This window comes from Oryza sativa, chromosome 3, assembly GCF_034140825.1.
Source record: "Oryza sativa Japonica Group chromosome 3, ASM3414082v1".
NCBI lineage: Eukaryota > Viridiplantae > Streptophyta > Magnoliopsida > Poales > Poaceae > Oryza > Oryza sativa.
The window spans coordinates 29,311,934-29,383,831 of NC_089037.1; the positions used below are offsets into that span (position 1 = coordinate 29,311,934).

Genomic DNA, 71,898 nt, shown 5'->3' on the forward strand with positions numbered 1-71,898 from the left:
GCTTTCTCATCACCCTGCTGCAAGGTGTCGCTGCGAGATCGATCGCCATGAGGAAACATGAAGGCTGTTCTGCATTTCGTGCAAAAACAAGGAAACATGGAATAATTAATTTGGATCTCTCTCAACAGAGAAGCCATGAACTCCAAGAAGAAAAAAACAAGAGGACTTGTGGATTTGAATGAAGCATGATTTGATGCCAAGAGGAGGAAGAGTCCGGAAGAGATTAGTGAGCAGTTACCTTCGCCATGGAGTAATTTGCTGCAGATTCTCTCTGATCCAGATAAATCCATATAGGTGGTGAAACTGATTAAGGAGAGAAATGACGAACACTGACCTCCGAATAGAGCTACCATCCCCTCTCATTCTCTTTCTCCTCTTCTTCCATCTCCTCCTCCTCCTCCTCCTCCTCCTCCTCCTCTCTCTCTCTCTCTCTCTCTCTCTCATTCTCTCTCTAACTCTTTCTCAAGAGGGGAAAAGAAGGCTATCCTGAATGGATATGTATATGATGTCCTCCGATGCGTGATGTTTCCTTCCTCCCTTGTGTTTTTCTCGGCGAAATGATTCAAAGTTCATGTGGAAAAGGCTGCAGATACTACTTTCTTTTGCAGAGAAGAAAACAAAGGGAGAAGAGAAACGCAATGCAGTCCACGTTCTGTGGCTTTGGATAGAATTGGGGGGATGAAGACAACTTTCACTGTTAGGCCAAAGAATATAAAGCAGCAACAACAAATAGGAACGGTCGCTTCCAGGGTGTACGAGCGATAAAAACGTACAGAAGACAAGTACAGGCTTGCTTGGTTGTCACTTGCTAGCACATGATGTGTGGGCCTGTGCCATTAGAACTTTCAAAGCCTCATGTAAAATGTCGTCATTTGTTCTAACTGAGATTTAATTTGGACTGTTGGATTTTTGTAGGCGCTTTTCTTGAAGAAAATATCAAAAGGCCTGAGCTAGTCAAGTTAAATGAGCCCAGAAGATATGGCATGCCTTTCCTATAAATTCATGTACATTGTAATCCCGTGCTACAAAGACGATGATATTCGTTAAACATTTGTGATAAGATCTGCTTTCAAATTTGTGGTATTAGAATATTTGTGTAAAATTGAATTTTTCACACTAATGCGTGGATGCATGCCCTCGCTTTACAAGCTAGCTAGCCAACCAAATATAGTTACAAAAATTCTAAAAATTCAATAATATGCACTATGGTGCCATACATACACCTTCATAATAATCCAAACCAAAATTGATTTACACACAGTAAAAAATTGCTGTGCATAGTATTGCACAATTCATAGCTGGTTTTTTGTTTCTTACGCCTGCGTAGATCAAATTTAATCAGCCTGCGTATTGTAGAGAGGTAGATTAATTACATCATATATAATTTATATTGTAATTTGCTTTAATTTTTTTGGGGTAATTATTTTGATGGCATATATATATGTACGTCTAAGTGCATGTGACCCTAAGATGTAAAAACAGCAAAGTTTTTTTTTTATCACGAGGATAATTTTGTGCCGACACACACTTGCACCATCACACATATGCACCACATTACAATGCATGGTCCCGTGATCGTGTCACCTAACACGTCATCGTTGTGAAAGGCTAGACATTACTCAATTTATGTCATCACAAATTAACGGTTCAACAAATTGTCTCAATTTATGTCTGTGTTAAGGGGCTAACATAGGTTAGTCCGTAAGGTACCTGAAACTGTAGCCGGTGTTACAGTGCCATATTTATACTAAAAAGACTATGTGGTCCATATATGTTTCTACATTGTATAAAGAGTACAGTTGACAATACTGAAATATTGCTACAACTTTATTAGTCGGCTATTTCACAAAACTGCAATTATATATACCAAATAAACAACTTTATATCACAAAATTGCAACTTTACATCCCTGTGTGTACGACATGGGGGGGAGGGATTTACACCATTATATATATGCATGTGTATGACAGGTGAGCCAAAAACTTGCCTGGCAAATAAAATTGTAGCTTTCTGGTAAAAATTGTCTAGAATGTCTAGCTAAAGCTGTACTAAACTAATAATTTTGACAAAATGGTTGCGGTTATCTAAAATTTACTCTTTTGTATAAATTAATCAAATGATTATCCGGTCCGTTGAAACAACTGATCATAACAGACGATCCATATGAATGATATTGAGTATAGCTGGTACTGCAAATGAACATGAAAGAGTATTATGAGAGAAAACTGATTGCGCAAGTTTTTTTTTTTTTTTGGTAGTGTGAGATAATGCAAGGTTCTCCATTAGGTCAACCTGTTTATTTGATAACTGCATCATACGCCGCACGGGTTCAGAAATGGATATTTATTGGGTAGACAAACTTGATAAGCATATTGAAGAGGTCTCCATGTGGAAGAAAAGGATAAAAAAGCCGGGGATACCGAAATAAGCACACGAACACAAATGACGGGTAAAAGCCGCCGGTGCCGGAGTGGAAGATGATGGTCGACAGGCAATGGATTTCAACTTACTCCGGAGTTATATGTTTGTAAATTAACTTTCCGTTTGTTAACTCGCGCATCTACTCGCATAAAAATACTGAAATGCACTGCATAATTACCGAATCTTGTGGATGTCGAATTGAAGCACCGCCGGAGACGATCGACAACCAGTACCGGCCATATATAATGCCGTCCAAGCTGGGGAAGCTACTAGCTAGATAGCTCTAAAAGCTATATATAGATCCAGCAAATAACGCATGGAATTAGGCCCTGTTTAGTTCCCAGGCAAAAAAATTTCACCCTGTCACATCGAATGTTTGGAAACATGCATGGAGTATTAAATATAAAAAAATAACTAATTACAAAGATTGCTTGTAAATTGCGAGATGAATCTTTCAAGCCTAATTGCTCTATGATCTGACAATGTAGTTCTACAGTAAACATTTGCTAATGATGGATTAATTAGACTTAATAAATTCGTCTCGCAGTTTTATAGACGGATTTTGTAATTTGTTTTGTTATTAGTGTACGTTTAATAATTTAAATGTGTGTCGGTATATCCGATGTGACACGTCAAAACTTCACCCCCTGAATCTAATGACAGCCTTAATCACTTATCAGGTCGATCGGCCGGCACAATGCGCGCAACCGCATGCATTACAGCGATCGATGATCAAATGATATTATTAACGGGTCGTCGACAAAGAGAAGATACATCCATGATCCATGTGGAGTAATTAACCAGCACTATGCATGGACAATTTATATACTGATGATAGGGGCAGCTGTGGCTTATATAAACTGATGATGCATCACCAGCTAGCTAGAAGCAAGCCGCAGATGATGCAGCTATAGCCTAGCATCGTCAATGCATGCCGTCTCTCTCTCACGCAGACGCAGCACGATGCCACGATCGATGTGAACGGTTGCGCGGCCTGGACGGGGAGGGGGCCCGGGCCCGGCGTGACGGAGACGGGAGACGATGGCGATCGATCGATCACCTGATCGTCTCGGTCTCGCGGTCTCGGTCCAACAGCGAGCGATGCGTGCGTGCGTGCGTGCGGCAGCGGCTGCCACGCGCAGTGTCGCCACGCCTCTAGCTGTCGTAGGCGTAGGCGTAGGCGTAGGCATGCAGCAGCTGCGCGCGCGCGTCGACGTCGCGCCCGCCCACCGCGCGCGCTACGTGCGTGAGACGTCCCATCTCTGGCAGCGCGCGGGTTCCGCCGGGCAAGCGCCGCGCGCCGGTGCAGCGCGCGCACAAAACTGCAGGCAGGCAGTAACAACGTAGTACTGTTCCAAATTGTGCAGCCATGTATGGCCTTTAAATGTATGGCCTGTGTACACCAACCTATATAGCTTGTGTTGTTTGACATGCACTTGGAGTTGGACCCGACAGGCATTTCATTCTCGATCTCTCCCCGATCTGGTCAACTTGTTTTTAAACCGAGATCGATATGATTCTGATTCGCACCGTTAATGTATCCGCTCATGAATGGACTTCCCTTGCGATGGTCTCTACTACTAGGGCCCTGTTTATTTCCCATCCAAAAGTTTTTCACACTATCACATCGAATGTTTGGACAAATACATGAGGTATTAAATATAGACAAAAAAAACCAATTACACATATTGCGTGTAAATTGCGGGACGAATCTTTTAAGCCTAATTGCGCCATGATTTGGCAATGTGATGCTACAGTAAACATTTGCTAATAACGGATTAATTAGGCTTAATAAATTCGTCTCGCGGTTTACATGCGGAATATGTAAATTGTTTTGTTATTAGACTACGTTTAATACTTTAAATGTGTATCCGTATATCCGATGTAACACGTAAAAACTTTTCACCTGAAACTAAACAGGGATGTCTAGCATGTACTGCTATGCACCAACTAGTTTGAATGATGTTAAGGCCTTCTTTGTTGGAGGATTAAAAAGGGAAAAAATTGTCTAAGCTTATAATTAAGAAAAGAAAGTGAGTATATGGCATAATAGAAGTAGGAAATCTATAGGTGAAATATTATTATGGGTAAATTGTATTAGCGGTCCATGAACCTGTTAGGTGGGTGCAATTTAGTGTATGAACTTGTAAAATGCTCGTTTTGGTGCATGCACTTGTCTGATACTCCCTCCATCCACAAAAGTTACACATATTTCATATTTGAGTTTTTCCAAATAAGTTGTTCATATTTGTAGTCTTTATGCATTTAAGACTTAAATGAAGAGATAAATTAAATGTTTTATTAGAATCCAAGGAGTCATCTAAATACTTATTGGTTGCATGCTTGCATTCACTCCTTGATTTTGTAATATCCAAGGTGATTTAATTTCTCCTTGGTCTTGGTGTCAAAAGTAATATGTGCAACTTTTATGGATGGAGGAAGTACATACAAACTAAGGCTAAAATGGCACGACAAGACCGGTTTTTCTATGTTGAACATTATAAATTATAAATTAGCAGATGACGTGCGTGCACACAGTAGAAAGGTTATATTTATAAACTTATTTTTCACTTTATCTTTCTTTGTTTCTATCCCTTACATCATTGCTCGGTTTTTTATTTTCTATGCAATCATTATACCTTATTATATGTTTATCCTTCTTAATTAAACACATATTTACATAGAGTTTAAATCAACAACAAAATCAATAAGATTAACCTTGCCGTGCGATTTTGACCTTATTCGCATGCACCAAACAAGTTTGTGCACCAAAACGAACGTTTTACAAGTTCATGTATTAAATTGCACCCACCTGATAAGTTCGTGTACCGCTGATGAAATTTACTATATTATTATTGATGGATTACTTAATTATACTTCAAGACTCCTCATTTGGAGGCTCTTTTCCTGGAGTGAGGGTTCTCTGCAGCACTGCTTGTGCAGTACTGACTGACATGTGGGCCCCACAGACCCTCGAGCCCACATGTCAGTGAGTAATACTGCATGTGCACTACTGCAGAGAATCTGAATTGTTCCTTCTCATAGAAGAAACATTATTAGTGGATTAAAGGTGGACAATTTACATTTTATAATTCAACGCTCCTCACGCGTGGAGAGCTCTCTCCGTCTCAGGCCTCCTTTGAAATGAAAGTATTGGCAAAAGTTTTTCTAGGATTAAACTTTAAGAAAATTTTCCTATAAAGTACTTTAATTTGGTTAATTAGTAGGAAAAGATAGAAAATATTCCATATAATTGCATCTCTGCGACCTAATTTCATAGGAGCAAGATATTATAACTCTTAGAATTCTTTTGGTTCAAAATTTCCCGTGGTGCAATCAAAGGGTTTCTCTTCTCATTTCTTATGCCTTTTCCCTATAAAATTAGAACAACGTGCCACTTCAGTTTCTACATTTTTTTTCTATTCGGATATTTATTCTATCATGTGTTCCAAAGGGGCTCGTCAAAGGTGAGGAAGTAGACCACAAGGATGGACTATAGGAAGGATTGTTTGACATGATTCAAATTCAAACCTTCAGCTTTGCACCGGTTAATTCAACTTAAAAATCTTAATGATTAATTCCTTTGGATTGTAGGAATTTTACAAGAATTTTATAGAAATTAGCTCAATTATTACGAAATCCTCCAAAATTGCTCTATTCCAAAGGAAACATAAGTTGATTAGAAAGAGTGGGTAATGTGCTTAATTAATTATACTTTCTCCAGCCGATCGGAAAAAAAATGGGTATGTGTAGATTTGTCTTAACAACAAATAATATTATTGTACCATGAACTTCTTAAATTTTATAGACATATTGTAATACAAAATTGATGGTCAAATTTATAAAAGTTAAACAAATATTGTCCTAAACGTCAACAGCCTAATATATTTTGCTATGGTTGATAAACCGTTGAGAAATAAACGCAGCAACCCAAAATAATTCATATAGGTGTGTCCTTAGCTGTTGTTTAAAATGGTTGATAGCTCAGCAGGCAGAGAACTACCCGGAGCAAGCCACCCGCCTGTATTCGAGTCCTTAGCACATAAGGTTTCCTCACAATTTTCTTCCCTCTCAATAATTAATGCTAAGTCTCTCCTTCGTATCACACTTTTTTACCGTAACGATTTAAAAACCAATGCTAAAAATTAAACCCCCTCAAAATCAACTTTAAATTAAGTTTTAGAATTTAAATTTTGCTTGTGAATAATAAGCCAAAACATAAAGGGTTAATTTGATCATGCAATTACAAAAATGTGCCAAATTAGAAAAAAATATATTACTATTCGCAATATCAGTTGGGTACCAGTCGCATTTTGTAAAATTAGATCTATACCATCGTCGTCACGGTTTTCATATTCATATAGACCAAAATAATTGTGGACGTAGGACCCACACGTCAATTTCTTCTTATTCCTCCACCATCCCCTCTTCTCTTCCTTATCCACCTCGTTTGAGCTCAGCGTCGAATTCGGTGGGGAGCCCGGCCTTCCTCCTGGTGGCGGCGCGAGCTCCGCAGCAACCGTCTCCCACCGCTGCCTGCACTCGCTAGCCACCCTCCCCCCGCGCCCTTCCTCACGACGTGGCGGCGACAAAGTAGGAGCCAGCGAGATTCTCCGCGAGGACAGCCCACTTTTGGAAGGCAGAGACGGAGTGGGACCACCCATCGTCGATCACCACGACCTTGGCCATGAGAGCGAGCGTCTTCACTGGAGTCCACTCCAACGTGCCGCTAGAGCGGGTGCGGCAGCTCGGCGCGACGCTTAGGCCTGGATGCAGTAGTGGGGGTGCTCGCAACGTCGGGCGTGGGTCCACGGCAGCCGGGAGCGACAACACGGAGAACGGGGAGGACGACACCAACGGGGCCGCCTTCGTGTTCTCCATCACCGCCCCAGCCCAGCCTAACCAGACGACGGGTGTGGCGACGGTCCGCGAGGAGCTCTAAGGAGGAGAAGCGCGCGGCCCATTGACAGAGAAGGAGAGGAGAAGAAAAGAAGAGAAGGAAGGAGAGTGTGACGGAAAACATGACGGCGATGGTATGATCTAAATTTAGAAAATTTTGCTGGCCCCAACTAATATCACGAATAGTAATATCATATTTTTTTCTGTTTGGCACATTTTGAATGGATCAAATTAACCCAAACATAAACAATGAGAGGCTAAATATTTATGACAGGAGGGAGTATTTTAACACATACTACTTCCTCGGGAAATACTCCGTAAAGCATTGCATGGACTATGCTTATCCAGCGATCCATGATGGCCACACCTCACCTCAAATCATCTGAAATCCTAATTGGCGAAGAGAAGGCTAAAGGCACTTCAATTTGACGTCTCTTCCTCGAGAGGCAACCCACAAGACATCACCCAACTAACAAAGCAGTTGCCTACAAATAAGTCACTTCAGGGTAGTCCTCGTAGGAGTATATGCCTGATCTCACTAGCTAGCCATGCATGCATCCCACTGAGGTTCAAGACGAGCAATTTGACCCACTAGTAGTCGTAGCCTCTTAATGCGAAAGGGACCGATTGACAGGGCAAAGACAACAGTGTGACAACATGTGCAAGAGCAATCAACAGGGGATGAACAGAGATTCCCATGTTCTAAAAGCGTCACTATTCAGTAACAGGGCAACGCAGCCCGGCAAGGAAAGTAGAGGGGGCCGGGATCTAGCTAGGAAAGATTTTACCGCACTTCTCAAATCCAAATAACCACATTGGAAAATGTGAAGGTGTGTGTGATCCATCAGCGAGGTAGATAAGAGCAAGTACAATAGCAGACTATTAGCCAGTTATAAACATATTTTAATGAGATAAAAGATGATAGAAGAGCAGCGGGCTACATATCTATAGCTAGCTACAGCACGGACTCCAAGACGCAATGTGTGTATGACAGGTGGGACCATATATTAATAGTATAGTAAGCAACTATTATATGAATTGGCTATTAGATCGGCTATAGATGAATTGGAGTTAGTAGTGGGCTATACTATTAAACTTGCTCTGAGTGGATTCTTTAGACCATTTAGAGCAAGGCTAATAATACAGTCCATTTGTTGGCTATAAGGTTATTTTTTTGCCTTCTCTCAGCCCACCTATATAATAGTTAGCTCTTTACAATTAATATAGGACTCATTTATCTTTCTCTCACAGAGTTTCTTGGTTCTTAGGTTCAAGCCGGCTGTAAGTTTACAACCTGCTTCTCCTCTCTCTCTCTCTCCCCTCCACCTCAGCATTTAGTCGGATTACATCCTATTATTATACTTGCTCCTATCTATTCCCGATCTATTTCCTCCATCCGAAAAAAAAGTAACCTAGGAGGGGACACGGAGGGAGTACTCCTGATCCGTGTATATATAAATACAAACATTTCATTTAAAATTCATTGATAAATATAAGCATTTTTGGCGACTATATATACTTGTTTCATTAATCATAAACCGGATTCACATAATTTTACATTTTCAATTTTATTTTATGATAAGCTTTAGGGTTTTTTTTCACTTCGTTGGCTAGTTTTTTTTTTCTCTAGAGAAATTCTACGCACTGATAAGCGACCATTTCTACAAATTGCCTTCACCGAATGTGAATTGTAGAAGTGTTTTCATCCGAGGAATATGAGAATTTGATGTCGTATGACTCAAATAGAAACACAAATTTTCAGCGAATATTAAAGAAAAAAGTTTCAAAAATTCATTATTACAAGGCTATTTGTCTTTTTTTTTAATTTTGCCACAATCATTAGGTTTCCATATATAGACATCGATATGTTAGTTCTTCCAACGAGACCATTTGTGGAGAATATGAGTACCGGGTACCAACATGACCTTCATATTTGACTAGGGATATGAGGTGGGCCAAATCCATGTATTATGTAATATAGTATAATTCGGTCACAATATTGCCTTGTGTTCTATGGCAGGTCCTAGAGTCTCGATCAGATACTACCATATTGATTATGAAACCGATGCCATGTCCGGCTAGATTTTTCCTCTTTATGACACTGCCCCCCAACCTATATAAGGTTAGCAGGGAACCCCTCAAAGGCACATGGGAACAATAGCGAGATAAGCACTATCAGATCATCATATCAATATACATCTAGCGAATACAATCCCTAAACAGAAATAGAGTATTACCTCTCTCTCATCGAGAGTGTCTGAATCTGTCTAAACCTTTGCCTTCCGCATGCATCCATTTTTAGATCTCCTGCGCTACCCATTTATTTGGCAACCAATTATTTATGAGGATCTCACGGTAGTTTGGACATGTATACAATATGTTGAATTTAGTGCACCTAGCCAAAAGTACAGCGAAATAAAGGAGCGGTTGAACATAACCCAACCTACTTAAACTGAAACAAAACGATAAAATGGTCAAAACAAAAACTGTAAACTAGAGGACCTAGAGTAAAATGGGAGCACAATAAAAAAAAGTAAGCCTAAGAGAACTAATGCAGAGAAGCAGTTGATTCTTGGTTACCCACTCAGTAATTAAAACCGGAGGAAGTATCTTACCACCAAGGGTATATGAACTTGCAGGGTAAGCTTGCCTCTAGCAATCAATCAGTGATGTTGATCATGTGCTATGGGTATGATGTTGATCATGTGCTATGGCTAGCAAGATCGTTCTGTTGCACAGAAAAGGTTATAAACACGATTTCTCAGAGTGCCATGCGTCCATCATGAAGATGCTTATTGAGTGACAACTGCAAACTTGGTGATAAGATGGCTTCTGTTGTGCACGGAGTAGGCCGCTTTGACTTGTCTAAAATGCTCTAGCAGCTGCCGACGCTGTAGTTGGATAGTGTACTTGGATAGGACCACCATAAGCCCACCGAGATCGAAGTGCGCAGACTTTGATGAGAGCTCTGCCGACCAAAGCAACCGGATGGCAATATGGCATACTCCGGCACATGTGGAGTACACTTTACAGTACATTCACATTTTAGGAGTACCTATCCTTACAATTCATAACGGCATGTCGTAAACCAATAAGAATAAATGAATAATCTTAACATATACTTCTTGCGTACCAAAATAAACCAACTTTAATAAAAAAAAAATATGATATAACACAACTAATCTTAGACAGAATCTGATCAAGGTTGGTTTGTTTTTGAAACGGGGAAAGTATTTACCTGCTCAAGAATCAAGACCATATGCAATTATGCAGGACACTACCATAGCTTCAACGTATGCACAAAAGCAACCCTTCACAACCTGACAAGCCACATGGCCCCTCGCCGAGAGGACGAATTAATTGGATAACGTCAGCTCGATGAGATGTTTTGTTCTATCGGACGCAATTGCAAGCAGGGCCCAAAAGATGGCTAACCGGGTAAACATGGGGAGGGAGATTTACATTTTTCTTTTCTACTCTTCTCAACCAAAGAGCACTACAACACTCAAACAAGACAATATTCTTATTTACATTCAGACAATGCATAAACTTGAGAAGATGCTACACAATCTAACTGGAGCATCTATCGATCACCAAAAAAAAAAGTTAAAACCACCGATGACATACTTACAGTACATAATTGTAACCGGCAAAATGATCATCAACTACCTTTTCATGCTTTTGGTTAGACATGATATGCTTTATATTTTCTCCATATTCGGTAAACCTTTCTGAACTTGTGCAAACCTCAATCAGCTTAAAGTTGTGATTGAGACTACATGGCGCGACATTGCACAACCAACATGTACAAATTTGTAACGTTCATCTGAGTTAGCGAAGTTTAAACATCATATACGGGCATGCGTTCTTCAATGGGCACACGGCAGATTGGACATTTCTTGCACTTATCAGAACAAGTCCTATCACAGAACCATCAACAAAACTGTCAGTTCCAAATCAACATGTAAGAGCATCCAAAGTGGCTTAACAAGTGACTGGAAACATACTTGCATAATGTTCTGTGCCGGCAAGGAAGTAAGACCATGCATATCTCCCCCTCGTAGCAAATCCTACAAAGAACCTTCTCCTGAAATGGAAAAGGAAGTACTTAGTCAACAAAGGAAAAAGAGCCGGTCAGACAACCAACAGATCATCATCAGCGCTCTCTGCCTCTCTGGAAGTTTCAGTTAGTGCCATAGAGCTGTAGTGACTTAGGTTCTTAAATAAAACAACAGAAAAGGTTAAAATGAAATGAGTTTCTTAGAGTTGTATGGATGTCCCACTTGAACCCACAAACTTGATAATTCAATATTTCTCGGTACCTAAAATTGTAGTTTGCTAAAAGTTTCAAGGCTATATCACATAAGTCTCCTTAAACATGAACGACTCAGACATATGTGATCTTATTGTGTAAGCTGAGCGACCTAAATGGCATGTCCTCAAGTTAATGGACTCAATCATGTCTATAGGATGTATTGCACCAATTTATATAATGTAAAATGATGAAACTTCACAAGTCACAAGGAGATGGTACATTTTGAAGCCTTTCAAATTCCTGCTTGGTACATTTGGTAATTTCTGATTGCTCTCCCAAAGCTGCTTGGAGCCTCCATACCTGAAAGATAATAAGTAGGAAAATAGTTATATTATGATAAAATAGAGTGCACATAACATTAATAAGGTAAACAATAATAAAATGAAAAGAGAGAATGTAACCTCTTCTGCAAGATCCCTCTTAGGCATTTTCCTGACTACCTCAGGTGGATAGCCACAAAATGTGTTGTACCTTAAAACCAAAAGGCAACCAGGCAGGAAATCAGTATAGAAAGTGGATGTGGATGCGCAAAAAGAACTGTAAACATAGAGGAAATGAAACAACTTGACCAGCTTAATAGGATCTAAATTAACAATATGAACAGGCTGAAGTCAACTATCATGTACCCAGTAGATTCAGTATAGAATAACCGGGCTTGCTCTTCTTTGCTGCCTTCATCAATAGACCACCAACCAAGAAGCCTGTGTGATGCAAAGTAAGATAAGCCAACAAGAAAACAAACATATAGAGAAGTAGCTCATAATAGCTATCAAATATTACCTTGAACCACGATGAAGAAAAGCAAAGCAATCACGGACTTTTGATGAGATTGTAAGGTAATTAGGACTAACTGGTCCATTTCGTAATAGTAGAACAACCTTCTCCAACAATCTTGCTAGAGAGAAAAGGACACCAGCGCCTTGTAAAATAAACAGTGGGGAGAACAGTGCAAATATCGGAATATACTGAGCACTAGGAGGCGTACCCTGAAAAAACAAAAGCAAATGATGTTTTCAAGATTATTATTGATCCAGCTCATGATAAAAAGCCACTAACAAGCGTTGACCCCCTAGACGAACTCAGAAAATGGACAAAGTTCTTGTTTTGCATTTTTTCCAAATAGTGTTACTGTGTTCTGTTACATGACATAATTAAAAAACAATTCCTGGAAGCTCCCCAATCCCCATCCAATGTCTGTCTACAAGTGCATCTACCAGTTTATCAACCATATGTAACCCAATAGAAATATATAAATGACACGTACCTCCAAGCGCATACAAAGCAAAACTTGGAAAATCACCAGTGGTATTTTCATTACGTGACCTCCTATGTCAGGAAGACCACAGAGCCTCTCTTGTTCATGATCTTCTAGTGATGGGAGGAGAAGACCACTCTCCCAATCACGGTATCTAATTGCCGCTGATGATGAGCTAGCCTCCCCAGGATTAGGAGATTTATGAATCATGGGATTAAACCATCTAGTACAAACAAGAAATGCAAAACACTCCGCGATTCTGTACAAAAAAGAAGGTGCTGGATTATATTATAACAGATCTCGTTAATAAAGAAAATTGCTATTGAGACTAGTCTCACCCATAATTTATAAACAAATCCCACCATCCCAAAGCACCAACATCACCTGTCATGCAATAATAATATCACAAAACATTTCAGAGTAGAGGAAAATTAGGCCGAAGAGAAATAAAAACCTGAATATTGTACAATCTAAGATAGTTTGCTGAACATGTTGTTCTTATCACATCGAACTAATAAATGATTTGATTTAAAAAGTAGCACTTAAAAGCTCATGGAGGAGGCAGACAAAGCAGCCCCTAGTAACTGGAACAACTCAGAACTTTGATGGATCCTGGTCGCTTGGGTAATCTTGAAGGACCGGATTTTCAATTGGGAAAGTAGGAACTGGATGCGGTGATTGCAGCAATCACCGCAGAGGCAAGACTCTGGATCGTTGCAGGAGCAAAGATGGCTCAATCTGTGGTCTAACATCGCTCTGGCACATAGGTCGCACAATTGTATCACGAGAATTAATCTTGTACTACTCATTAGGTAGTTGCCCAGCTATATGGAGCTAGGCAGGGGATGTAACATTCAAACTCCTTAATGCTACACAAGTCTTTTGCGTATACCAAAAAAAAAAGAACTGTAATAGATCACCAAATTGAAAGTATCGTCAAAGAAAATCGACCACATGAAATGCATTAAGGAGTTTGATTCAGTGTGGAGAAGCTGACTTCGATTTTGTGTTGGGAATTGGAAGATTACACTCTTTAGAGTGAGAAACCATGGAAAAATGTTGCATATATGCATGTGAATGGGAAAGCAGCTGGTGGGTCTTCACATCACGGGAACCCTAGGAATATCTTTTTGCTCTCTATCCAACATTGTATTGCTTATACTAAAGATAGTTTTAACTTGCACGAATTTATGCTTTAAACTGCCAAAAATAGAAACCCGGCCAGTTCAGGTGAAATCACCAGCCATTTCCAAATAGTAGAAAACTGCCTGGCTTTCAAAACCAAGCTGCTGAATGTAATGTTTCCAGATTTTATGGTTAATTGACAATCTAATCTTGTTTTAGTAACTATTGTCTCATTTGCAACTACCTAATCACTCTTAGAAGAATGTCATTGTGACAACCACTCTAGTAAACAATGAAGCGACTTTTGAGAAAGCCATATCCTACCAACTATAGAGGCTTAGCAGACAAACAAACAATATTAGTCATGTGCAAGGAAGCAAACTTTTTAACTCTACAGTCTACAGTGCTTGAAAACACATAACAAATAGGACATGCCATAATGAAGGTCAAAAAACAAAAAGGAGATCCAGGAAACTTTACCAGACAGCTTCAAAAGTGTGAAGGTTGTAGCAGCTATAAGAAACACCATAGAAATTGCAACCCAAAAGTGCTGATAGCAAATAGAAGCCGTGTCATATAAGATGAAAAGAACAGTGTATAGTCCACACTATTCTAGAACACGGCAGTCAGCACAAGATAAGAAATATGATATCATAGATAACTTATAAAAGAGCCACACACAATGTTATTCATTCATAGACTTTACATCGGTGTGAAATATTACAATGTAAATCGGTACATTCTGCTGTGACAAATAGAGTATCAGATAGAATGAAATGATCAAACCATAATTCTATAAACACAAGCCCTGATCAAGGTTTAATTCTCTTAAACTTTGAACAGAATTTACTTCATTATGTAGTGAATATTTGTTCACTGTATATGTTTTGCTTTGTTAAACTTAATAAATCATCAACCCATATTAAGCTGGTACAAGTCCAACATATAGGCTCCATAATGTGAAAATACAGCATCGTCAATTGACAAGTTCATGAGATTCTACTTTCATCCTTGCAGCTGATTTATTCTTATCAATAAAATTATTCCAATCCAGTATTCCACTAAAAATGGACTGAAAAATAATGCATTTTGTTGCATGATATTCAGCTCTCTAATTTAGTTATCATCGTATTTAAAAGTTTCTAATATATTTTTATAAGATGATTTGGTAGAAGTATGGTTACTTATAGTAAATAAAAGTTAAGCTCAAATTGAAGCTAATGGAGATAATTTCTTAAAAAGAACCACTAGTTACTAGTACTTATACTCACAGGAAGTGTCTCCCAAATAGCTTCATCGCTCATACTTTCTTCATCTCCTGGCATTAAAGCTCTACACATTCTGAATAGTCAAACCAATGCAAGGAAAAAAAATAAAGGTTAACATCCAAATTAACTTTAGCGCTACTATTGTATTAACAACTAATATCTCTAGATATTTTTGGCCAAATTAAGGTTCATGATTTGGTCAGCACATATCTTTATGAATTGCATCCAATTTATGCGTTGCATACCAACAACAGTACTGATTGTGTGACAAGCTAAATTTTAACAATGATTCAATTTCATTAAACCAGACAAAAGCCATCGCTAAAACAATCGCAAACACACTTTTGCGACGATTTCGGAGGAATACCTTTGGTTGTGAAAAGTTTCACAAAACTAAATTACTGAAAATGCCAATGAGCCTGACAGGCTAGGTCCACTAGTCAGTGTTGCATGTGTAGGCTGTTTCTTTTTAACCAACACATGCATCAGAAACAGAAACAACCCGGATGAAATACTGATGACTGATGAGAGGGCCCAACCTATCAGACCTGTTTCTCTGATAGGAGTGTAGTTTTGCTGCACATTTTGCAACTAAAAAGTGTAGTTCTCCAAAATTGTGAATAAACATGTGTCTTTTGCGATAGTTTTGCAAATGGTAGTTCAGTATTGCGAAATTTACCTTTTAAAAACACCATTTGTAACTTTTGGATAGAATGCCACCATTTATTATTATGTAGCAAAAAAAATGTTGTACGGAATAACAAAACTAAGAATAATATCAACAGTAGACTTGAGTATATTTGTAATTGAGATAATTCAACCTGCTATCAAACAAGCAATGATAAACAAGCACTTAGTGCTACCCTCTACATACCAAGTCGTCAAGTATAATGATAATTATTAATTTATTTTGCAACCAACAGAAACCATATGAGTATAATGATCATGATTAATTTATTTTGCAACCAACAGAAAGATATCATTGAACCTGACTAAGGCTGTGTTCGGCACCCCTTTTTCCAACCCCTCTCCCTCGTTTTCCACGCGCACACTTTTCAAACTGTTAAACGGTGTGTTTTTTGCAAAAAGTTTCTATACAAAAGTTGCTTAAAAAATCAAATTAATCTATTTTTGAAAAAAAAATAGCTAATACTTAATTAATTACGCGCTAATGGACCGCTCCGTTTTCCGCGCGTACTGTTCCGGTTGGGAACGTGGACTGGCGAACACAGCCTAAGCAGTGTGCAAAAATAAACAAAGAGGCAGTTGAGTAATTTCAGTATTCTTTCCAGTGGAGAAAAAGACAGACACCAAGAACCGGCCATTGAGAACAACAGAACACCAGATAATTGAATTCTTTTGGTTGCAAGAAATTTATAATCTAAAACGCGTTAGCTGCTCTTGAAGGTGCATACCATATTTGACAATAGGTCAGGTCGTCTTACTACAATCCCAGACGTAACCAAAAATAGGTTAGGACATATTACGAGTTCATGGCACAGTTTATAAGTGCTAGCTGCTTAGTCAGAAAAACAATCTTGGAAAAAAAAACTAGTTACATTCAGCACTTAAGACTTGCAGAATACATAAGCAGATAAAACAGTAAGGCACATACAATCGTGCCAATTGGTAGTGCGTTTGTGCATTTACTGATACAGTATTAAAGGCATGCAAAATAATTGTTCAGATTCATTACCTGAAATTGTCAGCAAGAATAATCACTTCAAAGGCCAGAAGAGGAAGGAATACAATCTTCAAATCAACAGTCGGCTTACTTTTAACTGCGGAAGAACAAACAGAGAGAAGGGGTATAAGAGCCTCCAGGAAATTCGTTTATGGTCGCCAAAGCTTCTCTCATCTAGATAACCTAAGAACCTACCTCTCAAACTTTCGAGATATATGCAAAGCAGCAGCTCAAACGCAATAAGCAACGGCGCTGCAACAATTGAATGGCAAGGAGCCCACTACATACAAATAGAAACCCATCAGATCAAAATGTGGGGTAAGCACGTGCATACTAACTAGAGAAATTGATACCAATTCTTACATGACGGCCATGAGGAAGCGAAGGGGCTGGCATTGAAAACCTTCCACGGGCAACAATGCCATGAAATAGCCATAGAGGGATGAATATAATCCTGCATGATGGAAATAGCAGAATTAGCATTCGGTATTAATACCTTCACTGCTACAGACAAAGCAGTCAACAATGTCTTCTGAATCTGCTACCATCATTATAGGAACAAGAGCGCTGGGTTACTCAAACAAATACATAACCAAATAAGAACGAGCTCTCAAAGTGCAGCCTTCAGTAGAACCAGGAACTGTGGCCCAGCATCAGCTAAAGACTAACCGAAGCACACCCTCTGCGTGAGCAAAATGCCTACATCAACTCATCAATGTCCAAACACAAGGACACGAAAGAGCTGAATCGTTCTGGTGGAGAAAATTAGTTCACCAGACCACCACAAGCAGGCGACGACTCTCAACCGCACGCAAAGGACTAGTCCGATTCCCCCCTCAGCCTGCATCTGCATCCGATGGAAACCCCCCCAAAAAAACCACTACGCCAGCCACTAATTCCACCCCCAACTCGCAATCTCGCGGGAACCACTAAGCCAGATCGAAGCGGAGGCCCGTGGCGGCGGAGGACGGGGGAGGGTGCTAGCTAGGGTTTAGAGCAGGGAGCGTTACCACCAGGAGTAGGCTGTGCGGCCGTCGACTTTGAGCGCGAGGAGGAGCGTGAAGCAGAAGAGCGCCGCGTGCGCCGCCGCCGCCTGCGCCGTCTTCCCCACCCCCGCCCACGTCTGCGCCCGCCGCCGCTGCATCCCTCACCTCCTCACCGCGCCCCAAACCCCACTGGAAATTAATCTCTTCCGCTCCCGCGTCCGCCTCTCCCTCCTCCTTGGTCTTCTCCCCGCTGCGCCTGCGCCGAGCCGAGCCGCCGACGAAGGAGTGGGAGACAAAAGTGAGGCGACGAGGACGAAGGGTTCCTTCCTCTCTCTCTCTCTCTCTCTCTCCCCTCTTAGACTCTAGCCCTTTTCTTTAGTCTTTTGGCTGGAGATGGAGTGTGATTAGATGATTCTAAGTATCTATCCTTCCTTCTGTGCGTTGCGTTTTACTGTATTTTAGTCGTAAAACTTGTATGTTTCTCAGGCTGATGCTGGCTGGCTGGCTGCTCATGGGTTGGATTTGGATCTGATACGGATGGGGGGTGGAGGGGAGAAGCCGACGAGCCGGATATTTTTGTTGGCCGCCGTTTTGTTGGGTTTTTTTTGCCGCGGATTCGCTCGCTGTGCGCGTTTGTGGATCCGTCCCCGTTTCGGCGTCGCTTGCACGGCACACCCACCCGCACGGGGCGAGGGAGGAGGACGACCAGCCCAGCCGCGACGCGGTCTCGCTCTCGCTCTCGCACCCACGCGCCGGGGTGCAGCCGGTGTCCGCGGGTACGCGACGACGGGCGGTGGGTGGCGCCTGCCCGCACGCCAGGTTGATGAGCGGTTGGATGGGTGGATGGATCGCAGGATTGGGGTGGGGCCGTGCTTCCGGGGTCATTAACCTTGAGTGGGCAATCAAGCAATGGCTATTAAATACTTCCTTTCCTCTGTTTTAAAATAAATATAGTTTTGTACTGCCCATGTCTACTCTAATGACTATGTTGGAATTAATGAATGGGCCTTAGCCCACTCGAAGATTAATTCTTTGGAAAATCACAAAAGCCCACCTCATGGGATGGCATGCATGTGGAGTTTAGTACCACCTTGCTTATTCTAGGAGAGGGGGACCTCCTTAAAAGGGAGGATGCCCTCCTAGCCACTTGAAGCATGTGTGGTGGAGAGAAGAGGGGAAACACGCGCGCGCTCGCTCGCCTGGCCTGGCAGGGCAGGGCAGGCGGCGCGCGTGCACGACGTACGCGTCGAATGGTCCGAAAAATTGGCTCCTCACCCTTGCGCAGATGCAGCCTCCTTTTGCATTTTTGTTTTGCTGCAAATTCGGATTCGTTTTGTTTTGGAAACGTTCCGAAAAATCCGGTGCGTGCAAACGGCGTGGAGTCCGGATTGCGGGCGCCCTGATCAAGCGACCCTTCTCTATATAAACCGACCCGCCGTCTTCACGCAATATATGCGAAAATCAATCTAGGGTTTGCCTCCTACTCTGTACTGCGCCGTCGCTCGTAGACTACTCCATCCCGCTCGCCGGCGTGCACCAGCGATCGGGAGAGCAGGTCTCCGGAACCTCTGCCTTTGACGTCCTGCACCGGGAGAAGGCGGCAATAAGGTTTTTGGGAAGCGCTTCGCGCGACTGCTCCCTGTTCGTTCGCGACGGCTCGCCTTCCTCTTCGCTCGCGTGTTTCGTGCCTTCGTAGACACCTGCGAAAAGTTTCGACCAAGCAGCCGGTCTTTTCGTCACCTCGGTACGTGTTCAATATGTTGCGCATATTTGATCTGTTCATGTTATTCTGCGTAGTTTACATGTGTAGATCTAATGATGCGTTCATGCTAGTTTTCATCTGTAATGTCATGATTTATTTATGGAATAAATTAAATCCTTATATGCCCATAATCTCAACAATCCAAAAACCTTATTATAGGCACTGTGATTTTACTATGGCTGGTTTTGCCGATGCACTGAGGCCGGATAAATTCACCGGTGTGCATTTTAAGAGATGGCAGATCAGGGTCACTCTGTGGCTGACAGCTATGAAATGCTTCTGGGTGAGTACTGGCAAACCTGAAGGAGTTCTTACTGCTGAACAGCAGAAGCAATTCGAGGAAGCCACTACTCTCTTTGTGGGATGCATTCTTAGCGTTCTTGGCGATCGTCTGGTCGAGGTGTATATGCATATGACCGACGCTAAGGAGTTGTGGGATGCACTGAATACTAAATTCGGTGCTACTGATGCTAGCAATGATCTGTATATCATGGAGCAGTTTCATGACTACAAAATGGCTGACAACCGTTCTGTAGTCGAACAGGCTCATGAGATACAAACCATGGCTAAGGAACTCGAACTCCTTAAGTGTGTCTTACCCGACAAATTTGTGGCCGGGTGCATTATTGCAAAACTTCCTCCATCTTGGAGGAGTTTCGGTACTGCACTCAAACACAAGAGACAGGAATACTCCGTTGAGGGGTTGATTGCGTCTCTTGATGTTGAGGAGAAAGCTCGGGAAAAAGATGCCGCGTCTAAGGGCGATGGTGGGCAGTCCAGTGCCAATGTTGTGCACAAGGCCCAGAACAAGAGCAAGGGGAAATACAAAGCTCAGCAGACCACCAACTTCAAGAAGCAGAAGAAGAACAACAACAATCCTAATCAGGATGAGAGGACTTGCTTTGTGTGTGGCCAAGTTGGTCATCTGGCTAGGAAGTGTCCACAACGCAAGGGGATGAAGGCACCTGCAGGGCAGACTTCTAAGTCTGCTAATGTGACCATTGGCAACACTGGAGATGGAAGCGGGTATGGTAATTTACCTACTGTTTTTTCAGTTAATCAATCTACTAATTGGTGGATTGATACTGGGGCCAATGTACATGTTTGTGCTGACATCTCATTGTTTTCTTCTTATCAGGTCGCACGGGGTTCCACCGTCCTAATGGGGAATGGGTCACATGCTTCTGTTCATGGTGTTGGCACGGTAGATCTGAAGTTTACTTCGGGAAAGATCGTGCAGCTGAAGAACGTGCAGCATGTCCCTTCTATCGACAGGAATCTTGTTAGTGGCTCCCGTCTGACTAGAGACGGATTTAAGTTGGTTTTTGAGTCTAATATTTTATTGGTAAAGGTTATGAGTGCGGAGGCCTGTTCCGCTTTTCCCTTTCTGATTTCTGCAATAAGTCTGTGAACCATATTTGTGGCAGTGTGGATGATGAGGCTAATGTTTGGCATTCACGTTTATGTCATATTAATTTTGGCTTGATGTCTCGGCTTTCCAGCATGTGTTTAATTCCTAAGTTTTCCATTGTCAAAGGTTCTAAGTGCCATAGTTGTGTGCAATCGAAGCAACCTCGCAAGCCTCACAAGGCTGCCGAGGAGAGAAACTTGGCACCACTAGAACTCCTACATTCAGATCTTTGTGAAATGAATGGGGTGTTGACGAAGGGTGGAAAACGATATTTCATGACATTGATTGATGATGCTACTAGATTTTGCTATGTGTACTTGTTGAAAACGAAAGACGAGGCTCTAGACTATTTTAAAATTTATAAGGCAGAAGTTGAAAATCAACTTGACAGAAAGATAAAAAGGCTTAGGTCTGATCGTGGTGGAGAGTTTTTCTCGAACGAGTTTGACTTATTCTGTGAGGAACATGGCATCATACATGAGAGGACGCCTCCCTATTCTCCCGAGTCTAATGGGATTGCTGAAAGGAAGAACCGCACACTGACTGACTTGGTGAATGCCATGTTGGACACCGCGGGACTGCCTAAGGCATGGTGGGGGGAGGCATTGTTGACCTCAAATCATGTGTTAAACAGAGTTCCTAACAGAAATAAGGACAAAACACCATATGAGATATGGATTGGTAGAAAACCATCACTTTCTTATTTGCGCACATGGGGGTGCTTGGCGAAAGTCAATGTACCAATAACGAAGAAGCGCAAACTTGGACCTAAGACTGTGGACTGTGTTTTTCTGGGATATGCTCATCATAGCATTGCCTATAGATTTTTAATAGTTAAATCCGAGGTACCGGACATGCATGTTGGTACAATTATGGAGTCTCGTGATGCTACCTTCTTTGAGAGCTTTTTTCCAATGAAGGATACACATAGTGGTTCGAACCAACCCTCTGAAATAATTCCCAGTTCAATCACACCACCAGAACAAACTGAACATACACATGAACTTGTCTCTGAGGAGGATGTCAGTGAAGCTCCTCGAAGGAGTAAGAGACAAAGGACGGCTAAGTCTTTTGGTGATGATTTCACTGTGTACCTCGTGGATGACACTCCTAAGTCAATTTCAGAAGCATATGCATCTCCTGATGCAGACTACTGGAAGGAGGCTGTCCGTAGTGAAATGGATTCCATTATCGCTAACGGGACTTGGGAGGTGACAGAGCGACCCTATGGGTGTAAACCTGTGGGGTGCAAGTGGGTGTTCAAGAAGAAGCTTAGGCCTGACGGTACTATTGAAAAGTACAAGGCTCGGCTTGTTGCTAAGGGCTATACTCAGAAAGAAGGCGAAGATTTTTTTTGACACTTACTCACCTGTTGCTAGATTGACCACAATTCGTGTGCTACTTTCCCTAGCAGCCTCACATGGTCTTCTCGTTCATCAAATGGACGTTAAGACAGCTTTTCTTAATGGAGAGCTGGATGAGGAGATCTATATGGATCAACCTGATGGGTTTGTAGTTGAAGGTCAAGAAGGCAAAGTGTGCAAATTGTTGAAGTCTTTGTATGGTCTGAAACAAGCTCCTAAGCAATGGCATGAGAAATTTGACAAAACATTGACATCTGCAGGCTTTGCAGTCAATGAGGCAGATAAATGTGTGTACTATCGCCATGGTGGGGGTGAGGGAGTTATTTTGTGCTTGTATGTTGACGACATACTGATATTTGGGACAAACCTTGAGGTGATAAATGAGGTTAAATCATTCTTGTCTCAAAATTTTGATATGAAAGATTTGGGAGTAGCTGATGTTATCTTAAACATTAAGCTAATTAGAGGTGAGAATGGGATTACTCTCTTGCAGTCCCATTATGTGGAGAAGATCTTGAATCGCTTTGGCTACATTGATAGTAAGCCTTCTCCAACACCTTATGATCCTAGCTTGTTGCTTCGCAAGAACAAGAGAATTGCTAGGAATCAACTGGAATACTCCCAAATCATTGGCTCGTTGATGTACCTGGCTAGTGCAACTAGGCCTGATATCTCCTTTGCTGTGAGCAAGTTGAGCCGATTTACTTCTAATCCGGGAGATGATCACTGGCGTGCGCTTGAGCGAGTAATGCGCTATCTGAAAGGTACTGTGGAATTGGGACTTCACTATACTGGGTATCCTGCGGTACTGGAGGGTTATAGTGATTCTAACTGGATCTCTGATGTGGATGAGATCAAAGCCACTAGTGGATATGTTTTCACACTGGGTGGTGGTGCTGTTTCATGGAGGTCTTGCAAACAGACAATTTTGACGAGGTCAACCATGGAAGCAGAACTAACGGCACTGGATACTGCTACTGTTGAGGCAGAATGGCTGCGTGATCTATTAATGGATCTGCCTGTTGTTGAAAAACCGGTGCCGGCTATCCTTATGAACTGTGACAATCAAACGGTAATTGTCAAAGTGAATAGTTCTAAGGATAATATGAAATCGTCTAGACATGTGAAAAGACGATTGAAGTCTGTCAGGAAATTAAGAAACTCCGGAGTTATAACGTTGGATTACATCCAAACAGCGAGAAACCTGGCAGATCCCTTCACGAAGGGACTATCACGAAATGTGATAGACAATGCATCGAAGGAGATGGGTTTGAGACCCATGTGAGTTATACTATGGTGGTAACCCAGTCTATGTGATCGGAGATCCCGTGAATTAGATCCTGGGAAGAACAAACCATTAATAAACTAGAGGAGAGTACCAATATATATACCCTATCCAAGTGAAGATGCATATACTCTCGTGAGCTGCAAGGCAGGTTGGCTATGCCTTAATGAGTTCTGTTGGCTTTAATTAGCAAAGATGTTGTCCTGCAGAGCATTCTTGAAGGAACTCACCTTTGTGAGCTTGACTGTTGGTCGCAGTCTATGAAGATTTTGGGTGAATCTTCTAGGAAGCTTACTAAAGACCTAGGAGTATGACTTATACGCTCCACCCGAGGGGTAGTCTACAGACGGTCTAGTACCAGATAAGACTTTGAGTGAAACTTGCTTGCACAAGACTTGCAATTCAAGGCGTAGTCCATTGTTCAAGTTGTGAGTAAGTGTAGCTTGGAGTTCTAGGTGGATGTTCAACCTTAATTGGTCTCCATCGAACCGCTGGTATATAAACAATACATTGGAAAAGGCAAATCTCAGTGGGATTTTGAGATTTGGTGGGGGATTGTTGGAATTAATGAATGGGCCTTAGCCCACTCGAAGATTAATTCTTTGGAAAATCACAAAAGCCCACCTCATGGGATGGCATGCATGTGGAGTTTAGTACCACCTTGCTTATTCTAGGAGAGGGGGACCTCCTTAAAAGGGAGGATGCCCTCCTAGCCACTTGAAGCATGTGTGGTGGAGAGAAGAGGGGAAACACACGCGCGCGCTCGCTCGCCTCGCCTCGCCTGGCCTGGCCTGGCCTGGCCTGGCAGGGCAGGGCAGGCGGCGCGCGTGCACGACGTACGCGTCGAATGGTCCGAAAAATTGGCTCCTCACCCTTGCGCAGATGCAGCCTCCTTTTGCAGTTTTGTGCAGATGCAGTTACGCGCGACTTATCCGGTTCGGTTACGCGCAGTAGAGATCGTGCGGGCGCCCTGATCAAGCGACCCTTCTCTATATAAACCGACCCGCCGTCTTCACGCAATATATGCGAAAATCAATCTAGGGTTTGCCTCCTACTCTGTACTGCGCCGTCGCTCGTAGACTACTCCATCCCGCTCGCCGGCGTGCACCAGCGATCGGGAGAGCAGGTCTCCGGAACCTCTGCCTTTGACGTCCTGCACCGGGAGAAGGCGGCAATAAGGTTTTTGGGAAGCGCTTCGCGCGACTGCTCCCTGTTCGTTCGCGACGGCTCGCCTTCCTCTTCGCTCGCGTGTTTCGTGCCTTCGTAGACACCTGCGAAAAGTTTCGACCAAGCAGCCGGTCTTTTCGTCACCTCGGTACGTGTTCAATATGTTGCGCATATTTGATCTGTTCATGTTATTCTGCGTAGTTTACATGTGTAGATCTAATGATGCGTTCATGCTAGTTTTCATCTGTAATGTCATGGTTTATTTATGGAATAAATTAAATCCTTATATGCCCATAATCTCAACAGACTATTTATTTTATTTGAAAAAAGTTTATGATCAATATTTTTATTGTTATTAGATGATAAAACATAAATAGTACTTTATGTGTGACTATTTTTTAAAAAAAATTCATAAATTTTTCAAATAAGACGAACGGTCAAATGTTGGACACGGATACCCACGGCTGTACTTATTTTGGGATGGAGGTAGTACTCGCTAAGTGTTTTAATAGATAACACCATTAACTTTTTAATACATGTTTAACCATTCGTGTTGTTCAAAAATTTTGTGTAAATGCATAAGATATAAATTATGCTTAAAATATTTTTTAGTGATAAAACAACTCACAACAAAATAAATTGTAAACATATGCCTAAAAGTCAATAGCGTCATCTATTGAAAGAAGTAGCAACAGAGAATCTACTCTAAGTCATTAAGTTGTCCAGTTCAATAATTTACCATTGTCATTATCTCTGTTTACAATATACCCATGATTTTACCAATTGTTTTACAATATACTATTCAGCTATGTTTTTTTTAGAAAAATATTCAAAATACCTTTAAAAACATATGAGGTTAACAATCGATTTATCTTATTAGAAGTTTGAAAAAAAATATGTGGCCTCCTTGGACAACGCAGAAGTTTGTGTATAAGTTTCAAGTTTTTATATATTTGTTTTTTAGAAAACAATATTTTTGTGTGGTATATGAGAGAGCAATTGCTTCCACAAAAGATAATAGCACAAAAATATGTTATGTAGCGTATGAAAGATGATTCACATTAAAAACAAAAACATAAAAGGTATTTTATATAACATATACTCTCTCCGTTTTTTAATAGATGACGCCGTTGACTTTTTCTCACATGTTTGACCATTCGTTTTATTCAAAATTTTTATGCAAATGTATGAGATATAAATCACACTTACAGTACTATGAGTGATAAAACAACTCATAACAAAATAAATTATAATTATGTAAATTTTTTGAATAAGACAAATGGTCAAACATGTGAGAAAAAATCAACGGCGTCATCTATTAAAGAATGGAGGTAGTATAAGATAAGTTATAATTTACAAAAAAAAATAGAAATGGAAAAAAAAACCTGAAACTTATATACAAACTTCTATGTTATGCAAGGAGGCCACATTAAAATTTTCATATTTATTGGAAAAATCTAATAATATAAATCAATTGTTACATAAGGGTGTTTTGGGTGTATTTGAGGAAAAGGTTCAGCCCAATGATATGTTGTAAAATAATTGATAAAGCCGTCGGTATATATTATAAAAAACAGGAATGCTATGTAATGGCATTCTGTTCCATCCATCGCTTGGAACAGGATGCACTCAACTCCTCCACATCTGAGCTAAACAATGGATGCATAAGCTGTGGCGACGACAACGCCTAGGATAGAGGTGTTGTCGGAGCCAGTGGACTGGGCTGCGATAGTGGCGGCCGGTGGATGTGGGTTGCAAGGACGGTGCCCGAGACGGAGTTATCACCAGAGTGGTCATACCTAGAGTTGGAGTCAACAAATGTGGGTTACCGTGGTGGTAACGGCAATAATTGGAACGAAATTGTCATTGTAGTGGTCGGACATAGAGTTGGAGCCAATGAACATGGGTTGTAGCAGCAGCCACGACGATAATTGGGATGGAGATGTCATCAAAGTAGTTGGACGCGGAGTCGAGGCTGGTGGACATGGGTTGCGCGGGACAGGCGGCCGTGACGGAGATGTTGCCAGAGTAGTTGTATGTGAGCCGCGGTGATGACAACCAGAACGGTGCTGTTGTCGGAGTACTCGGACTCGGGCCACGACAACAGTGGCCGGAACGGAGCTGTCGCCGGAGTGGTTGGACATGGAGTTGGAGCCGGTGGACGTGGGCTGCACGGGTACATCGCGTGCGCGGTGGTGCTTCTGGCGTCAACTCCATATGCTCCTCTCCACATTCAAGGCGACGAGCTCCAGCATGGGGTGTGGACGGCGAAGGACGACTGCCGCTGGCGACAAGCTCCGGCGTGGGACGTGGACTATGAGCCCACCAGCAACGACGCCTCGGTTCCTAACTCCTAATACCTAGTAGGAAACACTTACGAGTATCGTCACCTCGCAAGTGCACATGATACGTGGTAGAAATTGTCTGATCCCGGTTAGGTATCACGATACCTAACTAGTATCATTTCGTTTAAATGGGATTCCATTGTATAGTTACCCCCATAGAAAAGTGTCATTTTGTAAATTATTAGGCTAGGACATGCTCAATAGTATAAAATAGATTCTCTCGTTATTAAATAAATCAATTAGGAGCATCTCAATCTGGCGTAGTGGCACGGGATGATGATTAGTGAGAAGCGTGTGCGTCTCGGGTTCCTCGTTAAGAGTTGGGGTTTAAGGATTTATTTTCTGGCCGGATGTGGGTTCAGTTCACTTTTAAAAAATTGGGAATATTGAGGTGTATACAGGCTCTGAAAGCTCTGCTCTATGTCACCGTGTACTATGTCACGGTCTCACGGAGGCTATATGTTATGTTGCAATGTTACTTCAATAAGTAACAACATTGCATTGGTTCGTTTTATTTGACGTCCTTTACATGTCCATTCATTTCAATTTTCCCTTATAATTACGAAGTTAACTTATCAAATCGCGTTGTGTTGACCGGCAGCTTCAGACGGACCCAAGCTACAGTGTCAGTCATCTTATTTACATTTCTGTTGTTGTTTCTTATTAATTCTTAGCATTGTGAGAGTGGTAATATAATAGCATTAGTTATAGCGTACGAATCTACTATGAAGATAGTGATAGCAAGCTTTCATCACAGGCTTATCTAGATAAGCTTCGATGGTTACTTAAGGAGCATCTACGCTTTATTTTAACAATACTTTGGCTCTCTCGTTCCTCCGTATTGTATGGGTTAAGAAGATAGGCTGAGTTCTTTTTTGAAAGTTCCCAACTTATCTCTCTTATTATCCACTTACATGCTTTCTAAACTAATAAATAGTGTATTATATATATATATATATATATATTACTTTAAAAGATCTTATTAATTTATCTTTTTTTAAAAAATAAAAGTTAATTAATTATACGCTAATGAGTTGCTCCATCTATGTGCACGAGAGATTAGCTCCAACCCTAAGTAACAACACAGCCTTATGCAGTTTAGGATAGTTGGTATTTCCTTCGTTTTATATTATAAGATGATTTGATTTTTTTTCAAACTATTTTAAGTATGATTAAGTTTATAGGAAAAATATTAGCGATATCTACAACCCCAATTAGTTTTACTAAACCTTTTATATTATAATTGTTTTGTATTAAAACTATTTCTATGCTTTTTCATAAATTAATAGAACTTTAGTTAGGAAAAAAATCAAAAACGTTTTCTAGTATGAAAGGAAGGGAGGAGTACATGTGTGATGGGCAGGAGGAAGACGGTGTCCTATGGGCAAAATTTGCTACAGGACATCCAAAAAACGTGTAATTAGTTGAAAGACACCGCAAAAACGCTTATTTGCTATAGGGCAAAAAAAACTAGTAATTAGCTGCTGGACACTCGCAGGATTATTTTATTATATCCGGAGAAATTGGAGAGAAAAACAACTGTGTAAGTACGATTTTACCCTTCAATTTTTTTTTCTTTTTCTTTTTTCACTATCCTTCTCTACTCCTCCTTCCTTATTCTTCTCTCTCTCATTCTTTCTCTCTTTCTCTTTCCGAACCCGCTGATGACCGCGCTCCAGCTGACCACATTGGGCGCGACCGTGCCGCCGATCTGCTCCATCTGGGCGAGCACGTCCAATGCCTCGTCGCACAGCCCAGCTGTAGCGTAGCTGGTGATCAGGGTATTCCATGTCACGATGTTCTTCTCCGTCGCGTCCCTGAAAGCTTTCTTGGCGTTGTCCATCTCCCCGAGCTTGCCGTACATGCACACCAGCGAGTTGGTGATGAACACGTAGCCATGGATGACGCCCTTCATGACGCCGCAGCCGTGTGTCGCCTCCCCTTTGGCCAATGCAAGGTCGCCGGCATAAGGGCACGCCGAGAGCGCCACGGCCATGGACTCGGCGTTCCCCTCACAGCCGCTCCTATTCATTTCACCGAACAGTTGAAGAACATCAGCGCGAGAGCGAGGTCCCCGCTTGAACGGCCGAGGTGGGCGCGGAGGAGGCGATTCCATGGGATGGCGCTGGTGATCGGAGGGTGGTGGTGGATCGGTTGGTCGCCGGCCACCGCCCCGCCGTGTCCGCACCACATGGCCGACCTCGCCTGGGCACCCATCCACACCGCCGCTGCGCTGCTCAGCCCGAGGACTTCGCCCTCGTCCGCCGCGTCGGCGCCGGGGCGCCTCGAAGGAGAACGCGGCGTCGCCACCGCATGTCCAGCCGCCGATTCAGGAAGACTTCCAGTCGAGTACCTGCACATAATAGGCCGTAGACATTGTGCGCCGCCCACTCGAGTTCCTCTCGGCCGTCGCCGCCTCGCCGCTGGCCTGCTGAACCTGTTGCCATCGCCGGCGTGTTCCGGCTGGTCGACGCGGCGCTGCGCAGGGAGAGAGAGAGGGGGGGGGGGGGGGGGCCATAAATTTGAGCTTACATGTAGGATCCACGTTGGATTCATTTGAGCCAAGGGGGTAAACTTGTCTTTAATGATTGTTTCTCTCTTCAATTTCTCAGGATATAATAAAATAATTCCGCGGATGTCTAGCAGCTAATTATCAGTTTTTTATAGTGTCATATAGCAAATAAGCATTTTTATGGTGTCTCTCAGCTAATTACACCTTTTTTTGGATGTCTTGTAGCAAATTTTGCCTATGGAATATGGGAGAGGTTTATTATACAATTGAGTAACAACCAAACGACAAATCCCGCATGTGATCTACACTCGCGCTCACCCAGCATTAGTCCGGCATGAGTTTTGGCTGATTACCAAAACCACTAGCATAGAGAATCCTATTGTGTTTTATTATTATCTTTGCCTTTATCGTAGCAGTAGAAAAAAGTATAGTACAATAATGTATGGTCAGATTAGCGTGGATATTTCACCTCATCTGACAATTGTAAACAATGAATAGGGATGAAATCAGACAAGAAAAATATTTGGTGTGATTTACCTCTAAATTTGGTGAAATAGGGATATGGTAAGGGTTTTTAATATCTGAAGATACGGGACTTGAACAGTTATTTGTTGGGTACATATTCAATACTGAATATGATGCAAAATATTCGATATTTGGGAATAAATTCCGGGTTCAAATCATGTTGCGTACGAATATTACGCACATATAGAGATGTACATGATTTTTAAGTGAGACTAGTAATTCGCCAATGATCTTTGTCTTCAAACGCATGTGTGAGAACTTGTGTATAAGTGTGATATTACGTGTATGGTGGTATGCGTGCGCATGTGTTCCTCATGTACTAATTGAGAAAATAATCAATAAGCACCTATTCAGACAGTAGACAGGCTTGAAAGATGGGCCATCTTCACATGACATCAGGCCCATCAGGACAAAACCTCCTTCTGGCGTCTATCGCCCTGCTGGCCTGCTGCTTGTGTGGCATGTTTTTTTTTTTTTTTGCTAGGCCGCTGGCTACTGTTCGTGCACTGGTAGCTGCTACGGTGCTAGAAAAAAGTACACCGAAGGTCCCTCAACTTGTGATCGAGTTAGAAAATCGTTCTCGAATCGTAAAACCGGATACATCGCATCCCTCAGTTTATAAAATCAGTGCAAATTAGGTCTCTCGATGGTTTTGACTCCAGTTTTGTCCAATGTGACAGCTGACTCAGCGTAGGACCCACGTGGGTCCCACATGTCAGCCTCTTCTTCTCCTTCCCTCTCCACCTCTCTACATCTCTCCTCTTCTTTTCTCTCACTGGCAACGCAGCCGGCGGGTGGGGAGGAGGCCGATGGGGGAGGCGGGAGTCCGACGGCGCGGCGACGACGGGTGACGCGGCGGCAGCGGCAACGACGCGGGAGCAGGAGGGCCTCCACCCACGCCGCCACCACCGTTGTCGCCGACCGCGCGGGCTCCAGATCCCGCCGCCATGGCTCCTCGATCTGGTCCGTCTCGCTGCCATGGACCGCCGCCCGTGGTGACGGGATTTAGCGCCCGCACCGTCGGCGGCGGTGTGGGGGAAGGCCCTCCTGCTCCCGCGTTTTCGTCACCGCCGGACTCCCACCTCCCCCACCGGCCTCCTCCCCACCCGTCGGCTGTGCTGCTAGTGAGAGAAAAGAATAGTAGAGAGGAAGAGAGCCAGAGAGGGGAGGGGAAGAAGAGGCTGACATGTGGGACCCACGCTGAGTCAGCTTCCACATCGTACAAAACCGGAGTTAAAAACCACCGAGGGACCTAATATACACTGATTTTGTAAGTTGAAAAATGCATTGTATCTGGTTTTACGATTCGAGGACGATTTTATAACTCGATGACAAGTTGAGAGACCCTCGGTGTACTTTTTTCTAAAGTAGATGCTACGGTGCTACTTTACCGTTGCTATTGTTTTCGTTGCTGGTTGGTGGCTGCTGTTACTGCTGCTGTTGCTTTTTTCTTTTTTTCTCAGATATCTCCAATGATTAATGATTAATCATTAATGGTTTCAGTACGTTTAGGGATCTGACTGTTACGCACCCATACCATTTCTAACATATGATATATTCATGGGTGCATCAGTTGCAGTGAATCTAAATCTGTTTTTCCTTTAGAAAAAAACATTGGTTTGATTTGGTTTGCGGTCTAAATAGGCCTTACTAAATTTTGGCAAGTTTTAGCATGATTAATTTTGATAAGGCAAAGTTGTATTTGGATTGAAGCCAAAATAGCCTAAGTTCACTATTGAAATGGCCTATTTTCTTAGGCATGCTAAAATTTAGCTTCAAACCAAATAGACATTAAACACTATTGAAATTGTTAAATATTGGTAAGCCTAATTAGGTCTCAAACCAAACCAGCCCAGTGTAACATATAGCATGATCGTTTTGAGAGAACACATGCCATTTCCATCCTTAAAATGGTTTATTATCTGACTCATACAACATGTGCTGCCAAGTGTCAACAACGCCTCCACAATTCCACACACATGGAAGACGGGAAATCCCTCGTGGGGAACAGGTTTGACCGACCTTTCAACCGATCGACGCTACCGCACCGCACGGGCCCCGCCCCCGCCCCCGCGCCTCAGTTTTTCTCTCACCCACGCGACGGCTCGCGACGCAGCCGTTTCCGCTACAAAAACGATGCGAAAACGCTGCAAAAAACCCCAGATTTTCCCGCACGCCGCGCCCCCGGCCCACCACCACCACCCAACCCCACCGCGCGCGCGCTCTCCACAGAAAATAATCTCCGCCGCCGCCGCTGCTGCTGCTGCTGCCTCCGCTTCCGCCTCGCGCCTTCTCCTTCACCACCACCACCCACGAGTTCCACACGGAGGTCAGGAGGTGACTGATTCCTTGGCGGCTTCCTCCTCCCGCGAGCTGTGAAAATTTTGTAACTACTACGTACTGGTCGCTCGTCGGAGCAGTAGTGGTTGTGGTGGTAGCAGTGGCATGGCCTCCTCGCTGGCGTCCGCCTCGTGGGTGGTGCTGCCGCCGGTGCAGGCTCGGGTTGCTGCGGCGGTGGCGGTGGGGCCGACATGCCGCGTGCTGCTAGCCTACACGCCGCTGCTGTCCGGGTCGGCGCGGCGGCGGGTGGTGGGGCGGCCTCTCGCGCCGCCGCGGTGCTCGGCGCTCGAGGATCCCGGCCCCAGCGACGGCGGGGAGGGGAACGGCAGGGTGGTGGAGGAGGGGGAGGAGGAGGTGGTGAGGAGGAAGGAGCAGCCTCGCCGGCGGCAGCGGCGGCGGCCGGTGTGGAGACGGATCTTGTTCGCCTCCAAGAAGACCCGCAGCATCATCATCCTCAATGCCCTCACTGTCATCTACGGTATGCTATGCACGTTGAATCTTTGATCTCTTCTTGATGCCACTCACTGATGCGAATCCATACAAATTCACGACTACTACTGAACAATTCTCTCCATCTCACCATTTGGGATGATACGCAGCGAGTGATATTCCGGTTCTGAAGGAGGTTGAAGCCCTGACGGATCCTGCAGTCTTCAACATGGTGCGGTTCGTGGTCTCAGCCATTCCCTTCATCCCGTTTGCGATCCGAGCAATCGGAGATCGCCATGTACGGAATTCAGGCTTGGAGCTGGGGCTGTGGGTTAGTTTAGCTTACCTTTGTCAAGCAATAGGATTGATCTCGTCTGATGCTGGCCGAGCATCCTTCCTTACGGCCTTCACGGTATGCTGTTTTCGCTCGCTAATTTGGTTTTCGCTGTAATGATGGATTTGTTTTTGGATTGGAAAAAGAAAATGAATAGATGATCTGATGAGTTTTGTGAGCAGGTGATAGTCGTGCCTCTAATTGATGGCATCTTTGGCGCCACGATCCCCAAGCTGACTTGGTTTGGTGCAATAGTATCACTGCTCGGAATTGGCCTGCTGGAGTGTGGCGGTTCTCCTCCCTGCGTAAGTAGCATCGCAAATTCACAATTTCCACTTTGGTAATTGGCACTGGACATCATATTAAACATTTCTAATTTTTCAATTTTCCACTTGCTGCTGCTATCAATAGTCTTACCCTCAGTGAATCTTCTTGTAGTCACAATGATCAAATGATCAACTTACTTATAGAGTTGTAGGAGACTAAATTTTCTTAAAAAATAAGAGAGCACTTATATTCTGTATGAATTTTGTGATGTGCATACAAATTGTTTATTATTTGACTTGATATGATATGTATTTTTGTTTTCACATGGTCCCCTCTTGTTTTTTCTAAAAGGTTGGAGACGTGCTGAACTTCTTAGCCGCGGTGTTCTTTGGGATCCATATGCTTAGAACAGAGCAAATCTCAAGAAGTACGGATAAGAAGAAGTTTTTAGCTCTCCTTAGCTTTGAGGTTGGCAAGCTGAATCTGTATCTCAGTACCTGCACTACCGCAGCATCCCATATCCATCATACCGTTCTTATCACCTTACTATATGGGAGAATAACTTTACTAATCCTTTGATCAGGTCCTTGTTGTGGCTTTCTCTTCTGTGCTCTGGTTTTTGTTCAAAGATAGCTATGTCGATGTCAATGATACCAGCTTTGAATCATGGACATTTGGTATGTTTTTGGACACGGCAACTTCATTTCCTTGGATACCAGCATTGTACACCGGAGTTTTCTCGACGGTGTTATGCATGTGGGCAGAGGTTTGTCTACCTACTTATTATTATAGCTTAATGGCTTTAAATAAGTGGCTTTATTTTATGAATCCATCTGAATCTATATGCATCTCTTGGTACAGATGGTAGCGATGGGTGACGTTTCAGCAACTGAAACCGCAATTGTTTACGGGCTTGAGCCAGTTTGGGGAGCTGCATTTGCTTGGTTTCTCCTAGGTGAAAGATGGGATAATGCTGCATGGGTTGGTGCCGCTCTTGTATTATGTAAGTGCTGCTTGTTTTGCTTTGCCCTTTACATTTGCACTATAACATTCAGACATGCAATACCTTGATCCAAAATTGGCGTTTGCCTTGTTTGATGTCTAATCTTACAGGCAGATTACATTAACGATTAACCTGAATGTAAATAGTTCATCAATCTCCACGCCAAAAAAAAGAAGTTCATCAATCTAACCAGGTTCATTCTTATCACCCTTCTCGTCAGGTGGCAGCTTAACTGTTCAATTATTTGGGTCAGCTCCTGAAAAATCCAAGAAAGTTAAGACGCGCAGTTGCAATACCTTAGAAACCCCGCTGAAACGACAGGATTACCTCTCGTTGTCTGCTATCCCAGTCGATTCAAGGAAGAATATAGGAAGCCGATTAGAGAGGTAATTCTTGTATCTTGGCTGTTAAATTATGTCACCTCTCTCTCCTCTTCTGCTGTTATAGTCTTTTGTCTTACTTAGCTCATATTACTTACTGTACTCAATTCTTAACGGTAGGAAGGACAAAACGTTGTAGTCCAACGCCAAGGCAAAAAAGGCATCATCTGAAGAAGACAAATAGAGAGAGGAAGACGCTAAAGTTGATGCAGAAAGCTTCCTACTCCCATACGTGCATTTGCCTTTTGGGGCATCGTCTGTAATATAGGAAGATGCCTCATACATATTAAAAATGAGGCATCACTGACTGGGTTTGGGGTTTGGGGACAAGGAGATCAAGGTAGATTAGCGGCACGCTTGTAAATTATGGGGGGTAAACACTGTAGTGTTGGTAGACAAATAGATATGCATGTATACACAATTAGCAGATTATTGTGTACAGACAATCATACCTTTGATGGGACATCTTACTCCCATGAAATCATAGACATGTTGCTATGAAATCGGACATTAGTCCACTTTCAGAGATAGCATGTCAAGCGGGCAGTTTTCATCTTGGTCTGGCCCTCGGAAGCATAAGCAAGATGTGAAGTGGATTTTCTCATGCCGAGAAACATTAAGTATGAAACAGCTACTAGTGGATTTTCTCATGCAGTGTGAACGTCAAAGTATAAAGCAATTACAAGGTTGCGCAGCAAAATAGGGTTTGTTTGGTTTGCTTCCATTCTCAAGCATACCAAAATTTTGGCAAGGGCAATATAATTTGGTTATTATTTTTTGGTTTGTTGCCAAAAAATTGGAATGCTAACACATTGGCTATAAGCCCAATCAAACACAATATTCTGGAGCCGTACACCCGTATCTCACAAATAGTCCCAAATGAACACAGATACTACTGGTCAGAGAATGGATTAGCACACAAGCTTGATGATATTGCTTGAAAAACATAATTCAAAGAACAAACAGGAATGCACCAAAGTAAAAGGCAAGCCACAATCTCACCAACTTGAGGCACCGGCGGCAATTACCAGGGCCAAAAAAAAACAGCAGCGGGATCAGTGGGAATCCAAAGTTATACAAAATTACACATGGTCTAGGACCTCCTCCATTGAACAAAATTAAATACAACATCAGTGACGAGATTAAAAAAATTGCAGTCGCACTAATAAATCAAAATTAGATGGCTGCAGAGAATACCTCTGAAGTTTACTTACAGCATTGGATTTTTCTCAGACTTCATTAAATACAATAGTATCTCTAAAACTAAATAACCTAGCAGAGGGGGAAAACATGGGGAAAGAAAAGAAATGCGAAAAGCAGAACAACACATACTACACATTTTTAACACTGATTTGATCTTCTTCTTTTTTTTTTTGCCTACACACCACCATTTAAGTCTTAAAATGTGTCCTTTCATCTCAAAATCCAAAAAGTGAAGACTGCACAAAACAATGAGCAAAATTCTTCTACACAGAATCCAAGTCTAAACCTTTCCTTTCCTTTTAGCATCTAATGCCTGCATTAGATTCAACCTGTCATGAGACTAAATAAGGGTTTAACATACAGCCACATATCTGAAAAGATGCACTATTTAGGAGATACCTTACTCTGGAAAGTTCTCAAGACCAATACGATTAGATCACGTAACCTACAGAAGTAGGATTGTATCAGAAGTGTGAATTTTATTCCCATCATCAACCAAAAAAATGCACTAAGGAGGCAAGTAACAGAGGAGTTAAGGAGGCAGTTGGCACCTAACATCGCTATCCTCGTTATTTGGTTCTGATATTCCCTGTGTGTTAAATGGTATATTTACACCTCCAGAACTAACTAAAACAAATTGAGTAGTGCGTCCATTCGGAATTTTTGTCTGCCAAAACATGAAGCATAGCAAAATCAAACAAAAACATATCACGTGAATCAAAATAGCCAATATGCTTGAGCATTTATAAATTAACACAAAAAAGATCAATAAATACACAAGAGAACATACCTGTAGATTTGATGAATATTTCTCTTCGGTTAGAACTTCATCCTTGACCTTAATATGGTACCCAGTTCGTTTAAGCGTCAAGATGGCTAGTTCCCACTCATCAGAAGAATATCCCTGCGTCGCAAACAAAACGGTGCAAATCAGCCTCCATTCTGGGGTATTCTGGCATAAGTAAAACTCTGCACAACATAGTGGAAATGGTAACAATACGGCATCTTGAAGAAGAAACAATCGAAACATGTTTTCTGATCATGGGGCAGTATACTTACTACCCCCGCCCCAAGATATAACAACTTTTAGCTATATATACAAGTGTTTCTCCAGATGCATAGCTAAAAGTTGCTATATTTTAGGATGGAGGTAATAGTAAAGATAAAGATTGATGGTAAGTAGATATTTTAAACACTAAAACACATACCAGCACAAGAAGATTAAAGTGAGCTCTCCCATTCGATATATGCATATCAATAGTGTTCTGCATCTCCGGATCTGCAGAAACATGAATAGTTTTAGGAAACCTATAAAATGTGGCAATAGTACCATGTAGTTACTTATGGTGGCTTAAGAACTGATTGTATAGATTATGCTTACTTAGGGACCAAAGAAACAAAAACTCTTGTTAGTTATGGAAAGCTTATTCATTTTCAGGTAAATTATTCATGATGTCTGTATCCAATGGTTCTAGTGATGGGTCAGCAAATAGAGTTATCATATCCTAGTTCTTTCAGCCATAGTCATTAGAACTGGATTGGATCAGCAGTTGTGTGTGATGGCTTTGCTTTGAAGACCATTTATGAACTTTGACCTAAAAATAAGGCGAATCAGTGGTTTTATAAGGACGCCGGTGCATCTGACAGTCAATGACCGATCAGTTGAGAAATTTCTATTTACATGGTGTGGCCAAGACTTGGGCTGAACTGATCAGCAGGTCTGAGTGATCGTGTGTGGAGCCATCGCTCCAGACTTTCATTAAATCCTACATCTTCCCCTATCAATCTCACACAATCTTTCTATCTATCCTGTTTCTTCTTCCAATGAATATGAGTTCCATATTAGGCAAAGCAACATTGTTCTGTGCTTGATCCATGGTTTCATTATGCTGGAAAAGTCTTGGAGGCGTGGTACATCACAGCGGGTGGAGCATTTGTCAGCAAAGTCTACAGTGAGTCGGAAGTGAACGCATGCACATATTATCCTTTTGGAGCTTGGACCCAAGAATGAGACTTATCTAGGTTAACTGTTGTTCTTCGTCCTTCACCTCATAGCTACTCCACTACAAAGCTGCAAGGCCCCTGGATCTATTATCCTGGTACAACTAATATGTTTACCTAAGAGCAAGTAATGCCTTGAGTATAAGAGTAAAATTGCCTTGAGTAAAAAATAAGAGCAAGTAATGCTTTGAGTTAAAAATAAGAGCAAGGCACAACAGATAGGTTTTCATAAATTTCATGTGTCGTAATTTTACATTTTAAGCTCTATGAATTGGGTACTTCTTCCACCACAGTACCACACAATACGATTTCAGAGAAAATAATATCCACATACTAAAATTTTAAGACCAGACGTTTGACCAGTGGACTGAGTGCTGGGCCAGCAATCTACAGTCAGGTTTCAATAAGCAGAATACAATTTCAGAGGAAAAAAAGGTAATATCCACATGCTAAAATTTTAGTATATAAATTGGCCGTTCAACGGGTGAACTGAGGGCTGAGCCAGCAATCTCCAGTCCAGTGTCAATAAGTATGGTTACTGCTGTAAGCAAACAAGTTTTTTTTTTCCACAAACTGTGCTTGAAACAATGATACAACCATTTATGTTTTTACAAATAAAGTCCTGAAAATAAAATGAGCAATGCAAAAAGAAATCCAGATGTTTTCTACATTAAAATGTTGTTTTTGCTACAATATGACAAGCCTTACATCAAGAAAGTTAACTCAAAGAAGGTAAATATGCCCCAAAAAATTATATTTCCACTATGGTCAAATTTTAATTAAATAATGTCAAAGGTTAATCAGTGAAACCTACAAAATCATAAAGATTCAACTTGTGAAGGTGAAAACTTGCCCTTTTACCAACAGGATGCCTTTGTCTACTTTGTATTAAAATATAACCATTATTTAATAAATTTTAAAAAATGTGCCACTGAAAGTATAACAATTCCCATATGTTGATAAACAAAATTGAAGCAGGGACTGGCAATATAATAATCCATTCAATCAATGGTCCAAAAAGCCAGCAACGCATGCATCATAAACTCACCGCAAGTTATCTTGCTCCCGTTGTTAGCATACTCTGTAACCAATTCACCCTACAATGAAGAAGAGCAACTCATCAAATTGACATGCATAGTTTCTAGGTGTAATTACTGCCATAGTAAAATAACCATGTGTCAATGGTGTGGATAATTCTGTTTAGAAGTTCAAGCCCATGAATTAACAACAGATTTCAAGCACACTCATATTATCAGTGCACAAGCACGTCTTTGCTCAAAAAGGAAAGCCGATGTGCCAACCTTTATGTACACTTATTGCATATCAGATATATCTAAAAACGAATACCAACAAATACACAAAGGGACAGTTATTTATGACTCAGTTTTTTTTCTGGCTGATGCAATAAAGAAATAGCATCCAAAAATGGGTTGTACTCTGTAAACTACCCAATTGATGCAGTAAAGGATGGAAAAGATACAACAGAACAAGATCAGCCTATCAGAATGCCAAGAAGATTCCAATACCCAAAATAATAATGCAAACCATATAGTTAACAAGTAGTTGAAGAGCCAAAATGGATGTAAGCCTCTAGAGAATACCAATAATGAGAAGCCACCGAAAGCCTCACAAAAAATTGAGGATGGCACACTCCCAGTAAAAGAACACATTCAGACTAAAGCAATTAATGGGGTTAATATGCAATACCATGTACAGGACACAGGACCAAAATTTGAACAGCTAGGCACAGAAAAAAGTTTTAACCCCCTCTGAACGAGAGATGGCTCCCAAGTCAGTTGATGGATTTCCTTCCCTGGGATCACAGCTTTACGTCTAAAAGTTTACACTCCCTCCAGTTAGCAAAGAGATAAGTTCCAAAATGCATGTTGCCAAACTCTTTAGACTTAGCCACTATGCTATGATTGACCACATGAAATAACCGCATTGCACTGCAGTTTACAGCAGATAAGTGAATAACCTGACGGGTATTATCATCCATAGGCGTGCAGTCTACAGCCAGAAGAGTGTCAACATCATCAGCAGTAACAACGTAGTCATACATCGTAGCACCTGAATTGCAAAATATAGAGAGCTAATCAATACAATCAAATTATTTCTAAGCAGCAACAAATAGAATGAGCAATAATCTCTTATTTACCTTCAATAGACTGCCTGGTGCCATTATCAAGATATCTAACCCACTAAAACAACAACGTTTCGTAATGAGAGGTTTTATTTGCAGAAGTTAACAATTAATAGAGAAGATAAGTAATTGCAATCTGGAATCAGAACTCAGAACACAACACACCTGGAAATTACAAAGGGTGGTACCATTGGTAGGGAAACCACATGCTGTTAATGTAAATCCTGGTCTAGGCTCCCCAACAATTTGAAACCCCTCAATACCAGGCAAAGGATCATCTAGATAATAAATACAAAAAATTCAATAGATATGATGTGGAATATTTTCTAGTTACTTGATTTGCTCTTTATTTACCATCAGCTGAATACTCTTGATTATCCTGCCTATAAAACTGTGAGTCGTCTAATCTTACTTCTCTAGGACCATTATTTTCTTCAAAATAATTAGAGGGGGTAGCAGCTACTATTTCCCTGAAAGGAAGGCCAGTTAAACATCAGATGAAGGATCTTTTCACTCAGATGACAGATTAATTGGACAGCCAATAACTGTAATTCGTAAAAGAATCTCTGAAACAAAACTTTGGCATACTGATGATAATTGGATCCATGGTACATCTGTCCAGTATTTCGGTCATTTGGATCTTGAGCATACTGATGAAAATTGTTCCTAGTTGCATCCTGCAGATATGATCAGGTCATGCATGGTGCTACATTATTACACAAGCTAGCTAGAGGGCCATGTATTCTATACCGTATTGTAAGATGAGGAAGGTTCATGCCTCAACGGCGTTGCTTGTTGATGATTGGGATTATTATATATGTGTCCAGGTTGAGTTATCTCACCTAAACTGTCCTGAATCAGTAAAATAAACTGAGTGTCTAAAACAAATCTTTTGAAATATCAATTCATTAGCGACAGTATCTTACAATATAACATGTAAAATGGCTGGTGTAACATGCAAACATGCAGAGGGCATGATCAACTATATGATATTCAAGCTATTCAATTGACATTTGACCTTCCATAAGCAAATATTCGAAACTGTCATAATTGTGCTGTGAGCTTGTGCCCTTCTGCACCAAGTTGAAATGGCATTGCTTTGACGTAACTCTAAAACAAGTGAAATTGTGTATGAATCTATCACTCTTGGGGCATGCATATTCATCACTCATTTTAAAGAACAACGAAACAATTATCATTGTTCAATCACCCCATCTAAAACTGATTATATGATCAAACCAGCCAATTTTACAAGAACAAGGGACCATTCCTTGTATGTGGCCTAGCTGCCTACTACAGCTGATTAAAACAGGGTGCGTACAATGTCAATGAGCAGCCATGCCAACAGATATACAAAATCCACCTGCACCAATGTCTCCAGCACATAAATAATAAAGTCCAACAGCACCCCATATCTCATTGTATTGGATTACTTGCATGCAAGATATTATTTTTCCATTAAAAAGTAAAAGCAAGTGTGAACATATTTTACATGAATTTTCCACCACAAACACACACTCATGCACAGCCAACAAGGCAACAACATGCTTATCCTGATTGGACACAGGAATTTCAGAGATGTTGAATAACAGCATGAAAGTTTCATATCTCTATTTTTTGCGGTCGATATTTACTTCTAGAAACAACATTAACTGGGCTGCAGTCACCCAAAATATGAGCCTCTATGATTACTTTCATCCAAACACACTGTCATCATGTGATCATTTTTAAGTCACAGAATCCTGGCAGATGCCCTGATGACCACCCATAAAAGCAAACAGAGAGTGCAGCATTCAATACTTTCAATATCTAGAGTTCACATAACTATGGTCACTTACATTTAAATATTTGATCTTCCATTGCATTTGGTGGTACAAACGCTGAAAATTATGGCCAATAGAAATGTATTACTTCCTCATATCAGACAGGGCAAAAATATCAAAAAGAATTTACTAAATATGTCCGGTTTTAAATATTAATCTAGGTAAGTAAATGAACCAACTCCACCACCAGAGATTTCAAGAAAAGAATGCCAAAATAATTGACATGATAGCTATAGTAGCAAAAATAAGTAACATGTTAGTTTATTTTGCAGCTTTTTAAGCCTAAGTAAACTGCATAAACAGTTGGTTGCCCAAGCAACAAATATGCTAAGTGGAAACCATGTAATAATCTTATTGTAAACAACATAGAAGGCAACATATATTAGACTAATCTGTAGCTTATTGATAAGGAGTGACATAGTAACATTGTGCAGAGGTGGCTGTTAAGCAGAAGTTAAATCAGTAAGTCTTATTTCCCCTCACTTTCAGTCTTCATTATTGATTATACTTTATATTAGGCGGTTAGCAAAACATAGGTAAACAAATTGTGAGCTCATATACAACAGTCTATGGAAAAACTCACCACTATTACCATAAGAGCATCCAAAGGGTGTAAGTTGAGATAATACTATGATAAATATTCCCAGATTATGGACAATTCAACTGATAATGATCAAGAAAGAGTTACCTTTGTACCAGCTGTAATGGCTGAAGCATTTATTTGAGGTGGGCGAACATTGTATTCTGCTAACATACTAAGCAATGAAGAAGTGAAGAAGTATAGCTCTTCTTCCTCACCCTAGAAGAATAATCAAAAGTTAGTATCTAAATTGTTAAAAAGACAATGGCATGTAATGAACTTATAAAGTGGTTGGCAGTAACGAACAGAGGTTGAACAGCCAAATGCAAAACAGAAAACAAGGACAACAGCTGTATTAACTATAAGCATACCACCCTGAACTTTGTTCAGTAAACTGTTAATCATTCTTACACTAACAGCACATGTGGGCTCAGAACTAATGATGATCGCTATACTCACAGCAGTTGCCATTTCTTCTTAAAATTACAAGCTTTGGAGTAGCGTGCAACTGAAAAATCCCATGAATGAAGCAATGTGACTATAGGAGTTGAGTTCTAAAGAAAGTGAGGCATTTTTTTATGTTCCTAATATGACAGTACACAAGCAACCAACTGTAATATATCTGTAAATCTAATTCAACCTATTTGAGATTAATTTGAGCCTTTACAATCAAGGGCCAACGTCCACCAAAAGAAGCAACATAGATCTTCCGTCTTTTTGTGCTTAATGCAAGAATTTCTAGGCTCCTAGGGAGATTTCACAGTTATAATTTGGGACCATAAAACAACTTGACATCAACCTTTTTATTCATTTGACCAATCTAAGAATTTCGAGCCCCTCAAAGCAAATGTGGAAGCAACATTGTCTGTCAATTTGGAATTTCAGTAGCAAATATTTTGTCGTAGCATATTACAATTTAGACATAAATTTGGCATCACTGATATTCGTCTAAGCCAATTTATCATTGCGCATGAAACATATTCTATTAAATAAAAACATAATATATAAATAATCAACCTAAAGAAATAGTCTCTTTTTTTTTCAGTTTTGACAATCAAACAAAGATTTTTTTTTTTAATCTTGTGCCAACATTATTCTAATGTACAGTAGCGCCATACTTTCAGATCATTTGCTAGTCTCATATTTTCCTCGACATGGCCTTTTTTCTGGCTTAGTTGCTTCAAAGCACCAGATATAGCATCTTCCTGCTTCTCATCAACAGCCTACCACAGTAAGATTTGGGTTAATATGTCAATATAATGCCTCACAATTTGGCCATGCAGTAAAATGAAATTGAATCATTCATTCAGACCATTCTCAAGTCAAAAAGCTTCCTCTCCAGAATATGTTTTTCGCTCAGCAACTGTAGCTCCTACCAAGATAAGAAGTAACTGATATTGGAATTAAGCAGAAATGGTAGGAGAAAACGTTAAAAGTATTTGTGTGTAAAATAATTTTAAAAAGTCACACTGGCTAGCTCATACTTTTACAGAAGCATCTGCAATTTGCTTGCGAAGCAATAAGATCTCTTCCTCTTGTGACCGTGATCTGAAGTATAACCCCTGCAACAAAACAGCAAAGGGTCTTGGAAGGAAGAAAGCGGAGTACAAACTGAAAGAACCAGTTGCCAGTGCAATTCCTGCAGAGTTACCTTAGTTTCTGGATCCATCAAACGAGTAATAGAATCTTCTGCAGTCAAGTCATTCTGGAGGGATGCACCCTGGAGTTGATGCCTGTGAGCACAAGGTATAGACCCATTTCTCAATAAACAAAGAAGTGAGTACAGTCTACGAGTATGCCCACAATAGTTGTATTTCTCACAAGAATGAAGGACCTCACTAGAGTGTCGGTGTTTACAGCAAAGGTTGTAGCGTCACCATTTTGCAAACCATAGTCCCCAACAGACAACGGCATGTTAGTCCTGGTAAGCTCATTTCCAGCACGGTGATTCTCGTTATTGAAATCGACTGGGGCACTGAATGGATCACGCATGTTCTTCCTCTGTAGAAAGTAGGAGTATCAGCTGATCAAGCACATGGCAGCATAACAAAAACACAGCACATGGATTAATTCTACCTAGTTTGATCATTAATAATACTATAAGTTAGTACTTTAGGCCGATCGCTTGTGTTGCATTCGCTTATGTTCTACACAAGGATGAATCCAATCAAACTAATGGCAGCGTCCACGAACGGGTCAATCAAAGGAGATACATCACAACACACAATATCTCCCACCATTGGCGGACCTAACGTGGGTCGTGGGGCATATGCTGCTGATTCAGTTCAACCCCAAATTTCTTTTGGGGAAAAAAAACTGCTATTGTTACTAAGGTTAAGACAGAGAGAAACCTAGCTTCCACAGATCTAGAAGAGAAGATACGGTTAAGGCAAAAGCGAGAAGGTGTGGCTAGAACCGAGAGAAAGGAAGAGGCTGTTCATGGGCACGGGTGCTCACCGGAGGCGGAAGCAGCAGGGCGACGGGGTAGACGCGCGCGGGACGGATGGAGATCGGCGCAGGCGGCGGGCGGGCGGGAGGGCGAGAGGGCGAGGCGAGCTCGGGAGGAGACGGGAGCGGGGGAAGGCAGAGGGGGCGCGGGGGCGGGGGGGAGGAGGTCGACTTGGGCGCCGAGGGGTCACCGGCGAGAGAACACGCGGCGGAAGCAGCAGGACACGCCGGCTACGCGGGTCGCCGTGGTGGGGATCGCCGCGGCGGCGCCGCGCAGGCGGCGGGGAGGGTGGAGACGGGGGGTGGTGTCGAGGGAGAGGGAGGAGGCCAAGGGGACGCGGAGATCGAACGATCGATTCTTCCCCTTTGTGACAGCTGGTGGGCCGGGCCGGAAAGTTTAAACTGGGCCGGAAACATCCGATGCCAGACCCAACCGAACAGTACTCAGTTCAGGGGTCGTTGTTAGCTCAACTGCTCGACTAAGGGGTATTTGGGAACTAGGGACTAACTCTCACAAAAATATAAGAGACTAAAGTTTAGCCCCACTTTAATCCCTCCAACCAAACACCACCTAAATGCGCCGTTAAGCGCCTGGTAAAGTGGTCACTAGCCAGCGATAGGGAATATACTAGAATGGAGTCATTAGAGCAGGTCATTTTAGGCATTTTTGGAACTCGGGAATTTTAAGGAAATTTCAGGTCATTTCTCGCAAGAACCGAAGCAAAATTTTCATATCCCAAATGGGGCCAATCGCAATTCGCAGGTGCGAACCATGAAAAACACGTGACGCGAAGGCGCAGCGATTCAGATTTCAGCGCAAGAAATTCAGAAACATAAAGGAACGAGCAATAATCAATCAGTTGCAAGGCAAGGAAGCTGGAGATCGATGCCACACATGGGACTACGGAGATCGACGATGTTACGGGAGGAGCACGGGGCTTGCGTTTGAATAGATCTCCGCAAAGATTTTACCGAATTATGTAAGATGCAACTTGATTCTACAACTTGATTGCCCTCTTTATTTTTTTTTAGTTTAGTTTACTCCCTCTCGAGCATGCTGTTCCTAAACAAAAACAAAAAAGAAACGGAACGCGTTTGAAAAAAGTAGCGTGGTCCTCTTCTCCCTGTCGTCCCGGAAAGGCGATTCGTTGGGACAAGTGGATTTGGAAAATGCAGCAAATTTTGCCGGACTCCAACTCCAAGGAACGCATGTGACTGCAGCTCGTTACGTTTTTTTTTTGCTTGTGTGGTGGACACTGATGGTGTTACAATTCACAACTCAAAGATCAGAACCAAACGATGATTGGATAAAAAATCCATTTTGATTTGCCTCTGTTTGCAGGAGAAAATCTTGTATTAGTATCAACAAAAATAGGATTAATGGCACTTACTGTAGATAAACCGTACGAATATTTAGAACTTAGCTGCAATCACCATGGGCAAATACCATTCCCTTTCACATACTATAGTATAAAGTAGTAACATACAACATAACCGCCCAAAACCGACTACTCTCTCCGGCCCATAATACAACAACATAGGTCCGAACGGAACATTTTATATAGAACAAAAGATATTTCATAGATCCTATATTGTTATATTATGGTACAGATATAGTATTCATTAACATGAAGAAATTGTCAATTCCTTTTGCTTTCCAATGTCGGAGCTTTGAAAAGGGGTATAGCCTAATTAAAACTACCACCACACACTTCCATGTTTATAAGATGCCGCGTTTATTCTATATAACCAAGATAACCTTAAAGATGTTTTCACCTTAGACTATACAATGCGCAACTAGAACATGAATATCTAACTAACTCACATTGTCCTAAATCGTGTACATGATGGCCTCCCAAGTTGCATTAAACTGCTACAATGGAAATAAAAATCATTAGGCCATAACGTGGGTGATGAAAGGAGGATAAAGAAACAAACCTTTGCAACCCAGCTCAGCCAAGGGACTATTAAATCTTTATAAAATCCTAGCCATCCACATCAACCAGCTGATTAAAAACCATAGCCATTGCTTCTACAAGGAGCTAGCTATTTGGAGCGACGAGGGCAGCAGCAAGGGAGAGAGCGACATGCCACTTTTACAACTGGTCGTTAGGCAAGGTAGATAGACTCCTCCCCGGTCAGCTCCAGGCACCCATGGTGTTTTTCTCCTGACCAGATTTCCATATTTCTGTGACGAAGACGCCGATATATTGACAATGATGCGCAGCAGCGCATGGCCGGCGACAAGGAACGGGAATTCAATCTGTGTGCGTGCGGCCCACTGGATTAGTCGTTGCACACGTACGCATGTTCATGTGAGGGTTTAGCGAGTAGCGATCGATAAAGTGAGATGTATGGCGTGAACTGCCATGGAGGCATATCCGCATATGGAGAAAAATTTAGGGAGGGTTTCCTAATCTATTTATAAACGAACCGAGTATAAGATAATACAAGATTTTATATTGGTATAGTAGGAAAAAAAATAAAATTAAAACTCTAGATAGCTCTAACCACAAAAAACACACACTACCACATATCGAGGCTCTTACACAAACATGAGAAAAGAGACAGCACCAAGCCGGTTGTAGTGAACTCTCAAAGAGCACAAATGCATTGTCTTGCAACATTTTCAAGCATATAATTAACCACGCGCGAACTATCGATTATCCTCACATAGAAGTAGTTGTCGAGGAATTACCACTCTTTCCTCATGCTAACCCAACAGTAACTTTGAAGAGCATCGACGAAGCGCAAACTGATTGGAGGTGGTAAACCGGAACCTCTTATTCAACTCCTGGAAGCTCCACCCGTCGAAGAAATCCTAGACCTGATTTTCACCCAGAGACCCATCAAGAAAAAGTCTTTCTGAGTCTCGACAATGTCCTATGGAGGGATCATGATGCCTAGAGGTGTTGTTATTGTCGGCCTAGAAGACTCTTAGCTATGCTTTCACCCACAACCTCCCTTCCCTCGGCGTTGCTATCCGTCTCACGATCTCATCCCACCAAAGCAACCTCCGCTAACAAGCGTACACCGCCGTACCGACGGCCATCTACCGGCCAGCACCCGTTCGTCTCGGGACAGCACAACGGGTGGAGGGATTGGGTGGGTAGAGGCAAGGTTACCTAGTCACCCGGGGCTCTATTTCGATGCACCACCGGTTTTTTCTAATATATGAACAACATATACTTTTTTTAGATAATGGAATATAATATCATGGCCTTTGCTCAAAAGATTTACAACCAATTATTACAAAGTAGCATTTCAGAAAAGAGTGTAGTTTAGATAAAATAGAACACACCAAACAAAAATAAGAGGAAACCAAGCCAAAATAAGGAGAACATATTTATTCAAACCTATCTAAGAATCTCCATCTATAGAACAACATATACTCAATGGACAACGTATGTATGCTAGAACAAAAATGAATTGAGCCAAAAATTTCGTGTATACTCAATGGAGACACCAAACGATTACGTTTGAAGTTGGATTATTGGATACATACTCCATGCAATTATTCAATCGATCGACGGAAGGAGAGTGTGTCCAGTAAGGACACTTCTCCTGGAGCTGGAAAGCAGGAGTACACGTGCACATACACACATACTGGACGTACTCTGTTTTTACAGAGGATGATCAAATGCAATCCATTGTGGTGCCAACTTGACATCCAACATTTCTCACGCAACAGTGCAGGAGCAAAAAATTATTAAGCAACACGTACTACCAACAAATCTCACGTCCAGTTGCAATAAACAAGCACTCGCCGAGCTAACATCAACCGGCCGGCCGCCTGGCCGGCAAGGCGACGGCTGGTGCGTGCAGATACGGCTCGCGATGAGATTGGAGGCGGTCAACTTGGTGCAAGCGCCCTCAGCTGATTTTGATTGCTACATGTACAAAGCCACCTCAAATTTGTTTAACAACGTACTTAAACAAATCATCCCAGCTGACTTTGTTTAATCAGAGCGAAGCTCACGTCCCATGCTGGCATCAATTAATCATCAAACGTCCGTTTCAAAACCTACGCCTACGCTCAGCTCGATCGGTTATATACATCTCCTCTGGAATATGGGAGTTTATTTTATTTTCTAGTAGAACACACTAGGCTGACTTAATTTTCTTCGACTTCAAATGTAGATCGCCTCCGTAGCTTTTGCACATTTTTTTATACTTAAAATTAATATTGTCCCTCTCGCAACTAAATGTCTTGTCTTTTTCAATACCGAGTAAATCTGACAGATAACAAAGTCATTTGAGTTGTGAAGTCAGAGTGAGTTAGTAAAATTACTTTTCCTACTTTGAAATATGCATGGATTATCATTATACATATCGTTATAGATCTCGCTTGCTGTTCCTGAAAGTTAGCAAGTTTTCATCTGCAAGTGATCGATCTGCTACAATATCAAGTAAATAACTCATTTGGTCTCCTGATGAATCACTCAACACATCTGTAGTCTTCGTAACCGTAGAGTGCAATTTAAGGACCAACGCTTAGTCCTTAATTCTAATAGCGACCAGCACGTTTACTTGTCTAAATCATTCGGTGACAGTACTACAGGAGTGCCATGTGTACGTACGTAGTTAGGTTCAGAAATCCTATTGATGATGAAAGGGGAAGATTTGCTAGAGTAAAACAAAACAACATAAACCATACGTACATTTCTGGCGCTGCTCGTTATTAATTAGTTTCCCCGTATTTTGAAGAATCTCAGGGCCTATTGACTACTACTATTTAGGAACGGCGACTTCTACACAATTTAATTTGTTTTCCGGTGATCAACAGCCTGCAAGTTGCACAGGTCTGATAAACCGAAAGTTGCTGATATGTTTAGCTAGCCAAGCGTGTGGAATTTGTTAAATTGTGGCTGCTGTATCTGTCCTTCCTTGATTGGGGGAGTATCAACGAGCACCTAATCTAAACAAATGAGAATGGACCTGGGAGTTTAAAACATTATATGAATATATATGTTTAATGTTTTTAATATCCTCTTAACAATTATAGAGTTTCCATAAAGCAATTGTACTTGTTTGGTCCTGTTTGACACATAGGAAATTCTATTTTCATGACTTCTTTGAAATACGCATGGTCCGATTGACACAGCTCTAACTCACAACTCCAACTTATCTAGAGATAGAGTTGTGCCAAACAACATATATTCTTTATTTTTCGGAGCAGAGTTAGCATATTTGCTCCAAAAAATTGTACCACGAGGGTAGAGTTGTGTTTTTACTGCTCCACTCCATCCCAAAAGATCTGCTACCCTTTAGTTTTTTTTCTTTCATTTACGCAATATGCCACTGAACTACCCCTTCACACCCCTCTCCTTCCCACGATTCTTCCTCCCTTGAGCTACTAGGGCTAGAGCGACCGGCCACAGGGACTAGCGGTAGCGGTTGGGTGGCGTGGCTGATGAGCGGCTCACGAGGGCAGCATGAGGTGGCATGTGGACGGAGCAGTGTCAGCGTCAGCAGGACGACGCACGTGTGGTGGCACGCGGGCTGAGCAGCAGTGCACGACTGCGAGACCACGAGACGCCAACCAGGTGTTCGACGAAATGGCGATGTTGGACATGGTGGCGTGGAACTGATCAAACTAGCTAAACATTTTCATATCCGCCTTCAGCTTACATAGGAGCTAACTCTCGCTGGAGTTGGAGTTTAGAGTTGGGAGTTGGGAGTTGGAGTATTAAGCCCTACTAAGGCTGAGTTCTTTTCTCAAGGTTCCCAACCCCACTCCCTCGTTTTCCGCGCACAAGCTTTTCAAACTGCTAAACGGTGTGTTTTTTGAAAAAGTTTCTATACGAAAGTTGCTTAAAAAATCATATTGATCCATTTATGAAAAAAAATAACTAATACTTAATTAATCACGTACTAATGGACTGCTCCGTTTTCCGTGTACAGGGCATCTGTTCCTTAACTCTAGAAACGAACACAGCCTAAAAGGGGCTGTAGATTTTATAGAATTTTCATGAGCATAGGCTGTTTTTAATTTCTTTGGAAAAACCTCCATTATGAAGAAAATTTTAGGACAAGTCGAACTAACTACAAAACTTATGTGGATTCTCACATTCTAAATGTGACCGTTATGTCCTACGGACAATAGAAACCTTTAATTAGACACAGGAATTTCACCCCCCCCCCCCCCCCACACACACACACAACAAAAGAGGAATGCTGAATTGACATTGAAAAGAACAAAGCGACCCGGTACAGCTGCAAAGGAACCTATCCAAACAGAGGAAAGAAAGAAAGAAAAAACTTAGAGAATATCAAAAATAAGGTGCCAAACCGATCAGACTGGTGTTGCTGAAAAAGATAGGAGAGGTAAAGCTGGGATGCTCTAATAAACACGTCTTTAATATGATTGATGTTTTGGAGCTAAGCTCTCGTATAGGAAAGCAAAACAGCCACACCACTGTGTATTCTTGATGTGATTTAAGGAGGGGGGCCATGGCCATTATTCTTTGCTGTGCTTTTCAACACCGTGTAGCTAATTTTTTAGTTCAGCATTACATACACACACACACAAAAGAAAAGCTTGGCACTGACAGCATACCTACAGGGTGCTAGTGAGGATGAACATTGCATAGTCCAAGTTTAGTTCTAAACTTTTTTTTAAAACTTTTAACTTTCCATCACATCAAAACTTTTCTGCATACACAAATTTTCAACTTTTCCGTTACATCGTTCTAATTTTAACTAAACTTTTAATTTTAATTTTAATGTGAACTAAACACACCCATAATCGATCAGCCAAGCCAGCCTGAGTAGTACTACTGTTCTTCTTCTTATCCTGATGAGCATCAGCCTCGAAATTCCGGAAACGATAGAGATGCCCTTGCAATAGTGAGCAGAACACACCAGCAATTAACGCCATCTGAAATATCACAGTCCCGGTTGCTGTAACAATTGCTTCAGACACAATGCCCGGCTTCGTAAACATGCGTCTACTGTGATACTTTTACTCCGAAAAGATACCGGTAACAGTTCCACAGATCCCTTCTTGTCAAACTATTTTTTTTCATTGTAAGTAACATATTTGAGATGAACACCGGAAACAACGCATCGTTTTGGTGTTTATAGCTAATTATTATAAACTGTAACGCTTATTAGGGATATAAAATAATCTGTGCATTAATCTAATTAATCTAATGCTAAAAAATAAACTACGACAAAAAAGAAAGATAAAAAAACTTAAAAAGAAAGTTATAGGGGATAAACACTGAAAATTTAGTTACTGCTAACAAGCTAAAGAGTAAATCATGAAAAACAGAGAATTGAATACATGTCAACAACTTTTTATATATAAGGAAAATACACACCACTACGTACCCTCGTCCCACTTGTGCTAAGCCAGAAATGGGAATAACAAAGGCTGGGGCGTCGTCGATTGTGCCATGAGGGCCAACATGCTGGGCCTTTGTAGTGTAGCGTGGGCGACCTATGCAGTGATCGAAAATAATCGCTGAGTCGACAATGCAATGTGAGGTGGGGGAGGGCCAGGGATAGAACGTTTGAGTCGAGCATGTACCCCCCCCCCCCCCCCTCCAGCTCCTAGCCTGTCGTGCACTAACGCATGGTAGTGTGGTCAGTGGCCACTCTAAGCTAAGATTGGTAGAGCTCGCCACGGTCTACCGATGTACATATAGCGAATCTGAATTGTGCTGCCGTAGCCACAGCCGCTCAAAAATATGTTCACTTAGGTTGTTGTTTAGAGAATCCTAGAATAAAAATTGCACGCTGACAACAGATCTACTAGCATTCTACGATTGGGAGATTTTGATGCCGCTAATAATGCACCCTAACCTAATATAGCTTGCGAGTACTAGTACGACTATAATTATTCTGGAAGAAATAGAAGCTGCAGCCTGCAGGAGTAGAGTAGCAATAGCATACAGGGAGTTATGCGATGAATGGGAACGGTATCGAGATCTCGCAGGCAAGGCGAAGAGCGGGAGTAGTTAGTTGGTGTCCACGCTACCCGCGGGCCGCGGCGCCAGCATGCAAGCGGGACACGTCCCACCCGCGGACCATGCATGTAACCGTCTCTCCCCGTAGCGCGCGCCGCGGGGTGCGTTGCATTGGCAGCCGTCCGTCCCGCGCGCCGGATCGTGGCAAACCCATGTGACGTTGTCGCTGGCCTCGCGCCCCGCAGTACGTACGCCGTTGCGCCACGGTTCGCCGTGCCGTCACCCCACCTTCCGATCTCACGCAGGCGCAGGCGCGCAGCGCATCATCGCGAGCCCGTGACCGCGACACGGGGCGCGGTGGTGTGGGTGGCGTGGTGGGGGCGAGGCGAGCGCGACGGGAACGTGCGCGAGCGTGGTGGGAGATCGACGCGGGCTTTTTCGCGAGGCAGAGGCCACGCTGTTGCGGGGGGGTGGCTGGCTCTGCTGCGGCGTACGGGCGATGGGGCCCGGATGGCAGTGAGGAGGGGCCCGAGTGGCCTGTGCGTACGTACGGCCGGCTGCTCGGGGGTGGGCGGGGGCCATCCACCCCCTCGGTTGGTCCTCCACCTGCATGCATGGGAATTGGGGGAGCGCCCCTGCACTGCTACGTACACTGCGTTTCCTTACACCTGCCGGTTTTAATTGAGCAATGCTACACGTATTAAATTTTTTCTTACTAAACTTTTACTAACAATCATCTCAACCGTTTGATTTAAGTAGATGAAAGTTATAAAAAAAATCTAGATGCACTCATAGCATGACATATCAGTATTAGTAATAATTTAGTAAGAAAAAGTTAGTACGTATAGCCTTTTCCGTTTTAATTAGCAGCTCCTAATGTCCCAATGAGTGGGAAGTTAAGGGCATGTTTAAATCTCCTAGCAAAATTTTTCATCTTGTCACATTGAATGTTTGGACACATGCATAGAGTATTAAATATATACGAAAAAATAACTAATTACAAATTACACAAATTGCGTGTAAATTACGAGATGAATCTTTTAAGCCTAATTGCTCTATGATTTGATAATGTGGTGCTACAGTAAACATTTGCTAATAACGGATTAATTAGGCTTAATAAATTCGTCTCGCAGTTTACAGGCGGAATCTATAATTTATTTTGTTAATAGTATACATTTAATACTTTAAATATGTGTCTATATATCCGATGTAATACGCCAAAATTTTACACCCATAATCTAGACAGACTCTAAGAAAGTGGTGTAGCAGTAGGCGCTGAGATGGCTGAGAGCTCCTGAGATGTGATTTTTGGTACCCTAGGAAAGACGGGTAATGAGTGATCCCTGAACAAAGCAGCTTTCGTTTGTACTCCTACCTAAGGTTGGGCTGTCTACCCTAGAGGATTCTGTTGATGTATGGGCAATTGTTTTGATCACAAGAAGTGGCGTAGTACGTACATGGGGTCAAAAGAAAATTAGTGTTAGTATTATTGAGGGACCAACTTCTTTGTAGTTTATGGTTGTACCAATGTCTGATCGAATGATCTAACATAACAGGAAAATGTTTCAAGGAGTAGTATGCTAGTACTCCATTTAAATAGTGAATCTTCTCTTGCAAAAAGAAATATTCACGGGCTAAACAATAACACTACCCAGTGGAGGAGAAGGGTGTTGTTCATCCAAAAACAATCATAGCCGTAGCCAGTGTGCAATCAAAGAAAGTTTGAAAAAAAACAATTAATCAAATATACATAACAAAGTTTTTTAGGCTAATACTTAATTGATCACACGTACCTCCCGAACACAGCCTTAAAGAAAATGTTACCTGCATAGCATGGATATACCTACTATGTTTTGTGACAACAGGCAAACAAATAATTTTTGTATGAACGAGATTTTTTCTAAACCGAGTGATGGGCTTCACTAGCCTGTAAAATCACCATAAATACATTGCGAAAGAATCTAGTATGTCCAAAATGACACCACTGCTTATTTTGTTTTTTTAACGAAACTGCCTTTTTGTTGCATATATATATATATATATATATATATATATATATATATATATATATATATATATATATATATATATATATATATATATAGGAGTAGTTCTCTTTTTTTTTGCGGGAAATTTTGTAGTTCAATAGATGCATTTTCTAGGTTTATTGATGAATGTGGCCGCATGCATGCGTGTAGCCTTTAATTTCAACAATGAAACAAAGGTACTACATATTTCTTTTAAAAAAATTCAAGTATTAGCATGTGGCATGTAGTACTTCACATGAACACCAATGAACCATCACAAGTCACGACTTGTTCGTGCGTACCATCTGCTCCAACCGACCGGATAGCCGGGTAGGCGTAGCGATTTCTCCCGGTCCTGACGCACGAGACGCGCCACCAGAAGAAGAACGGGGAAAAAAAAAAGACAGGCTAACCAGTTCATCCTCCATCTCATGGCTGTACGCCTGTACGATAAAAACTCCAGCGCCGGTGACCGCGGTCCACGGTGCACCGATCTCCCGGGAAGGTGCAGCCGCCCGCCCCTGTGCCCCCACCACCCCCACCCCCGCCACGGTCTCTGTCTGGTCCACGAAGACCCGGTGCTCTCACAGCGATCCACCGGGGAGCAGCACATGGGCGCTGCCTGGCACGTGGCAGGAGCCGGCTCGCTCGCTCTCTTCGCGATAAGGATTAGCCCTCGTGAACCTATTGCCATCGAGACCCGTACCGGCCGGCCGGGCCGGCGCGCCCCTGTGAGACCGAGCGATCGAGCGGATGCGCGCGCACGAATCGCAAAGGCGTGCGTGGGGACGGGACGGGGAGGGGATCCCCCACGGAAACCGTCCGTGGCCCACGGCAGCAAAGCCGTCCCTGATTGGGTTGCGAGTTAACTGTATTGCAGCAGAAATAATGGATGCCCGAAGAATAAACAAAAATAAGTGGAGGTCGGGGTCCAACAACAGCCCACACCCGTCGGGGGTAGCCGTTTCTGCGCCGTCGCGTCGTGTGTGCCCACCTGTGGCTTTCGGTGAAATATCCACAGCAACAATGATTTCCTTTTTTCTTGAAATTAAACCGTCGATGCCCCCACGTGTATGATTTATATGATCGGTCGTGCTTTGATTGTCACTTATCAAGTTATCATCAGTGACCCGCGCAGATTGCGCGGCTAGCGTTATTATATTTTCTCTCATATAATAGCATATATGTTTTCTCATTATATTATTCAAATATATTAAAATAACATCATAATTTTAAATTTTACAATAACTTTACGAAACTACAAATGTGTAATATTTATATTGTATTTTATATACGTGTTAGTTATTAATTATTTTTAATATCAATTTTTAGTTATTTGCAAATTATATATATTTCTATATGGACTCTAGACTTGTCTTTTAATATTTATTTTTTTAATTCCGAATTTTCTGTAAATTGTATAGACTCTAGGTTCTTCTTCTAATATTATTTATTTTTATTTCTGAATTTTTATTATTTCTAATTGCATTTCTATATGGACTGTAAACTCATCTTTCAATATTCTTTAATTTTTAATTTCGAATTTCAGTTACTTCTAAATTGTATTCCTATATTGACTTTAAACTCTTCTTCCCATGTTTTTCTTAATTTCGAATTTTAGTTATTTGTAAATTATATTTTATACGGACTCAAAACTCTACTTTTAATTTTTATTATGTTTATTCCGAATTTTAGTTAGTTTTAAATTCCTATATGGACTATATACTCTAATTCTAATATTCCTTATTTTTTAATTATGAATTTCTATTTTTTTCTTAATTGTATTTCTATATGTCCATATTTTTAATTCCGAATTTCTATTATTTTCTAATTGTATTTCTATATGGACTATATACTCTACTTCTAATATTCCTTATTTTTAATTCCGAATTTCGGTTATTTCCTAATCGTATTTCTATATAGACTCTATACTCTACTTCTAATATTTCTTATTTTTAATTCCAAATCTCGGTTATTTCCTAACTGTATTTCTACATGGACTTTGTACTCTACTTCTACTATTCTTTATTTTTAATTCCGAATTTCAGTTATTTCCTAACTGTATTTCTATATGGACTCTAGTCTCCCCTTCTAATTCCTTATTTTTTAATTCCGAATTTCAACTATTTCTAAATTGTATTTATATATGGACTCTAGTCTCCTCTTCTAATATTTCTTATTTTTTAATTCTGAATTTCAGCTATTTCTAAATTGTATTTATATATGGACTCTGTTTTTTCTTTTTCTCCGATTAATGTGAGAATTTTAAGGCTATGAGAGCGAACGTGGAGGCTCTTTTTTCTATTTCTTTAATAATATAATAGATAGATTGATTGAGCTAGTTGGACGTGTATGGTCAACTCCGGTAATAGCAGGTTGCTACTCCTCTACAATATTTTTTTTTCCAATGAATGGTCGCTACTTCATGAGTAAATTTGATCGGCAACAAAAATCGATTGTGATTTTATTTCCATTATAACCTTGCCTCAATTTATATACATGACCAGTGATCCCAAATTTATGGATACATCTTTATCTAATCGGGCATCCGAGGGCAAGTTAAGAGTACATTAGTAAACGATACGCAAGTAGGCGTTTGAATGATACATAGAACAATCTCATTCATGAGGAGCACAATGGTGGCGTAGATTTTTCAACCATAGATAAATTTGTGGAATAAAGATAGCCTACTTGAATCATGTGGGACATTTCAAAGGCATGTTTTAGAGCTCATGTGTGTTTTCTATTTCTATATTTTTAAACTATTGCATTGCAAAGTATATCTGAGATATTTTGGCTATAAATTTGATTATACCGTCTATTGAATAATTCTAAAAGGTTTGTCTTGTCTTGAACTTAACCATCGATACCAACGTGCAAAAATTTATGGGATCCGTTGCGATTTGGTTGTCCCTTTTCATCAAAATTTGGACTACATAAGTGGCATGGTTGACTGTATAATTAGCGGGTGTTTATAGCCATACTATGTTTCCGATTAAATTATCTCTACTCTACTAGTTAAACTGACACAAATTAATGAGATTTTGCTAAAATATGATGAGATGCAAGTCAATTCAGTTGTTACTTACAATACCACCTTACCTAATTTTGCATGTGACCAGAGATCCTAAACTTTAGATACATCTTTATCTAATTGGGGGATTTGATGGCGAACCAAGAGTACAATGGTAAACGAGGTGCAGGTAGACATTCAAATGATAGGGAGAGCAGTCTTAGGCCCTCTTTATTTAGGTTTAGGCTTATTGGTCTAGACTTTTAAGTTAGCTTATTGGCTTATATGATTTATAAGCCGGTGGATTTAATATCCTAAATTTATTGGTTGAGTCATACATTAACCTCACATAAGCCAAAAAAAGCTTCTCCAACCTAGCTTTTGGCTTAATAGTATTAGAGTGCCTTATGGTTTTAAAAAAGCCAAATGGAAAAGCTGCTTGTTTGTTTAGGCTTAGACTTTTCGACTTATAAGTTGGCTTATAAGTCTAAACAAAGAGGGCCTTATTTGTGAAGGAGCACAACGGTGGCGGAGGACTTTTCAACTATTGGATAAATTTATGAAACAGGCTAGACCCTATGTAGGATCGAGATGTCGACTAGAGGGGGGGTGAATAGGCGATTTAAAACTAAATAACACCTAATCAAATCCAACTTAAGTTGCTAGGCTTGGTGAGGGTGAACTCTAACTAAGTAACTAAGTTATGTTTTACAAACCTAGGGAGATAGCGGCTCAAATATATCTCTAGAAAAGTAAATCACGCTCCTATGTCGATGTTTTGCAATCCTAGGGTGATATGATCTCAAGTGTGTCTCTAGAAATGTAAATTGCACAAATGTAAATGCGACAATCAAATGAGACAATGAGACAAGAGATTTTTCACCGAGGTTCGGAAACTCGCCGGTTTCCTACTCCCCGTTGAGGCGAGCCCAACTCCACCGCTCAACCACGAAGCCACCGCACGCCCCCTTCGTCAAGGGATGGGCAAGGCGGGAGCTGGCCCACGGAGAGGACTACCCAAGCCTCGATCACTCGGGGTAGTTCTTCCTTCACTCCGAAGGTGGTGAACTCCAAACCACTCACAAACCGGCGCCGGGCCTCCTCCACAATCTTCTCGGAGAGGTCACCGGGCAACTCCTCCACAAGCCGTCTAGGAGGCGGCAACCTTCAAGAGTAACAAGCAATGACCCGGTGTGGAGATGATCAAGTGCCACACTAGCTCTACAATGGAAGCAAATGCACTTGACTCTTGGCTAAACAACCCTCTAACACACTAGATGGATGAACACAAAGCTCAAGTGAGTGTGAGAGAGGTGCAAGGAGTGTATGCAATTGAATTGGGTGCCAAGAGAGCCCCCTTGCTGCTGGTGGGGGAGTATTTATACTCCCACCCACCAAGACTAGCCGTTGGGGGCGAAATCCCCCAACTCTGTGCTCTGCCGGTCTGATCGGAGGTATGCGGCCGGTCAAACCGTGCTACTCTGCAACGGCTAGAAAACTAGCCGTTGTAGCCCTGTCAGAGGGCCCCATCGGCCTGGCCGGTCAGACCGACATGGGGTGGCCGGTCAGACCGGCCTCGGCTCGGTCAGACCGCCATCGGCTCGGTCTGACCGACTACGGCTCCGTCGGCTCTGTATCGGCCATCCCGAGCAGCATCATCTCGGCCTCCAGGAGGCCGGTCTCACCGGGAAAGTGCCGCCGGTCTGACCGGAGCCGGTCAGACCGGCCAGGGCACGCCGGTCAGACCGGCCACATAGACCGCCACTATGTGGCCGGTCTGACCGCCCTGGTCAGGCCGAACCCAGTGAATTTGTGTAATGAAAAAGAGAGCACAAATGAAAATGCAATGACCTAATGTGGCAATTAAAATCATCTCTTTGCTAGGTCATTACCCCTCTTAATAGTACGGCGAAACTAAAATTAAACTAGCAAATTTGATCGCCCTACACCTCGATCAATTCTAAATTAAAGCGCTAGTTTTACCGTCTTCTTTCCCTTTGCTTTGCGCCGTCAATTTTAATCCATCGATAATCATCCATGCGCGCATATGACGTGGACCTAACTTAAAATGTATAGCTCAAAGACAACGGTTAGTCCACAATTAGTGCTTGTCATTAATTACCAAAATTAACACCGGGGGCCTAGATGCTTCAATCTCCCCCTTTTTGGTAATTGATGACAAACACCACAAATATATATAATCAAACATAGAGCACATGGACATATATTATATTGACAAGCAAAAGCTCCCCCTAAACATATGCATAACAATCATAAATAGTAAATATGAAGCCAATGCACAATTCAATTTCACATTTCAACATATCACAAACACAAGAGCAATATCTCAATGTGAACTTCAAGAAATATTCATTCATGAGCATAAGATGGTCACAAATATATCAATGTCACACCAACCATCCATCATAGCACAAGTTCACATTAAGACCACATAAAGGGCTCATAAATAAATATAGGCTATTACAAGACCACGAAGGGTCCAAATGACATAGAGAACAACAAAACGAAAAAGGAACACACAATATAGAGTAATAGCCCATACCCATACCAAATATAGCCCAATCCTCCTTAACCTATTAAATATGAGGTGACTAACCTCACTACTACTAGACCCAACCCACAAAACATAAAACACGCTATTCTCCCCCTTTTGGCATCAAGCACCAAAAAGGTCTTCACTCTTGTGGAGGAGAAGGAGGACGCGCCGAAGTGGAAGGATGAGAAGCATCACGGCGGCGATGATAGACAAAAGCTTGGGTACTCTCCAAGGTTTGGACGCGAGAATCCAATACACCCACCCTAGTATGCAATCTTCCCACCGAAGTATTCAAGTTGCCAACATCGGTGCGCAAGCCACAAACATCCTCATGCAATGCTTCATGCCCGGTGGATAAGCGTTGAATGCTTTCACTTAGGGTATTAATAGCCCCAAGGACCGGGTTGAAGAAGTCATTTGGTTGCATTCCAAAGTAGGAATATTGTGGATGGAATAAAGTACTTAGATCATACCCTTGAGGAGGAGGGGGGGCTGCACTTGAGCTTGCACCTTGATCAAAAGTTGGTTGGCGCACACGAGGAGCTCTAGGGGAGGAGAGTTAGAGACGAGGTTTGTACTCCTTATGTTCTTTTAAATTTTGACCAATTTGTCCCAACTTGCTTTGAATCAACCTCATTATGTAGAGAGCATAATAGATTCCTTGTCCAATAGTCCCCTTTGAGATGGCAATCTCCTTCATCATAAGGTTGATAACATCAAACCGACGACCATCCATAATGGCATCAATAACATGCCAAGCAACTCTGCGTATGTCATCATTGTTGCCGCATCTTGGGAGGATGGTGGCCCTTACTATGTGGTTGATCACACTTGGGAGAGCCCTTAAACCCGCCACCTTTCCATATGTGTGCCTTCCCCCTTCTTCATAAAACTGAGAAAAGTGATCAATGGGGAAGGGATTGTGGGTGTGCTCATCATGAAGGTCATCCCCGTTGTTGAAGCGAATGTGCAAGAGCTCCTTGAATTCACGGCGGTTGATAGAGCATCGGAGGGTCCCCAACATCCACTTCATTGCATCACAATCGCCGGACACCCATACGGTGGCATAGAATTGCCGGATGAGATCTTCATCAAAAGGTTGCTTCATGGTGACAATTCTATCAATCCCAACGGTCCGGAACATCTCTTGCAAATTCTCAAACTCCGGTGTCTCACCAATGTGCCTCCAAGAGATCCATTTGTGTTTGGCGAAGGCTTTGTTGGCATACACTTGTACATACACGGACTTTTGGAACCGTGTATGAAATCTTGGATCATTACAATCGTTAGGCCTCCGGAATTGATCATGATGACGGAAGATAGTGTATTGTTGAGCATTCCTCAAATTAAGCACAAATTGGATGGAGGAATCGAGAGGACTCCCATCATCACTTGCCTCATCATCTTCACCATTTCCACTCTCATTGTCATCACCATCATCACTTACTTCCATCTCATCACCCTCAACATTTTCCATATTGTCCTCATCACTTTGAACATACTCATCTCCGCTTGATTCCTCATTTTCACTAACGGGATCGGGCGTGGGAGCACGACGACCATGCCGAGTGCGGGGAGGCATAGCTAAAAAATAAGGAGCAAAGGATGGATGAGCAACAATTTTAGAAACCACATAGTGAAGTGGGAGGAAGGGCGAGTGCTGCCTGTCAGGGGCGGTCAGACCGAGAGCCACGGCCGGTCAGACCGACGGCTCACAGCCGGTCAGACCGCGTCCGGTCAGACCGCCACTGACACGAGCACACCCAAATCCTTCCACAATCCACACAAATGATTCTAAAAATTGCTAGAACAGTGTTGCACAAGATTGGAACTAGAACATCAAGGTGTAGGTCTATTGAAGCAAAGGGGAAACTACCCTTAACCCTAAAGATTGAAATAGACCGATTTGAGAGCAATGCACAAAAGGGAGAGGGATTTACCGGTTGATGGAGTTGAATCACACCAAGAAACTACCCTCTATTGGTGCAAATCGATGAACACCTCTTCCTTCACCTAGGGTTCCATGCCATGGATCACAAACTCAATAAGAACTCAAATCAATCCATGGAATAGAGAGAGGAAGAGGAGGAGATTCACTTACGGTGTAACCGGAGTGATTTTGACGGTTGAACCGGATGGATTTGGTGGAGGGAGGTGGCTAGGGTTTGGGAGAGGAGAGAGGAGGAGTTTTTTTCGAGTTGGAGAAGAGAAGAGATGAGATGGGATGAGGAGGGGTCGGGTAGAAGGAGGAGGAGGAAGAAAGGACAAAGTCCTGGGCCCATCATCCCTGGCCGGTCAGACCGGCTATACGCGGCCGGTCAGACCGCCAGGGTGCAGCCGGTCAGACCGGTCCCTAGAGGCCGGTCAGACCGCCGCCACCAGGCCGGTCAGACCGCGCATATAGCGCCGGTCAGACCGCCTGGCCCCCAGCCGACTGTGCACAGCCCTTGCACAGTTCGGCTACCCCCACACAATAAAATTCAACAAAAATTTGATTTTTGGAGCAATTTTGAAATATGTGAGTTGAAATATTGCCAACCATTCATAATATTTGAAATTTATGAAGATTTGCAACAAAACTCACTTGAGTGCTAAGAGGTGACCATTTATGGTCTATAGGGGTATTTGGGCGAATTTGATTTTCAAGCAACTTTTGGAATATTTGGTTTTTGAATATGATTTGAATACCAAAAACATTTCAAATCCTCCTCTCTACCAACTTTATTTTGAAATTTTTCTCAGATTCCTTCTCAAACTCATTTTGGGGTTTAATCTCATTTTGGCCAAAAACAAGAATCTAGATTCTTCAAAAGAGAGCCAAAATAGCATTTTTCATTCAAAAATCATTTTTCTAGCAAAGTGAGGCTTGGAAAACATATAGGGACCCTTTTGAAACATTTTCCAATAGATAGTTTTCAAATTTCATTGATTTTGCAAAAGTTTTGACTTATGTTGACTTGGGCATTTTGAAAACACTACTAGCACTTTTAGTTGATTTGCTCACATATAAAAGGAAGTAGAGCACATGCAAGAGTCCAAAACTCCCCCTTAATGTGACATGCTCCATTTTCGCAATGAAGAACCAAATGGCAATAAGTCCAAAGCATGAGAGCAAATAGAAGCAAATATACAATATGCAAAAGAAGCAACCATGGTGCACCATCTCAAGCCACATTAGAGAAGTCTATGACATTTAACTCATTCCTCAACTTGCAAAAGCGAGTTTCATCAAGAGGCTTGGTAAAAATGTCGGCTAGTTGATCCTCAGTTCTTATGTGGCTAATGACTATGTCACACTTGGTAACATGGTCTCTTAGGAAGTGATGGCGAATGTCAATATGCTTGGTTCTAGAATGTTGGACCGGGTTATTGGCTATTTTTATGGCACTATCATTGTCACATAGGAGTGGGGTTTTGGTGAAGGATATACCATAGTCCAACAAGGTTTGTTTCATCCAAAGCAATTGGGCACAACAACTAGCCGCCGAAACATATTCCGCCTCGGCGGTAGAGAGAGCTACGGAGTTTTGTTTCTTGGATGACCATGACACAAGGGACCTACCAAGCATTTGGCAACTACCGGATGTGCTCTTTCTATCCACTTTGCAACCGGTATAATCCGAATCGGAATAGCCAACAAGCTGAAATTTAGCACCTTTTGGGTACTACAAGCCAATAATAGAGGAATGCTTTAAATATCTTACAATCCTTTTCACGGCCACTAAGTGACACTCCTTAGGAGCGGCTTGAAACCGTGCACACATGCAAATACTAAACATGATATCCGGCCTAGATGCGGTAAGGTAAAGCAAGCTACCAATCATGAAACGATAAAGCTTTAAATCTACCAGTTTACCTCCCTCATCAAGGTCGAGATGCCCGTTGGTTGCCATAGGTGTCTTGATAGGCTTCGCATCCTCCAAGCCAAACCTCTTGAGTAGATCTTTGATGTACTTGGTTTGGCTCACGAACGTCCCATCCTTGAGTTGCTTGATTTGAAGTCCAAGGAAGAAGCTCAACTCTCCAATCATGGACATCTCAAATTCCCTAGACATCATATCACCAAATTCCTTGCAAAATACCTCATTAGTAGAACTGAATATGATGTCATCAACATAAATTTGACACACAAAGAAATCATCACCAATGATTTTTGTAAAAAGAGTGGTGTCAACTTTTCCAATTTTGAAATCCTTTGACAAAAGAAAATCTTTCAATCTTTCATACCAAGCCCTAGGAGCTTGTTTTAAACCATAAAGAGCTTTTGAGAGTTTGTAAACATGGTTTGGATTTTTAGGATCTTCAAAACCGGGAGGTTGTTCAACAAAGACAAGTTCGGCAATTTCACCATTTAGAAAAGCACTTTTCACATCCATTTGAAATAGTTTTATATCAAAGCATGATGCAAATGCAAAAAGGATGCGAATAGCCTCAAGTCTTGCCATGGGGGCAAAAATTTCACCAAAGTCTAAACCTTCAACTTGTGTGAAACCTTGCGCCACCAACCTTGTCTTGTTTCTCACCACCAATCCGTTCTCATCTTGTTTGTTTCTAAAGATCCACTTTGTCCCTATGACATTGTGGTCTCTAGGTCTTTCAATCAAAGTCCACACCTTGTTTCTTGCAAAGTTGTTGAGCTCTTCATGCATAGCATTCATCCAATCCGGATCACAAAGAGTTTCATCTACATGTTTTGGCTCAAGACAAGAAACAAACGAGTAATGTTCACAAATCGAAGCGACACGAGATCGAGTTTGAACACCCTTACTAATGTCACCCAACACTTGGTCAATTGGGTGATCCTTGGAAAGAGCAGTGTGTATTCTTGGAGGCATAGGTGGATCTTGTGCCTTCTCATCCTCCACTTCAACTTGAGCTTGACTTGACGAGGCGGAAGTAGATGGCTCATCTTGAGTGGAGGTGGATGGCTTGTCTTCTACTTCAATAGGCTTGACATCTCCAATATACATGTTCTTCATAGCTCTCATCAAGCCTTCATCACCTACATCATCCAAATTCTCGTGCCCCTCTTGGGAGCCATTAGTCTCATCAAATTGAACATCGGCGGTTTCTTACACAATACCTTTGTTCTTGTTGTAGACCCGGTATGCCTTGCTATTTGAGGCATAACCTAGAAGAAACCCTTTATCACACCGACTTTCAAATTTGGTTAGTCTAACACCCTTATGGTAAATATAACACTTGCAACCAAAAACTCGAAAATAGGCGACATTTGGCTTCCTCCCAACAATTAGCTCATAGGAAGTCTTTTTCAAGAGACGATGCAAATAAAGCCTATTGATTGCATGGCAAGCGGTGTTTATGGCTTCCGCCCAAAAGGAATCGGAAACACCATATTCATCTAGCATAGTCCTTGCCATCTCAATCAATGTACGATTTTTCCTTTCCACTACACCATTTTGTTGAGGTGAGTAGGTAGCGGAAAGTTCGTGTTTGATACCAAGATCATCACAATAGTCCTCGATATTGGTATTCTTAAATTCGGAACCATTATCACTTCTAATTTTCACAAGAGTGCAACTAAATTCATTTTGGGCCCTTTTTGCAAACTTTTTGAAAAGCTCGGCAACAATAGACTTATCATGCAAAAAGAACACCCCAAGTATAGCGAGAATAATCTTCAACAATCACAAGACAATGACTATTACCACCAATGCTCTTATAGGTTGTTGGGCCAAACAAATCCATATGCAAGAGCTCCAATGGTCTAGATGTGGACATGATACTCTTAGTAGGATGAGAACATGCAACTTGCTTGCCGGCTTGACAAGCACTACAAAGCTTATCTTTCTCAAACTTCACATCTTTCAAGCCCACAACTAGATCACGTTTTGAAAATTTGCTCAATTGATTCATGCCAACATGAGCTAGCCTCCTATGCCAAAGCCAACCCAATGAAGTTTTTGCAACTAAACAAGTTTTCAAATTTGCTTCACTAGAATAGAAATCAACCAAATAAAGATTTCCATATCTAAAACCTTTGAACACACAAGACTTGTCAAGATCGCTAGAAACAATAACTTCTTGTGGGAAGAAGGCACATGACAAGCCAAGATCACAAATTTGAGCAACCGAAAGCAAATTGAAATTTAGAGATTTAACAAGAGAGACATTTTCAATTGACAAATCATTGGAGATAGCAATTTTACCTAACCCAATTACCTTCACTTTGCTATTGTCTCCAAATGTCACTTTCTCTTGTTCATTCCCTCCTACTTCAAATGTGGTGAACATAGCCCTATCACCGGTCATGTGTTGAGTGCATCCACTATCAAGCACCCAATGGCTCCCACCGGTGCGGTAGTTCACCTACAAAAGAAGATCAAGCTCTTTTAGGTACCCAAACAAGTTTGGGTCCTTGGAGGTTAGAGACCAAAGCTTTGGGCACCCAAATGGCATTCTTTTTACCACCGAGTATAGGGGAACCCACATATCTAGCAACAATGCTACCATCATGAGCCTTCTTAAGCATATAATGAGAATCAAACATACATGTCTTAGGAGGCTTACTTCCGGGGCAATCACTCACCAAATGCCCAACCTCACGACACTTGGAGCAATACTTACCATTTCTCTTGACAAAACGAGTGGCATGGTGAGAAGGTTTCTTACCCTTCTTTGGAATGAATCCAAGTCCCTCCTTATTAAGGATGCACCGTTGCTCACTCAAAATCTTGTCAAGAGTGTTCTTACCCTTGAAGCATCTCTCCAAACTCTTGTTGAGCTTAGACACTTGCTCCTTAAGCTCATTGTTCTCAACAACAAGTGAGGCATCACAAATAGAAACACACGAGCTAGAACTAGAGCAAGGGCTAGGCATATCCATAAGATTATCACAAGAGGTAGAAATGCTAGATGATGCAACATGAGCAATATGGCAAGTAGCACTATCATCAAGCAAATCACAAGATATGTCAACATCAATGTGAGCTCCATGTTGAGTAGTGGAAAGGAGGTTGTCATGAGCTTCCTTAAGCTTCTCATGAGAAATGGTGAGTCTCTCATGAGTGGTCTTTAGCTCCTCATACAAGACCTCTAAAGAAGCATGATCCTTCTTTAGGGCCTTGAACTTGACAATCTCCTTCTCACTATAAGTATGGAGCTCCTCAAACATACTCACAAGCTCATCATAGGAAACATCATCACAATCATCATCACTCTCACTATCACTAAGAGATGTTACCTTAGAGGAACCCTTTGCCATGAGACAAAGTGGAGCGAAGAGTGATGGAGCCTCCTTGATGGCAACAACGGCCATCTTCTTCTTCTTGGAGCTTGCATCATCACCACCTTCTTCCTCGGACCCGGATGAGGCGGAGCTCTCCTCATTTGAGTCCCATTCCCCGATGAAAGCCTCAATCTTCTTCCCTTCCTTCTTAAGCTTCTTCATGAGCTTGTAGCCTCCACTCTTCTTCTTGGATGACTTGTCTCCATCATCATCCTTGGAAGGGCACTTGGAAGCAAAGTGTCCCTTCTCACCACACTCAAAACACCTCAAGTTGGAGAGAGTCTTATTGGGTCTTCTATTTTTTCTCCTATTGGAGTTGGAGCCCCTTCCTCTCTCCTTTCTCCTTCCCAAGAGATCATTGAACCTTCTAGCAAGAAGGACCATCTCTTCCTCCAAGTCCTCATTGACTTCATTCACCTTGCTCTTGCTCTGGTCTTCAACTTCGGCTTGGAGAGCAATGCACTTCTTGGAGGGTGAGGCTTCCTCAATCTCCTTCTTCTTCAACTTGTACATGTCATTGGTGTTGATCTTCCCCAAGAGGCTTGCGGGTGTCATTCTTGACATGTCGGAGTTGATGAGCATGGTGACAAAGGTCTCATACTTCTCCGGTAGGGCTCTAAGCATCTTTTGGGCAACCTCAAGATCGGTGTAGTTTGCCCCAAGCCCCTTGAGATCATTTACAATGACATTGAGCCTCCCATACATGTCATTCACACTCTCATGAGGCAACATGGAGAATGTCTCATATTGGATCTTGAGGAAATGAAGCTTGGCATCCTTGTACTCACTTGTACCCTCATGGATCTCCGCCAACTTGTTCCAAATCTCATATGCGGTCTCAAGGTTGCTCACTCTATCGAACTCCTCTTGGCTCAAAGAGTTGAACAAGGCATTCATGGCTTGGGCATTGAGTTGGAGGTTGCGGTGATCAATCTCCGTCAAGGGTGTGCCGGTGATGGCAAAGCCTACATCCACAATACTCCAAATATGGAAGCTCATAGCTTTGAGGTGAGTAGACATTTTAATTTTCCAAGTGGAGTAGTTTGTGCCATTAAACATGGGAGCCTTCCCTACATGGTTCACCTCGTTCGACATCTTCTCTCTAGGCGGTGAAGCCCAATCAAGAGAGACCAAGCTCTGATACCACTTGTAGGATCGAGATGTCGACTAGAGGGGGGTGAATAGGCGATTTAAAACTAAATAACACCTAATCAAATCTAACCTAAGTTGCTAGGCTTGGTGAGGGTGAACTCTAACTAAGTAACTAAGTTATGTTTTGCAAACCTAGGGAGATAGCGGCTCAAATATATCTCTAGAAAAGTAAATCACGCTCCTATGTCGATGTTTTGCAATCCTAGGGTGATATGATCTCAAGTGTGTCTCTAGAAATGTAAATTGCACAAATGTAAATGCGACAATCAAATGAGACAATGAGACAAGAGATTTTTCACCGAGGTTCGGAAACTCGCCGGTTTCCTACTCCCCGTTGAGGCGAGCCCAACTCCACCGCTCAACCACGAAGCCACCGCACGCCCCCTTCGTCAAGGGGTGGGCAAGGCGGGAGCCGGCCCACGGAGAGGACTACCCAAGCCTCGATCACTCGGGGTAGTTCTTCCTTCACTCCGAAGGTGGTGAACTCCAAACCACTCACAAACCGGCGCCGGGCCTCCTCCACAATCTTCTCGGAGAGGTCACCGGGCAACTCCTCCACAAGCCGTCTAGGAGGCGGCAACCTCCAAGAGTAACAAGCAATGACCCGGTGTGGAGATGATCAAGTGCCACACTAGCTCTACAATGGAAGCAAATGCACTTGACTCTTGGCTAAACAACCCTCTAACACACTAGATGGATGAACACAAAGCTCAAGTGAGTGTGAGAGAGGTGCAAGGAGTGCATGCAATTGAATTGGGTGCCAAGAGAGCCCCCTTGCTGCTGGTGGGGGAGTATTTATACTCCCACCCACCAAAACTAGCCGTTGGGGGCGAAATCCCCCAACTCTGTGCTCTGCCGGTCTGACCGGAGGTATGCGGCCGGTCAGACCGTGCTACTCTGCAATGGCTAGAAAACTAGCCGTTGTAGCCCTGTCAGAGGGCCCCATCGGCCTGGCCGGTCAGACCGACATGGGGTGGCCGGTCAGACCGGCCTCGGCTCGGTCTGACCGACTACGGCTCCGTCGGCTCTGTATCGCCCATCCCGAGCAGCATCATCTTGGCCTCCAGGAGGCCGGTCTCACTGGGAAAGTGCCGCCGGTCAGACCGCCACTATGTAGCCGGTCTGACCGGCCAGGGCACGCCGGTCAGACCGCCACTATGTGGCCGGTCTGACCGCCCCTGGTCAGGCCGAACCCAGTGAATTTGTGTAATGAAAAAGAGAGTACAAATGAAAATGCAATGACCTAATGTGGCAATTAAAATTATCTCTTTGCTAGGTCATTACCCCTCTTAATAGTACGGCGAAACTAAAATTAAACTAGCAAATTTGATCGCCCTACACCTCGATCAATTCTAAATTAAAACGCTAGTTTTACCGTCTTCTTTCCCTTTGCTTTGCGCCGTCAATTTTAATCCATCGATAATCATCCATGCGCGCATATGACGTGGACCTAACTTAAAATGTATAGCTCAAAGACAACGGTTAGTCCACAATTAGTGCTTGTCATTAATTACCAAAATTAACACCGGGGGCCTAGATGCTTCACCTTATACTTCACCATGTGGAACTTCAATACATGTTTGATGCTTGTAATTGTTTTAGATATTTTTATTCAAAATTTGGTAATATTGTCTATTGAATAATTATAAAAACGCTATTAAAAAATATGTACTCTAAAAGTTGGAGCATCATCTTTCAATTTGATTACAAACCTAAACACCGCCTCCAGAATATAAAACTTTTTTTTCAAGCTTGAAAGGCATTAAACTTAACTTTTCATTCATTTTAGCAATATATTATCTGTCAGCAACCTTCATTATCAATAAGATTAATAACATATGTGCATGGCAAGCAATTAGAAATAGAATGTCCAATAAGTTTCATAGCATGATTCTTGCCTCTTTCAATTTCATAGGAATTCAAACAAAACAAAATCATCTGATGTTTCTCATAAGATGCTAAGGAACCTATGGACATGATTCTGCCCAATTTCTAACTATGCGTTTTTTTAGAGTAAATTGCATTCACGGTGCATCAACTTGGTAGGTGGGTGTAATTTAGTGTAATAATTTTAGAAAAGAGCGTATTAGTGCAACAACTTGGTAGATGGGTGTAATTTAGTTTGAGAACTTTATAAGTGAGCATACGAGTGCAATAACGTGCAAGATGGGTGAGATTTTGGTACAACAAATTAAAAGTTTATGTGGCAACTTAATTATTCCAAATATTTTTTATACATATTCAATTTAAGTATACTAGCACAGATTTGTATAAACATATTTAAAATTTCATTCTAATATACGAAAGTCAATTAAACTTTACTATGTAGAAAATATTGTATTTTCTTTGAGATTCAAGAAGGGGAAGAAAAAAAATCCAAACCATTGATGCAAAATTGATGTCCAATGTAATTTTTAAAGATTAAATTCAATACTATAAGGTAATATTAGTAGGATTGCTACGTGATGGCATATTGACATCGTGAAAAAAAAAACTCACCTAACACTCATTAATGAACTCAACACATATTTAGCCAAGTTGCTGCACAAAATCACTAAATTATCAAATTCTTGTACTAGAATGCACCCACTTATCAAATTGATGCACTCGGACGTTCAATTGTAAATTTCGTATATTATATCACACATATATGCCAAGTTGTTGTCCCATGGTCTAATTTAATTTGTATTTACCTTTTTGAAATGAGTGAAA

At 41.9% G+C, this 71,898-nt stretch overlaps 4 protein-coding genes and 1 long non-coding RNA gene across 17 annotated transcripts in view; 2 read left to right on the forward strand and 3 right to left on the reverse strand.

The window, feature by feature from the left end:
• LOC136355884 (uncharacterized) overlaps nt 1-838 on the reverse strand; it is a 7,699-nt gene extending 6,861 nt beyond the window's left edge. For 3 of the 5 annotated variants that reach the window (XR_010740427.1, XR_010740425.1, XR_010740424.1), the window contains exons 1-2: nt 239-835; nt 1-69 (exon numbers count right to left, since the gene is read on the reverse strand). The exon at nt 1-69 is cut by the window's left edge and continues 305 nt beyond it. This is a non-coding gene — a long non-coding RNA (uncharacterized lncRNA). Of the gene's footprint in view, nt 70-238 lie in introns of all 5 variants that reach the window. The other 2 variants (XR_010740428.1, XR_010740426.1) reach the window with 2 other exon arrangements.
• LOC4333856 (transcription factor TB1-like) overlaps nt 1-1,027 on the forward strand; it is a 10,724-nt gene extending 9,697 nt beyond the window's left edge. The window contains exon 2 of the mRNA XM_015774751.3: nt 916-1,027. The gene's annotated coding sequence lies outside the window, so the exon portion shown is untranslated. The remainder of the gene's footprint in view (nt 1-915) is intronic.
• A 9,724-nt stretch (nt 1,028-10,751) lies between these two features.
• LOC4333857 (uncharacterized) lies at nt 10,752-18,499 on the reverse strand. The gene is made up of 14 exons (XM_015776766.3): nt 17,978-18,499; nt 17,331-17,421; nt 17,163-17,247; nt 16,980-17,064; nt 15,287-15,356; nt 14,496-14,565; nt 13,229-13,274; nt 12,900-13,149; nt 12,416-12,621; nt 12,262-12,336; nt 12,037-12,106; nt 11,855-11,935; nt 11,328-11,407; nt 10,752-11,240 (listed from the first exon to the last, which is right to left on the reverse strand). Exons 1-14 carry the CDS (start codon nt 18,109-18,111, stop codon nt 11,162-11,164), a joined length of 1,422 nt encoding a protein of 473 aa, XP_015632252.1. The 5' UTR covers nt 18,112-18,499; the 3' UTR covers nt 10,752-11,161.
• Nucleotides 18,500-32,491: 13,992 nt separating this feature from the next.
• LOC4333858 (uncharacterized) lies at nt 32,492-35,580 on the forward strand. The gene is made up of 8 exons (XM_015775949.3): nt 32,492-33,142; nt 33,264-33,505; nt 33,610-33,732; nt 34,046-34,162; nt 34,278-34,460; nt 34,556-34,697; nt 34,918-35,083; nt 35,198-35,580. The coding sequence occupies exons 1-8, from the start codon at nt 32,770-32,772 to the stop codon at nt 35,214-35,216; spliced, it is 1,365 nt and encodes a 454-aa protein (XP_015631435.1). The 5' UTR covers nt 32,492-32,769; the 3' UTR covers nt 35,217-35,580.
• A 569-nt stretch (nt 35,581-36,149) lies between these two features.
• Nucleotides 36,150-45,572, reverse strand: LOC4333859 (uncharacterized). 9 transcript variants are annotated; one of them, XM_066308652.1, is made up of 20 exons: nt 45,285-45,572; nt 44,667-44,828; nt 44,479-44,560; nt 44,312-44,389; nt 44,140-44,199; nt 43,946-44,050; nt 42,936-43,046; nt 42,263-42,304; nt 41,175-41,276; nt 41,013-41,101; nt 40,779-40,894; nt 40,590-40,702; nt 40,440-40,482; nt 40,260-40,351; nt 39,330-39,378; nt 37,489-37,559; nt 37,071-37,184; nt 36,832-36,947; nt 36,685-36,725; nt 36,150-36,609 (listed from the first exon to the last, which is right to left on the reverse strand). In XM_066308652.1, the coding sequence occupies exons 3-20, from the start codon at nt 44,494-44,496 to the stop codon at nt 36,605-36,607; spliced, it is 1,365 nt and encodes a 454-aa protein (XP_066164749.1). In that variant the 5' UTR covers nt 44,497-44,560; nt 44,667-44,828; nt 45,285-45,572; the 3' UTR covers nt 36,150-36,604. The 9 variants fall into 9 exon arrangements, with proteins under 9 accessions (XP_066164749.1, XP_015631434.1, XP_015631428.1 ...); XM_015775948.3 differs by having other exon boundaries at nt 36,150-36,593; nt 36,680-36,725; XM_015775942.3 differs by having other exon boundaries at nt 36,150-36,593; nt 44,662-44,828.
• Between the last annotated feature and the right edge of the window lie 26,326 nt (nt 45,573-71,898).

Coding starts and splice junctions, on each gene's coding strand:
- LOC4333857 (XM_015776766.3), bottom strand. CDS start 18,111: ATGCAGCGGCGGCGGGCGCAGACGTGGGCGGGGGTGGGGAAGACGGCG. Junction 17,065..17,162: donor ATATCTCGAAAGTTTGAGAG/GTAGGTTCTTAG, acceptor GTTCTTCCGCAG/TTAAAAGTAAGCCGACTGTT. Junction 13,150..13,228: donor GATTTGTTTATAAATTATGG/GTGAGACTAGTC, acceptor TTTTTTGTACAG/AATCGCGGAGTGTTTTGCAT.
- LOC4333858 (XM_015775949.3), top strand. CDS start 32,770: ATGGCCTCCTCGCTGGCGTCCGCCTCGTGGGTGGTGCTGCCGCCGGTG. Junction 33,143..33,263: donor TGCCCTCACTGTCATCTACG/GTATGCTATGCA, acceptor GATGATACGCAG/CGAGTGATATTCCGGTTCTG. Junction 33,733..34,045: donor GTGGCGGTTCTCCTCCCTGC/GTAAGTAGCATC, acceptor TTTTTCTAAAAG/GTTGGAGACGTGCTGAACTT.
- LOC4333859 (XM_015775940.3), bottom strand. CDS start 44,819: ATGCGTGATCCATTCAGTGCCCCAGTCGATTTCAATAACGAGAATCAC. Junction 43,047..43,945: donor GACTAGCAAATGATCTGAAA/GTATGGCGCTAC, acceptor TTATTCTTCTAG/GGTGAGGAAGAAGAGCTATA. Junction 36,594..36,679: donor TGAGAACTTTCCAGAGTAAG/GTATCTCCTAAA, acceptor AATCTAATGCAG/GCATTAGATGCTAAAAGGAA.